A 72089-nucleotide genomic window follows, 5' to 3' on the forward strand; every position below is an offset into this window, starting at 1 on the left:
GCGCTATGTGGGATTATTTTCAAGAATAGTTATGGAGCAGAGGGAATATATTTCAAGGATTCTAACATTCCTTTCAAAAATAATTATTCCTTCTGGTTCTAAAGTTCTGAATGTATGAATTAGATATTCGTCTCGAAATTTTCGGTCCCTTGCAGATTTAAAAGGAGAATATGTTTTTTTCATATCTTCGGACTTATGGTCTTTCAGATTGAAATGCTGGGACACTGCTTACGGGAGGTTTTTGCCGGTGTCTTCCCGATGACCATTTAGCCTTATGTTCATCGGTTGACCTGTCTCTCTGGTGTACAGTTTATGACAGAAGGATTATTATTGAAGGTAGACAGCATTTTAAGATGTGCAGTTAAAGCTTGATTTTATGTGAAAAGTGAAGTTACTTGCCTTACTTTTAACCGTGGTGCTTTTTTGTATTTGACTGCATGTGTTACATTTAGGTCAAGAGCAAGGATGTGTTTGTGTTGGATGCTTGTTGTCGAGTTTAGAATGTACTAGAATAGAATATGTTGGTATGTACCTTTGGTGCTGCCGGGAATAAATTCTTCAAACGTTTATTACACGTTAGCATGGAATGGTATTTCTGCAGAATATTGCTTATGTTTGGAAGGTCATTGTACTATTTAGTTACAAAGGAAGGCTGGCGTCCAGTGTTGCCTTTGGTGGTTTCGTGAGTACATCGTTACTTTTTAAAGTGCTTGCTTTTCAGAGGGCCATAAGGGAGTTACTGGGATAGTTCCTCTAGATTAGTGTTGCTTTCAGTGAATGTAGTTCTTTATGATAGTCATTGTCATCGCTGCGTATTTTCCTAAGCCGTATTGCCCGTCCTACAAATATTCCTTGCATACTATGTCTCGGATGATGACTTGTAATATCTATGTATCTGTGGAGATTTCCTGCGTGTACCTCCATTCACCATCTCAAATTAAGGGCCTGATTATTCCTTCTCTCAGTGAGATCACTCGCTATGATTGTGTACCTGCGTCGGGTTCAAGTATCGACGTGTAATTTGAGAAGCTTCGCGCGGTTCGTCGGCGGGCTTAAGCATGTACAAAAGAACGAAATCCGCGTACAATCTCCAACTTTCTCGCCGAGCTAAACGACAAAATTTGCACCATCTGGAGAGGTCAACACGACAACGTTGGAGATAGTTTTACTCACCAATTGATCCCCGTAAGCCAGTGTCACATATCAGGCATTTTGTGAGAAGCTTGCGCTCACTTCCGCAAGAAAAGCACCCTTTTCGTGCTTTGTCCGTTCATCAACGCCGCTATGAAGTTTACGTAGCTGAAGATTTTTGTAAGATGGTTGGTCGCACAAACCAGGCGCAGTCATCAATTTCAGAGGTTCTGCGCTGCCTTTGCCGAATGATCAAAATGCCTCGCCCTTTTTAATACCTGAATTGGACATCGCTCTTGCTTCTTGTCGGCATTCATCTGCTACTTGTCCTGATGGGAGTACTTATTCAACTTTATCAAACCTAGGCAGGGATGCTTCAACTGCGCTACATAATTACTTCAATAATACATGGGCTTCTAGTACTGTTCCTGAACACTGCAACATTAGCCGCCTGGTTGCTATTTTGAAGCCTGGAAAGCTCCTTCTCGAACTTACTTCATACCGGAGAGTTGCACTACCAAGCTGTGTTGGAAAAGTTATGGAACGAATGGTGCTGGCAAGACTTGAGTAAATAATACTCTTTATCCGAATATGATGACTGGATTTCTGCGGGGACGCTCTTCCATCGACAGCCACATCGAACAGGTGGCGACAGTAGAACACGAAAAGCGTCCGATTCGACTAGTAGCTGCGTCTTTTCAGATATAAAGGGGCTTACGACAACGCCCTTGATGATGCTAATGTTGATGAACTCTACGACATGGGAGTTAGCGGCCAGCTGCACCTGTGGACTGTGAGCTATATCAACGGCCGCTCTGTTTACCTGCCTAAGCCTGATGGAGATACTACACTCTATCAGGTCGGTCCTAGCGCTCTATAGGGAGGAGTACAGAGCGCTACATAATTTAACGTTGCGCTAATTGGCCTACTGAGTGTACAGCCAACTAATATCCACATGAGCGCATATGCTGACACATGTACCTGAGCTTTTGGTTCGACGCAGCCGCAACTAGGCGCGAGATTGAAACGAGCTGTGTCATCGACATCGATGTACCTACGGCATCAGTGTTAGCATTTGGGGGAAAATGTGTTAGCCGCTACCAGATTACTCTTCATGGAGGTGTGATACCGTACGTCTTCAATCACAGTTGTTGGGAGTAATTATAGACCGCACACTATTTTGGTCAGAACATATTATTAAGGTGAAGAAAAGGCTAATCAGTTTTTGCGATGTTCTCAGTTTTATAGCTGGTATCAAATGGAGTCGCACTGAGCGCTCTTTACAAATACTTTGCGAGACTGTTTGTTGGCTGCATCCGCTACAGCCTCACAGAATTTTAATATAAGGATTTCCTGCTCGCGGACTTGAGAGAGCGTGCAAGCGCAGGCACTGAAAATATTCCTTGGACTGTCCATGTATGCCTCTATCAAAGGCACAATCGAAGAGGTACATGCTCGCCCAATATCCACATACTTGTCTCACGAACTACTTCGTATAAATTTATGCGCACTTATACGACACCTTCTTCACCCACTGAGTAAAATTCTGGGTGAGCGGCCGGACTGCAGTTTTACAAGTTTTTTGTTTTAACTCCGCCACCATCAGTTGCATGTACCAACGGGATATGCCCTCCCATATCGCATCGCTCAAACACCATGGGTGATGGATAAACCTTTGGCGCACCTTCGTGTTTCCGGGATACTAGAAAAATCAATAGTGCTACTAAGAGGGCTCAAAAAACTTGCTCTTGTGCACATATGGTGAGAATACCCTTATATTTACGTATACACTGACGGATCTATGTCAGCACAGGCATGCGCTGCATCTGTGGTCACAACCCACTCCGAAAACGACTCTACATTTCCTTTAAAAGATATACTCCTACGTCAACCGCTGCTGAACTTGTAGCCCTTTGGGAATCTATTCGCTACATATGTAGGAAACCACCCAAAAATTGTGTATAATCATGAATTCAAAGACAGCATTGCAAATTTGGAAAATTTCTTATGGCAGACCGCCTACCAGTCTCTGGCACTAAACATTATTGACCTCCATAAATCTGCTCGACTGCAAACGTACATGATTATGTTTGATTGAATCCCCACTGCGGGCGCCATGGAAATGAAAAGGCAGGTGTAAAGCAAAATGTCGCCTCAGCAATGGCCTCAAAATAGCTGTGCCTTTTTCAAGAGCGGATACGGCGTGTCTGATAAAGAACTGTAGGAAAAATTCTACGGCAGCTCATTGGGCCCAGCCAGATGCCCGACACGTTCGCCTAAGGCGGCTCTGTCAAACATTTACTTTTTATTTTCCGCGTGAAATTCCGCGCCATCATGCATGCTTGCTATACAAACTGCATTTAAACGTGGCGTTCAAGCGCAGGTACTTAGATTTATTTGGACAGGTCGGCTCGCCGGAATGTTCAAATTGTGGCATCCAAGAGACTGTGGATCCTATATTATTGGCCTGCCCAGTGTATGCGCATGAAAGAAATGTGCTAGCCGTTTTCTTGAAGCATTTTGACAAGAGGCCTCTGTCGTTGGAACTGCTGCTGGGTGCTTGGGAGGACAAGGGGAAGAATTTCCCATAATTGCGGGCTCTACCGTTTTAGTGCTCCACTGGAGTTTATTCGTGCTTGTAAAATAAATTGCCATGGCTGTATAAATTTTCATATGCCTTCTCCCACATCGCCAAGCATCATGCATGATCCTCTTTTTCCTCTTCTTCTCCAGTGCAGAGTAGCTGGTCAGATTTTATTCATTCCGACTAACCTCTCTGCCTTTCCTAGCAATAAATAAAGAAATGAATGAATGAATAAATAAATAAAGTGAAAAAAGTAGCTGCGACTTCCTTCAACTTGATAAAACGCATGTCGTCTAGGGGAGGGGGAACTCGAGCGGACATGGCAAGACGTCTTGTACAATCGTTGTTACAGTCGAAGATACTATACCAGGCCCAATTCCAAAGACTCACGAGGTGACAGCGGGTGGAATTGGAAACGGCCTTACCAACACTTACCTCTATCCCTATTCTCTAAGAATTTGCACAGCCCAAGATGTTGACAAGATTAACTGAACAACGACAAGCAACGAGGAATATGAAAAAAAATTGTTATGCGCATAGCATCCTTGTATGACGAAGTGACAGTGCAACCTAACAATGGATGACCCCTTCCGTGGGAATTCATGACTATTAAGAGAAACAGGACTACTCGGCTTCGTCGTAAATTAAACCTGGCATCTTGACCTCTGGTTAAAGCACTTCCAGGTAAATACCTGTATTGCATATACGGACGCAAAAGTATAGATAATGGCGGTAGAGCAGCAGCTACTAGCCCAACACGCAGTGCACTAAATGTACATAATGAATATGTAGCACAATACCCGGATCCGCTTATGATGGAACTTTATGCAATCCGCGATGCTATGAAGGCCATAAATAAAATTGATTCCGTAACAGAACCCCACGTTTATACAGGCCGCTTAGCCGCTATGTGTTACCCAGAAAATCCACGCACTCAAGAAAGCAACAAAGATACGCATCCAGATACATTGAACACAAGACAATGCTGAGAATGCTCAGCAGAGGAAAGGTGACGACCTCACACACAAACTTCCAAACACTAATGCACCCCCCCAGGTTCCCTTTTGATGCCCGCTCCGTTGTTCCCATCTTAGCATCCTTTTTAGGGAAAAGTACACGTGCTCCTATTCCCGCGTGTACTTTCCCCTTCCCTCCTAACTTAACGAGATTGGAGGAGGTTTCCCTTAGAGGGACAAGGGCTGGGGTGGCCCTTACCCCATCGTCATATTAAGAAGACATCAGACCCACCACATGCCCTAAGTGTTCCACACCATCTGCAGATGTGGATGTTCGCCACCTGCTGTGGACACGTGTAGGGGCAAGGGCATAAAGGACACAGATTCTGCAGCAAGAGGGACTAACCGCAACAGAGGAACAGGACTTCTCCAAATGGCTCACCGACATCGATAACAGCAGGAGCTTTCGTGGCAAGCATGCGTAAAAAAAAGAATCGAACACCGCCCGTTCCGTGCACAACACGTGCGAGGAAGGAGTAAGCAGTGACCATGCTAAAGGTTGGCTTAAGGTCAAACTGTAGTGTACGCGAAATACGGGCATGACGAGTTATGTTCTTGTCACTTAAGTTTTTCTATTTATTATAAGGTTATTTTCTAATGTTAGCCGCAATCGATAGCTCTAGACCACTAAATGTGTTCTCTAATGCGGATGAAATGAGTACAAAGTTGAACAGCAGCAAAAACGGCGCAAATTTTAATTTAAAAAAATCACCTTCAATTTTTATGTAAATTCCTTTCAAATGTCTCAATCGCTCAGTAATGTGAATGTAAGGTGGCAAGTGTTGCTCCGCGCGCTAGGAGGTGAGTTCTAGTGGCGCGTTCAGCGTCGCAAGCTATGAACTGGCGACAAGGACATCACCGACGTCGTTGTCATCGCCTTCCGTGCCAGTGGGTGATGCGGAGGGTCGCCGCTCTGAAGGCTCATCAGGAGTGATGTGGAAAGGCACCAACTGCTCCTGCTGCTGAGCGTTCGAGCGCCGCTCTTGGCCCGGGTGCGTCGTAGTCGTGGGACGCATTACCTCCTTTCGCAGCACTTCTTCGAGCTCATCCTCGTCCTCTACATTCGCACCATGGAAGACTTCCTCCCGACCGTCTTCGTCTTCAGATCTAGGGGCGCTGTTGTATCGCCTCCTGAGGAGATTTTCGAGGGCTGCGGGGCTCTCGATGAGCAGCCTTTTGTAAAGGCAGTCCAACTCCTCGGCCGATACTTTGAATAGTTCTTCGTAGTTTTCGATCAGTTGCTGCATGACTGAAATGATCTCGCTGCTCTCGTCAGCCCTCTCCAGGTTTTCTACAATAAATTGGTCCTTCTGGGAAGTTTTGCTGAAGCGTAATATGTTTGGTCCCAGAACTGTAGCCAGGTTGATAGCATCCATCTTGTTTCCCTGGAGGAGCTGCCCGGTGGATGATGTTTTGTCCACCGCGTGGTCGGCCACGGTGTTGAGAAATTTGAGGAGTGCCCAGAGGGTGTCCCTGCTGTGCGTGGGAAGAAGCCGCACCAGCTCTCGCAAAATGTCCAGCTGTTTTCTACGGTCGGCCACGCGCTGGCTGTAGATGAAGGGACGGTAAAGGCCCCTGGTAAGCAGTGGCTGCGGAAGGTCACGCAAGTACTCTTTGAGTAGCTGCGCCACGTCGTGCGGCGGGGGGCGCTCCAGGTCCAGATTCACCTCGCGGCCACTGTCGAAATCATCGCGAAGCTGACGAACTCTCCTCTTGGAGCCGCTGAGCCTAAATATGCCCACAGTGTTGAGGGCATACTTCTCTAGGTAACTGAGGCAGCAGCTAATGAAACGCGGTATATGCGGGCCGTGCACCGCTAGTATGTCGTTTTCCTCGGGGTCCGTGTTTGAACTGCGGCGGCATAGCGACTCCATATTGCCCTTTCGGGAGACCTCGGTGGAGAAGTCGGTGGCAGAAGAGAGAAAGCTCTTCATGGCGTTTGCCGAGCGTCGCGAGAGCACGTCGGCCGTGCCCGCATCCGGGTACAGCTTTCCCGAGGACCTGGAGCCCGGTTGGACCGGAGTGGAAGCCGGGAAGCGATGCCGTTCGCTCTGCACCACCTGCTGCAGACCCACGCCGAACACCTGGCCGCAAGAAATGTCTGAATTTTCTTTGATACTCTCGGAGAAACACATTGTAAAAGCATTTTTACGGAGCAGGGCAGGCCTTCTCCGATGTTTCGCCGCTGCCTCCGAAACGTCATCTCTGGGTATATCCACCTTGCAGCCCAGGCCGATGCTCTGCAGCCTATTTAAAGCAAGCCGTTGTAAGGCCGAGGACTCCATCTCGGTGAGTGCGAGCAGCATCGTGGACCGTACCTTGAGGATGATCCCTGCCGTGGACTTCCACCGGCAGCAGCCTTCTGGGGACCAGCTGCAAACGCTGGACGTAGATACCCTGAACTGGGACTTGGCCCGCGATCTCCACAGCCTGCACGTGACGTTGGACAGCCGACATGAGGCTCGACCGGTGTGCTGCTGCTGCTGTTGCTGCTGATTCATTCTGAAATGACGGTAACAGAAAATCATGGCATGTCAACTCATTCTACTACAACCGGAGGCACCGAAATGCAACTCGTTTACAACATTGCTCGCGGCCTTGCGTCCAGGACCACAAGATACCTGTCTTCCGTTTTTACAAGTTGCTCGTATTGGTAAACAGTGCCGGTTTCTTCGTATTACTGTGTTATTCTCTCGTCTACAACTCGCCCCGTTATTCTTCCGGTTGCTCTCACACCCATCACACGATCCACCCCGGCTGAGGACCAGCCTGTGCACTCCATGAAAGTTGTTTTCACTACGGCTGGCTTTGAGTATTGTTGTGTATAGAGCTATCTTGTAAGCTAAAACACGACCCAACAAGGAGCGAGCCGTCGCCCCCATAACTTGCAAAGCGTACGCAACCTGTAGTTTAAGGCAACTGCGCGTTCGCCCCTCGGGTGGCGTTTTCTTCTAGCTAAACAACTCTTTTGTCAAAAATAGACATCTCTCGGCTCATTGGAGCTGCTGCTATAAATAAATATACAAATCCAAGAAAACTAGTAGTCTACAAAACGTTTTAGTTATGATTCAATATAAGTGCATAATCAAAAACATTTATTCATGAAGAGTATTGTTATTTTCCTGATAATACAAAAAATAAATGCCATAATTAAGAACTGGGTTAACACCACTGCACTTCGCACCAATATATATAAAAGATTGAGAAACTGCAAGAAACTCGGAGAAGCTACAAGAAATACCGAATCTGTTTCACTTTAAGCAATCATAAACAGTGCCAACAAGAAGAAAATGACATTATAAGCATTAAGAAAGTTATGAATATTGCACACGATAAAGCTTAATAAAATTAGAAAATACTAAATTGAAATCGAACTTTCGACGCCCACTCCTTAAGGGGAAGGCGTAGCCCATGTATGAATGAAAACATATGCGCGTAGTTTTATTTTTATTGATATATATATATATATATATATATATATATATATATATATATATATAGTTTACATAATGAAATATTTCGTAGTCCCTGATGCTCATAATGCAGTTATGATGTTTTTAACATACTTCTATAAAAATTGAAGACGTGGTAGATTTTAAATAATTTGGAATCGACGTTGGCCACTTTTTGATATTTTTGAAGTTTCGGAGATTGCGACGTAACATGATGAAAGAACCGTGTATTCCAGAAATTCAGTTTTTCTATGAAACAATGTAGAAGGCACGGGTAATATAGAGAAAAGGTTTCAGAGCCAATAATTTAGTCAGTCGCCCCAGAATGTAAAGCTGAATAGTGACAAATTTGAAAACAAGCGCTCAGTTTTATATTCATCTCGCTAATTTTAAACAACACAATGCGGCATATTTTATCCCCTAAGATTTTTTTAGGAAGAAATGTTGAGAGCGATTTCCATAAAAATCAAAGGCAATGCTTTTTTTAATTGGAATCAAAGTTGCCCTTTTTTCGCTGTTTTCGATTTTCTGGCGCATTTGATGTAATATGATAGTTCGTAATTAAGTCTGAAACTAAGAAAAAAACCATAGAAATAAATATAAAATGTCTTCGTGCCAACAATGTAAACCAGCATGCCCGTATTTAGGTTGAAAATGTTATTTTTTTTCAGTGCGTCGCTCCTAGAGCAATGTTTCAAATTTTGTACTAATTCAAATGAGGCAACAAAACAAGACAATAATATTTCTCTTAAAAGAAAACGTTGCAAACATTTTTAGAGCAAAAAATACAGGATGACAATATTTTATTACGCAAAGAATACTTCTCCAAACTTCCGCCTTTTTGAAATGGCAAAAACGGCATTTTTCATCTCAGCGATATACGATTTTTTTTTCCAAAACACTAGTGCATATTAGCGCACACAAAAAAATATTTCATTGAGAACCAAAAAATGTCACAGGCCCTCGATTGCCGTTCTTATCTGAACATCAATATGTGTCTTGGCCTCGAAACGGTTCTAGCCTCCATTTATTAAATCTGTAAGGGGGTGGGGTGGCGGTTGTGTGCACAATTCATTTGGGAAGCCGCCATCTCAGCTTTGGGATCCCAAAACTATTCCGCTGTTTCGTCCCATGACGTGACAGCCACGGGGTTCCACTTCTAACGGTTATTTGGACGGTGATGCCATAATCGGCCCCAGAATCGGTCCAACCGATTTCCAACCCGATCGACTCAGTGTGCGGACGGACATGCGGCACATTTCCATGGTCCAGTGCCTTCAACATCAAGAACCGCCTGGCTAACTGCAAGCTGCAACAGAAGCCTACAGCTGTAGCTCCTGATGCAGAAAACGCATACACTGATGTTTAAATATTAAAAGAGATGACTAATCAGCCCTATCTAATATAAAAAGAATAATTTGCAGACGTCTCACTTGGTTACTACTTCAAAGCAGTCAGCAACTTGGACGCCTTCTGTGGAATTGATAATTCATTGATATTTTGTGCGCAGTTAACGCCTAGGTTACAACTTATTAACTCAATGACAGTCGTACATGCCGTCCACAACTCGGTTGCTTATAAATCAAGGTTGAAATTTTGTGTGCAGGCTGCAACCATGATACAACTTGTAAACTCAACAACTGCAGCACAGTCAGTCAGCAACTTGAACATTAACAGCAGAATCTGTGCTATGTTGACAATCTGTGCCAAGTCATCTTTGACACATTTTGTCACTCAACCATATGAGTACATCCAATCAATAATTGTTTGTTCCACTATTTGGTAGGTATTGACAAGATATCAAGCACAGGATGTGTCTTTTCTGTGAGACATTTATTGACTGACTTTACATAAGTAAACAATACGAACCCTTACTTACCGTACTGATTTTTGTACGGGATAGTACTATGGACACACGATGCTTTTAATCTCAATAGTAATGAATGTAGGACGCCTAAGCTGCGTGACTTGCCGCGATGGCAGAAATGAAGACAGCCTAAATATTTATGACCATTTGTCCGCATCCGTGACTGCCACGACCAGTTTACGCATCCTCGTATATTTGGACCGCAATAATAATGAATTATCCAAAAGGAAGCGGGGCAAACGCAACAACCAAGCGCGTGTGTCACGCTGGCGAACAAAGCAATCGGGTTAACTGGGACCTGCGCCTTACGTTGTTACGCGCGAACTCTATTAGGCGAGCGAACCTGTCGTAACCCAAGTAGCACATATCACGTGACCCACCTGGGGCCCGTATGGGCAATTTCGGCTTGGGAAACCACGCTAACACCCATGAGGGCTCTCTTTAGGGATCAAGCGGGCAAGCCCAATTTAGGCTTGCCCCTGCTTTTTCCATCTGGGCATCATATAGGCGTGAAAAGGGCTGAGTACATATTCCCACATCTGGCCCTCAAGGGTCCCGCTCGGGGTATTTTAGGGCCGATGCAAAGAAAATTTGGGCTTTGTGTAGAAAAATCCTGAGCTAATCTAATTGCGGTTGCCCACTCAAAATCGCAATAGGTCCCGCATGGGGTGCGGCGGGGATTAATACGGGTATGCCTGCGCATTGCCTACATGGGACCCTTGAGGGGTTCTCGAGGGAAGGTGAAACAGAAATGTAGGCTTCATGCACAAAATTCCTGGGCTGCCCCAAATGGGGCTGCCCACCAAAAACCTAGATAATTTCCGCATGGCCTGCAGCAGGACAGGAAAGTGCTCCTTCGCGCTTTTGCCCGCATCGGTCTCTTGCGGGGTACTTTAGGGCGTATCCGATGCAAATCTGAGCCTAAAGCGAATAGTAGACGGGCTAGCCCAAATGGGCCTTCCCACTCAAAACCTGAATAGTCACGCGTGATTTGCATCCGGACTGAAGAGCGGGCGTGCCTCCATGCCGCCCACATGGGTATTTCTTGCATTAATTGCGGGCAAATGCAACATATATTCGTACTCTATGCGGTAAAAATAAGGGAATCTTGATTAAGGCTGCCCATGAAAGGCCGCAGTGGGCCCCAAATTGGTCGTAGGCGGCCTTACCGCTCTGAAACGTCCTCATTCTAAATTTCAGTCACCATTTTATTTATGTATTTAATCTTATACCGGCCGCTAATTGCGTCTTCTGAATTTTTCACATACCATGCTACGCATATCCATGCCCATGAATAAAAACTAATTTTACTCTAAAAACTACGTTAATTATACAGTATTGGCAGAAAATAAGCAGCAGTTACTGTTCCGCTTTACGAGTATGTACTGCACTACCTCGATTTTTTTGCTGCGTCATTATTATTCTACATACACCACCGAAATAAATAATGGGGGGTGATGTGGGCCAGCCCACAAAATTGTAGTGAATTGGGAATAAATTTCTTTATGTTACTGAGTGTCGAATACAAGATAAATAAACAGTGCTCATTGTTTCACACTTGATGATTAATGGAAATTGGGCAGCCCCGAAAATACCAGATTCAACCCATGAGGGCAGTATGTGGGCAAGCCCAAAACGGTATGGCCTCCACAAAGCCCGCTCTGGAACAATTCAGGTTTTGGAGGGATTATTCGGCATAAACAATAAACATTGCTCAATGGGGCGGCACTGCCTTCGTAAACGAAGCCCCCATTGATGATTCTGGTATGCGGCCCAGATTCAGCTATATGGGCTTAATGCGGGTAGCCCTATTTGGGCTGCCCACACGGATAGTGATTGGGACCAATCGCGGTCAAATTGGGCAGCCCACGTGGGCCCCCTCTGTGTACGTATTGCAAATCCCGCATGGGGCCCGTATGGGCTGCCCCCACGGACCCAACGCGGGCCCCCATGTCATAGCTCATTTTTTGCTATCTGGGAAACAGCAGAAGAAATGGGGACCCATGTCGCGTGGCGAATAATGTATGAACGATCCAAGATAAAATATTCCTCCGAGAGACATCCAAGATTGTCGCATATGTGTGATTGGCGATATCGCACCCCCAATGACCAATAAAGTGTGCAGCGCCTTGTTGGCGGGCTAAAAATCTTTTATTTAGAAATACGATTAGCCCATGAAAGAGAGACCCACCTGTCAAGAACTCTTTTGTAGGCGTGCCACCAATGCGTGTTGCGCCACGGAACCAGTAGAACGTTCGGCCAAAGACCCGCACTCGTTTACACGTAATGGTAAGCACAGACACCCAGGGCTGATTTTCAGCTTCTGCACAAACAGGTAGAGAAATTAAGAAGAATGAGGATGCGTACACCACACTCCCACGTTGTGGGCACCAAGCGTTCACAGAAATTTAAAGCAATAGAGCGGACTGCAATGCCTGCATAAAGTGGAGAATAAGGTGAAATACCAAACTAAACAAGAGAGGGGTATTATTATCCCGGACCCTACCAGCGTTTCTAGTCAGGGCTGTGCTAGAGACAAAATATCCTAATATGTCACTTCGCACTACCGCGCACAAACGAAGCTGAAAAAGTGAACTCGAACCCAGTTGAGCCACAACATGTGGAAGAATCTATCGGTGACGCTTACGAAGCAATGGTGCTGTGCCGAATTCGGTGCACTGTGTGCTTCCGTGAAGTAGCAATGTGCAGTCAGCTGAATTGGATACTACACTGAAAAAATTTACAAAGCCAGCGAATACCGAATAATCCTTGACATTATTTATGCAATCCTTTTAACGCAAATTATTATGTTAGGAAAGTAATGCCTCAAAGGCTTTATAGGGGAAGAAACAAAAGCTATTGCTTAACTTGATATCCAAATATTTTTATGTTGTTTATGTTCAGCGACCCGGAATAAACGTCGTGGCTACAAGGATTTCGCTACTGTTGTTGCTTGGCATATATCTGCTCCTTTCCTGTTCGTCCTCTACCAAGCCTTCAATGGAATGATAATTTCACTAATGCCGACAGTAATACTTTTCATTTATCCTCACAATCGGCTACTTGCCTTGTAAAATGCACCGACATCTCCACACATCACCTATTATAAGCTACACCTCTATACAACATTTTCTCACCTGAGAAAACTTCACTCCTACTGCCGCGGGCTCCGGGCTCGTCTGGCACTAGTCTCCTGGTTGCTGCCCCGGCTGGCTCACCTCGCTCCACCGGAAGAGAACGAAGCGCCTCAGCAAAGCTCTGTGCCTGATTGCTCCTTGAAAAGAGTAACCACGGTCGGGGGCCCTCCCAGTCAAGTACCAGCGGGGCACCTTACAGGCAAGGGTCGATTGAAAGTCCAACACCAGCGCTGGAAGAGCAGCTCGAACCGTTGCTTGCGGCTCGAGCCTCCAGGCCTCTTCTTCTTCGTATTCCTTCTTCTTCATATTCCATCCAAAGAAAAAGGTCCAGAGCCGTGAAATGCGCCTGGCTGCCCAGAATGAACAAAACTATGTATATATGTATTTCCTTGATATCTGTTTACCCCATGCGAAATAAAAGAACTCTAGGAAAAAAGAAAACAACCTTCTGCAACCAATACTGGCATTAATTATTACAGAGGTGCCAATCAGTGAAACATCTGATAAATATTGGGAATGGCTTGAAAATTTTGTTAACCATGCGAATGTTGCAAAAACTTCAATATATCTGGCGCAGAAAGGTTGCCTGGAAGTGCAGCACCGCAGAACGGTTTCAGGTTGCAATGTTGATAGGGTCCCTTATTGTTTAAACTACCTTCAACGTGTCTTTCCTGCGAGACGCTTTAGGAGCAGCGTCGAGACTGTTTAGGTCGCTTGTTTCGATCCATGGAATGAAGTAAAGACTTCCAAATAAAGATGAAACGGTATCATGTAGTCATGATATATGCTTGTATCATTTTTCATCACATATCGATATGGCCACTGCAGTGGACAAAGTAGTTCAACATGAACATGCGAACAGCGTGAGGTGCCGGCTAGTTGGTAATACATTTTGGAATAACAGCGCGAAGGACGAGGACGAAGATAGAAGGACACTGGCGCTGTGTTTGTGTCCTTCTATCTTCGTCCTCGTCCTTCGCGCTGTTATTCCAAAATGCGAACAGGTTTATTGACCCTACGTTGCGTGGCAACTGGATTAATTAAACAAACACACATTGCGCCACTGTGTTTTTTTCCTCGTGGTATAGTTTGTGTTGTCCCTATCACCACGCCCTCTTAACCATACTTCCGAGATTGGAGCGGTAGCGTAACTTGAGAGCGGCGCCAAAGTGGAACTAAGTTCCCATCAAGAGTTCGAGGCGGGATCGCGGAGAAGGCGCGCGTGGGTTTTGTTCGTGGCACCAAAATGCGTAGCTTCTCCATCAACAACACTACTGACGCTGCGAAGGGAGGCAAAACGCGTGTCCGGCATTTTCTCTGCTCGAATTGACTCGGCTTTCCCTCTTTTCATGCCTTATTATACTCTCAATATCATGACGGCACATTAGCCATCCATATAGTGGGTCTTCAGCCCTGCAACGTCATTGCAGTCACGGATGCTAGTTCTATTCGTGTTCTTTTGATAGGTATTTGATCTACTTTATTCGGCAGTTTTTTTTTATCTAACATCTCGTAACCCTAAAATTAAGTCTGTAGGTTCTTGGACCAACATAATGGACACACCAACTCTTGAGGGAATGCTGTACACTGATCCCATGCACTGGATTGTGCAACGTATTAATGCCGCCAAGATCCAATGGCGTGATGGCATCCAAGGTTTTTAGCTTACGAAGTCAACAGCGATGAATGCCGTTTGCACCTAAAAGCTTGTCTAGTGGGTAGGTCTCGGTGCACAGTGTAGCGGTCGGCTGTTGTTAGCAAAGATAAAATAATCATCTCTACACCATTCCTGTTCTTACACTGCATCTTTTACCTACTATAAGTAGCTGCGCATGGGTGTCATGTTTATTCAATGTTTTTCCCAACCTGCATCAACTGATTGAGCCACCAATCCCAAGAATTTTTGAGCAGGAGTCGAACGTGGGGATGAGACTTCAAAAACAGTTGACTCGGAAAAGCAGCGTGCTAGCACAACGGGACCAATGCGAACTATGGGCAGCATGTTCGAACAAACCGGAGAACGCAGTGCTTGCAGCTGTGTCCTGGACCTGTCGAGAAACCACGCAGCACTTGGGGGGGTGTTGCCTCATAATAACCGCAAAATTACGCATAAATACGACCACACTCTCAGCTCTGCTGAAGTGAGCTTTGAGTGATCTTGTCCACAGCACACAAAATAAGAAAAGAGGCAACAATTGGACTGTGAGAATCAGGAGGCCGAGTAATTAAATATGCCGACAGCCAAAGTTGCCCTCAAACACTTCAGAGACCCAACTAAAATAAGCACAATATTGGGAAACAGCAAAACTTAGAGACACATACTTCTCGATACCATGGTTTGCAGGTGAGAATGGATTAGGTACTTGAACGTCTGGGGCACGTCCGCAAAGAGGCTGCGCATGTGTTGTCTAGCGATATAATAGACGATGACCGCTCCGTCTCGCCACAGTCGATCCGGGCCGCGCATTACCAGCGGGTTTTTACTTATAGTAGAGCTTTTTTTACAGTGTAGGACGGACCTTTGCTTGCCAATTTTTTTTTCGGCTGCTTCCATTGATGCTGCATGCAAGGCTGTGCTGGGCGACCGGTTAGATATCCATTTTTTATGCAGTGCGATGTATTAAATGCAAATTAACAATTTTGTTATTAATTGGCACCTGATAAGATTAACAAAGTGTGCTTATCTGCTGTTTATGGGCGTCAAGAGTTAGAAAAGCGTTTCTTCAACGCTGTTGCACCGAACAGAAAATATACACTAGTCGTGAATTCCAATTTCAGAACTATGACTTGGACACAAAAAATTTGTAGCAGTGGCAAATTTTACTGCTCTTGAACAGTTTACCCAACTTGTACCAAAAATAACAAATCTGCATAATATTGCATTTTATTTTGTTTTTGCTTGGCGATGTTTTGCACGAAATTGGAAATGATGACATGCAAACCGCTCGAGATTACATCGGCAAGGGCTGCTGAAAGCTGCTGTCCTTATAACCGAGAGCAAAAGGCGCATGCTAGAGATGCAGGCTTGGCAGACACCTGAAGCTGCCTTTATTGCAGTGCCTTCCTACAAAGTGGGATCCGCCGACACCTTATCAATGTACCCAACTGGAGGTGAAGTCTTGCAAGTCTAAAATAATTGTGCCGATATTTTTTTTCACATGTACCACATGCTCACCTAATAAATATTTATGAAACGAACAATTCTGCCTTTTTGTGTGCCTGTGTACTTTCAGGATGCTGCATATATATTAATAGCTGCATGTAAAATACCTACACAAAAACAAACTCAACCCTGTGTTTGGCGTATGATGGCCTCAGATGTATATGCGCCGTAAAATCCATCAAATAAAAAATATCCACAAAATATATTCAACAATAATGGGATTGCCTGAATGCCAATGATGCAAAGTCGGTGGACAAGCTTGGGTGGGCTATGTTGGGCAGCCGATGAGCCTAGCTAGAAAGGAGTTCTTAAAAGCCAGGGAGTGAGCTTGGTTGCAAGTACTGGATGGCTAGTGAGAGTGGCTGGATGTAAGTTGTATAGGAGCCAATGGGTGGAAGATATTGGGTAGCCTTTGAGTGAGGCTGCATTCCAATAAATAACCTAGTGTGCCGTTGGTGGCCATTGTAGGAAAGCAAGTCGAGTAGAGTTGATGAAATCTTGGCACACGTTGTGCCTTAATGAAACGTCATTATTGGCACCAATATTGTTGCCGCTTTTCCCAAATATTCAGCTGATGGCGGTACATTGACGGCGTGCTGCTTAAGAAGTCATTCTTGCCCCAAGAAAATTGTGCTAGACGTGTTTTGGTGCATACAAAATGAAAAATAAAGCTTTGAATAAAAAGAATGATTGAAAAATAGAGGATGCAGAGGCTATAGTGTGCGCATAATTTGTTTCCGTGAGAGCATTATTATAACGTCAAAATGTTTAGTGTACTATAAGGCGGGATATACGATCAGCTCTTAACATACCGCGGAAGAGAGGTAGTGAGGCTAGCAGTCGGTTTCTCACAACTAAAGAAAACTGCGCAATAGGCTCGAAGCTAGGTCACAATCAACCAAACAATTTGACTCGGGTGGTCCTTCTGGACACCTTTGCAATACAGGATTTGCAACCTGCCTGTAAAGTGTTGAAGGTCCAAAATTTTCTTTCTTGCGGAGTCAACAAACCTCGACAACAGTTCCAAAAGGAAAAAATAACTAACTTTCATTGAGAGTATTTAACGTGTGATATCAACCATGGATAGTTTTCTTAGGGGAAAATTATAGCCTGCTTAGTTCTGTAATGAGTAGTCGGCAAGTAGCCCCAATACAGTCCTGCAAGTAGTAGTCGGCAAGCATATATCCACTCGATTAATCATATTTCATACCGCACAATGAAACAAAAAACACGCATTAATGTCCGCATTTGAATTCGGCCTTGCAATAATTTTTTGCGTATTAGGTGTTCGGCAGCTTTTTCGAATTTTTCGGTTTCTCTCGGTGCGCACCAAGAATAGTATCATACTACATAGGACGACGCGGAATTTTAAGTTCCTTTTTTTTTGCTTTTACATATGCTAGTAAAGCGACCACACTAAAGTGCCCACTATGAACGCATTCACTCCCATGTGACTGGTTTAATTTTTCGTATTTTATGTGAAGCACTGGCCTTGCTGTACTTGACGTTTTGTTTCTTTGCATGTGTACAGCTGGTTCATCCTTTGGTGAGCGGCACGTAGACAAATGTCCGCGACATATGTATTTGCTAATCACTAACAAAGAATAAATCTTTGAACGGCTTATATATGCTCATTTTTTGACGGTAAACAGCACAGTCCTTTAAATTATACAATCATGAATAAATTTTCTTTTCCTCACACACTCTAATTGTCATTCGTATAAGCGGTGATTAGGGCACAGAAAGAAACCCGATTAAAGAGATAAATATATTATCGATGATTTAAGATAAACTTCCAGTCATGTATTCATAAGCGCAAGCTGCAAAATATTAGCAGGTATTTGTCAATACGATTCGTAGAAAGCCCTCACAAAGCAAAAGCTTTGATTCGCATGTATACTTTTTTTCTCTGCGTTTTAATAGCGCTCTTTGCGGGAAGAACGAACACAAAACACCACGCTTTGTTCGAAAAAATGCGTACAAATGATTGATCTGTACAATTTATGACTGTCCGCTGGAATACGAAACGTTGAAAGATTTTCAAATAGCGATTCAAACATCGCGCGCTGGTCCCCCGCTATCCCCGCAGCCACTACGCGCCGAACGCCGAAAGTAGCATCCCTGTTGCACGTCGCGCCCTCTCGCGGAAGTCGGTCGCTGTCATCGCAAAAGCATCCCGCTCTCCGGCACCGGTCGTCACACTACCCATTCTTTTAGAGCACTATACCCATAGGGCCGAACGTTGGATGGATGGATCGAATATAGGAGCGTCCCCTTTGAAACGGAGTGGGAGCAGTAGCTATCATGCTCATTTATATCTTAATTATTGCTTTAGATTGGTTAACTATACCATCACTCTATTCACTGAATATTTGTTTCTACATTACTAACATTATGTCACTTTTCTGGTTTTAAGCCACCAATCTTCCAGTCGTTTTTTGCCAGCTTCCACCGCCGGTTTATTCACCCGGCTATTGGTATCTCTAAACCCCAGAGCTTCAGGAAGAGTGAATGCGCCTGCATCGACTTCCGGATGGATACAATTACATTCGAGTATTATATGGTCAATTGTTACACTGGAGTTAACACACACAGCATATGCGTCATCTTTGTTAAATTTCTTTTGGTAGCTGCGTGTTCTAAGGCACCTTGATCTAGCTTCAAAAAGTGGGGCACTGCCTCTTGAGTTATAAAAGAAAGCTTCCTTCCTGATCTACTTTGTCCACTTTCGGTATAATTCCACACTCTGTTTCTTTTCCATCGAATTTATCCAATTTTTACCTTCTGTGTTTTTCACCTGTTGCTTAACACTCCTTATTTCTTCGTCCTTGTGACCAGCATACATACTGGTAAGTTTCCTAGTTCTTTTCCTCCATTCTGAGTCAACGCTTTTTGGGTATGGGTATTTAAATACTTTAGCTGCCCATCTGTTACTGCCCAATTTCCTCAGGCGTTCTTCATATAATATTTTACTCTGAGCTTTCCGTACTTTGAGAGATGCCCAGCCCATGTATCCCTGTACCGCCTTATTTGTGGTTTTGCCGTGCGCACCTAGTGCTAATCGTCCGACAGCTCTCTGATTTATTTCTAATGTCGACTGTACCTCTGAGTTTAGCAAGAAAACGCATTTCCGAAAGTAAGTCCGGTAACCATACTTCCTTTCCAAATACGCCTCAAGACCTCATACCTGTTGTATCCCCACAATACCCTATGCTTTATTATCCCAGCATTTCTTCGCCCTTTGGCCTTAAGTGATTGCTCATGCCTTCCAATGTATGCTAATCCTTTGTTTACCCATACCCCCAGATATTTATATTCTGCTACTCTGGGTATTTCATGGACTTGCATTTTAAAACCCTGATAGGTTGAGCCATTGAAAATCATCAGAGCCAACTTAACTGCGCTAAAACTGAAGCCTAGAGCGTTCCCGTCGTCTCCGCAATACTTAACTATGGTTTGCAATTCTTCCAGACTGTGAGCTAGCAGCACAATATCGTCTGCATACATCAAACCGGAGAGACTCTGCTCTACGGCCTTTCCATCTAATCTATATGACAGGTTAAAACCTAGGTTACTTTCTTGCATCCTCCGTTTCAGGTTTATCATATAAAGCATGAACAGTAGCGTTGATACTTGACAACTTTGTCTTAATCCTTTGCATACCTTGACAGCTTCCGTACTTCTTAACCCTTCCCATGTAATTTCTACTTTATTATCCCTGTATATTTCCGGTAGGAAATCTATTATCTCATAACCGATACCCTATTCTTTTAATATGTTCCACAGGAGTTCCATGTTTACGTAGTCGTACGCCCCGTTTTTTCCAGGAAGGCCAAATACAAAGGTCTATTTTCCACTCTAGTTATTTTGATGTATTGGGTAAGCCCGAGCAGGCAATCATCTATCCGCCTACCATTTCTAAAGCCGTTCTGAAGTTCTTCGAGTATCTTTTTACTTTCTACCCATGCTTGCACCTTTAGTTTAACCGCCTGCATGGCCAACCTGTACATAACAGATGTTGTGGTAATCCCCCAGTATGATTTTATGTGCATCATTTCTTTTTTGCCTTTATAAATCAAATTCATTTTACTCTGCTGCCAGCTGTGGGGAATTTGCTTATTCGTTATGACTGTTTCCAATGCTTTTAACAGCGTTTTCTGACAGCTTGGACCAAGTTCATTAATCAACTTGATCGGAATTCCATCTATTCCTGTAGATGTGTTTTTAGGAATATTTTTTTCTGCCTTTTTCCAGTTTAGATTGGTCAGTTCTAAGCTGCCTTGCATTCTGCTATCTTGTGTTGCCTCCTTATTTGCGGAGATTACCCTATCGTGGGTCTTAAATGACGCGGCTATAACTGATGTAATGTAGTTCACTGCGTGTCTCCGTTTTAACGATTTCCCTCGTTATCTTGAATCCGGTCTTGCTTTCTTTGATTTTTTTTTACCTAGCCAGCTTACATGGTTCCAGAAGTTTCATGGTCCGCCTCAAGAGGCATCGTGTATGTCAGCCATCCAGCGATCGATGGACTGCTCTATTTTACTTTGGACGAGGGCCTGCACATCATGTTTCTGTTGTCGATATGATTCCCATTTTTGTTCGAATTCCTCCTGAGATACCTGTACATTCTCCGCCTCTCGGTGTTCCCTTGAAGCAGCCCGTCGCTGTTCAATGGCTTCCCTTTCCTTATTCCATCAGCTCTGCGGTTTCCTATTTTCATTCCTGCGGTTTTGTCTACTTTAACCTCCTTAATTTTCCTCCTTATGAGTAGTTCTACCTGTTCATAACGCCAGTCTTCCATGGGGCTTTTCTCTATTCCTTCCTCTATGTCTGCTACTATCTGCGCTATTTGATCGTCATTTAATTTTGCGTTTACGTTTTGTCTACGTTCCATTTCTCTTTTCATCAAGGGCCCCATCTGCAGACTAATACGTTTATGATGACTTCCCAGACTACACTCTCCTTCTTCGTCTATTTCCATTTTTGTGACCTTGCTATAAATTACCTGCGACATTAGACAGTAGTAAATGGTCGTCTGCCTGCTGCGGAATTCCTACATAATTTTTCCTTTGCATTTTGTTTCTCTATTTGCTATAACTAGGTCTTGTCGCTCACAGAAACCTAGCATTAGCTTCCCGTTACAATCCGTGTATACATCCATATCGTCGATGCGGTCGTTCATGTCCCCCAGCAGAATAACATAGGCCCCCTCTCCAAACTAGTTTATTTCGTCACTGAGACATTCAACAAGATCCTTGTTTTCTTGCCTGCATTGGTGTCCTGTTCCTAAATAAACCACCCCTAGCCATGTCCTTATGCCGGCAATTGTTCCTGATACCCAGATATGTTCTTTGTATTCTTTGTATTCTTTGCCAATTTGTTCTCTGGTGTATCAACAACCCTACCCCTCCACTCTTTTTTTCGTTTTCGTTCTGTTGCACCCTTCTCAGAGGTAGCCTTCTAAAAACAGCAGATCTTCTATATCCCTGAGATGAGTCTCGCATAGAGCGTACACACCTATTTTGTCATCCTTCAACTGCTGCTCTATCTCTAGCTATTTTGCTTTTTCTACCTCCTTGCATGTTCATGTAGCTGATCCTAGTATTAAATCTCTTTTTTGTACTTTGTTTTCTCGACCTCCTCTCTGCCATTTTCTGAGGTCCAGCCTCCGTTATTACGCTTTCTTCTGCTTCACTTCTAACTACCTTTGTACACGGAGCACTCGTGGACCCCCTAAAAAAGCTACGGCCCTGCCTGCCAGGCGCAAGCCGATCTCTGCTCCCACCCTTCTATTAAAATGAATGCCATCTCGCCGAAAAAACCTGCCAAAACCTGCTTTATGCACCTCTCTGTTTACCTCAACCACTTCGAAACGATTCTCCAGACCTAACTTTCTTATGTCCTGATTAACTGTCACCACGTCCTTTTCCAGCTTTCCGTTCGATCCTAGGACCTCCGGTACTTACATACAACTAGCTGCGCTTGCTGTGTTATCTTCCTGATATCGTCAACTCCCTTAGCTAAACTTTCCACCATTCCTGCAGCGTCAACATTTAGGGCATCGTTTAGCCCCGCGGCTAATATCACCATACTGCGCTCTGCGGAATTTTGCAACAGCCTATTTTTACTCTCTTTCAGCACTACCATCATTGTCATCCCTGGGAAGGTTCCAATTAACACTCGCTTATCACCCTTTACACGTTCCAAGATATCTCGCTTGCCGCTGCTCATGTTACAATCTCCGGCGATAAACACCTGGGCCTTCTCTCTCCCTCTCCCAACTGTTAACTCCTGCCTTCGGTTATCTGTGTCCTTCTCTCTGGGATTTTCATTCTTCTTTACTTCATTTTTTCCCGACTTCTTAGTAGATGCTTATAAATAACTGTCGGTTCGAATCTACCTTACCTACTTTGATTATGACTTCTATGCCAGTGCTGGTCCCAGCCACGTGGCCCGTACTAGAATTTCCGTCCTCGTTGGTTCCAAGGACAAATTCGGTCATTTTTTTTCCATTTGAGGAAGCTGTCCAAGCAGTTCATGATTTTCTGCTCTTAACAAACCTGCCACATTTTCTAAACCATCCACACGAGACACTAAACTGCCCTTTTCACGTTCAAATCTATCTAAGCGCGCACTCAGCACGGAACACAGACAAAAAAAGTCACTGCCTTCCGCTTCATCTACAGAGCCAAAACGCGTTTCCTTAAGATTAATCTGCGCCTTACACTGAGTACACTTTACCTTCTATTGATTGCACATCTTAAGCATATATCAACTGTACTATTTCCACTACGAATTCTCAGAATATACAAGCTGCAAAAGGAATACACAAAAACGACTAGCAAACACGCGTTAAAATGAATTCTGCCAATGCCAATAGCCTAGAAAAAAAGTATTTATCTAAACAAAATAGTTAAAGAATGAACGCCCAGAAAACCTAGCTGCCGGCACAAAAAACCAGGCCGCTAGGGCAAAGAGCTAAAATTTATTCCTTAGGCTGCACCTAACCTAACAAGCTGAAAACAAAAAAAAAGGTAGTAAAAGAAAGAACTCATTTATCTGACGCTTTCGGAAGCTCCCGCTGCCGCCAATCCGTTCGTTTTCGGTAGCCTCATGCAATCGGAGGAGTGATGGAACACGCGTCCGCACCACACCGCTGCCAGCTGACCCACTTGACTGTAGCGAACCAAGCGGACGGTGCTTGACGCACATCCGCTTTCGGTTAAAGACGCGCAGTTTGAATGCTGAAATGCGCTGCGCCATAATGCTCAATTTGAATGCTCGCAAGCGCTGCCGTAGTGCCGCGCCCTGTTGGCGCATTTCTGTTACGTGCGGTATGGTATTGTTTTTTTACTACTTTCAGCAATAAACATAAAATTAGGTCACAATTACTGCTGACTGGTCAACAACGCAGCTGTGTCAAAGCCTTTGCCAAACAGCAGTGTTGATGGAAAGAGGCAGGAGTTCTTTGAAATGAACATTTATTTTGCTTTACACAAAAAAAAAACGCCTGTACATTTCTGTCACAATTTGGTGCAGAAAAGCAACCAGGAAGACAGACAAAACGTAGGATATATCAGCCGACATGTAGAATATTAAATAATGAAAAAAAAAATAGATTGCGCAAGCCGAGGAACAATACTTAAGGTCCACAAATGTAGCATGTCAAACAGATATACAATATATGGAGAATGATAAATAAGAAAATAGACATACACTAAGCACGCAAAGCTCTCCCGGCTCCCTCACAAGGCCCTGTGTTTTACTTTAAACACCCATTTCAAACAAATACGCTTCAAGTCATCCTGAGTATCATGACACAGGGGCATTGCTTTCAGCTTATGTTCGCACCCTTTCCCCATGCCATCGTGTGCTTTTGGGTATAACTTTAGCAGCAAAATTCCAGCAGATCACGTCTTTTATCCTGAGCATTACATGTTTCAGAAAGTTTGAAGGGTTTCTAATCACAAATATTCTGTATGCCCGAAATGAGCTGGAAAACATTCGGACTCATGTTACAGAGTGTCTTGCATTCATTTTTGATGAAAATATACCTAGTACTCGTTAAATTTATAGCCACAATGCATAACAATTTCAATATAAAAATGGTTCCTCTGTTATGCGGCCGTTATAGCCCTGGTCTCTTTGGAACGGTAAACAATATCAATCAATCAAGCATAGCTTGCAATGTTATCACATGGTAAATTTATTGAAATGCGAAAATATGCACTGATGTTAATATTTCAGGAAACATTGCGGACATTTATTTCATGAGTGTTACAAATTTTTTATGTTTACAATTATATTGTTGCAGAAATACCTGATGTGCACATTAGGTCACGTGAAATGGGAAGCCGAAATTAAAGCTCAAACCTATTCACTCGTCGAATGCGGGAGATTCGTCCGGACCTCTTGCACGTAGCTGCAATTTTTTCACCAGGGCACATACCAGCGACAGCCTCACCCTTGCATCAGCTAGAAAATTTAAAGTAGAAATACTTGTCATCGTGATACACCTTTCACCGAAACTGTCTAAACAGAATAAACGCGAGAAATCTGTAAAAGAACATAATACGAACATATTCAATGATATACCGAACCAAACTTGTGTACCCCCGTAAAATACGCATATCAAGCTACACGGCGATGATCACTGCCAGTAATTTTCAAGCATTGCTCCATTTCCCAACGTTCATCTTTGGTTTAAAAGCTGCAGTGAGAACCGACTACACGTTTCATTCGATAGAAATATATGATACACAAGCGGCAACAATACAGACTACCAGCCAGGTGTTCATAGTATGCTTTAAGAGCAGTGAAAATCAATGCGCGGGTGGAATTCATGTTTTCAGATACGGAGAGGACGTAATTATCAGCGCGCCGCTTCTTTAATATCAATCTGTTTAGAAATCCTGGGCGTTTTCTTCTATATGGCCTTTTTTTTGAAGCGCATTCCCTTGCTGCGCGTGTGCAACGCGGGTTTTCCGTCGGAAACGACAGTCTTCGACACACAAGTTCCAGGTTTTCGAGCTTTTTGCACGTTACCCTTTTTTTTCTGTCGTGTTTACAATAACAAAATTTTGAGATAGCAGTCTAAAATGGCAAAAGCAATGGCAAAAAATTAAGGGAATCGTTTCGGTTGACTCAACATCGACACACAGAAGAAACGTTTAGCCTAGATGTGTAGCAAAGCTTTCTTCATTTAGATTTGCTTTACCACATGGTATTACCTTTAGTTCAGTATCTAAATGATGTTTTAAGTTTAGAATGAAGAAGTCCTAAATATGGCCCTAATCGCAACATAGACGGGCTAAGACGAGGACATCCGAAGCGCAGCTTAGCACATGAAGCATGCGCAGCGGTCAAACGCGGTGCCGACGATGCTAATGCTTTTGCTTAACCATATACGTCCAAAAATCCTGGCGGCAAGTGTTTAAGGGAGTGTTTCCTCCACCCTGCCAAATCCGACCCGGAATACGGGTAGTAATTCTAGTGCCTAAAAAAAGGACGTTAGGCAGAAGTATATGCTTACATTGTTACGAGACACAGCTGGCGATAATGAAGATGCCGTATAAAAGTGAAGGTCGCAGTATGAGATGAAATTACGCTGCAGAGCTCGAAGGAAGGTCTAAAATTCGGGTGATTAACTGCGTGGTAATCAGATGATATGCAGCAAGCGCACGTGTACGCTGGCGTCTGTGGCTCGGGGAACCCTCTCCGGTGCATTACGGAGGGCACCTGAGCCGGCAGTTCAGTCCGCACACTGTCCCTATTCTAACCACTGTAACGAGGCTAAAGACACACAAAAAATGCATGGCGAAAATAGTAAAACTAGCATTGCATCGAAATTCGGGCACTGTCGGCACAGAGGCCACTTTTAAGGATGCATTTTTTATCAGTTCGGAACAGCATCAGAAAGCAGAACATCGGCAGAAAAGGTAAACGGCTTGCTTCTTTAAGTGAAGGTGCGGTCATTGTTTACTCGCAGGCATGCTTAGATTGCAAGGACAGCCCTAATGGGCAGAATTCAGTTTCCTACCTGTTCGAATAAAATGGACTGTGAGTTAAAGGAGTGTAGCAAAATAAGTGGCTTAATGAATCAGCTCCATGCATTTTATAGCTGTATGTAATTACGAGGAAGTAAGAAGATTATCCAAGGTCGGGGAATATCGATGATGAAACAGCTTGCACTAAATGTATTTTGGTGGTATGGCTTATCGTTAGGTACGCATGTCTTTAAAGGTTACATTATGCTGTTCAAGTTCACGAACCTTATTGCTGAGATAACAATGAATCCTGGTGTTACATATTCAACTTCCGTTTTCTTCATTTATTTACTGTATTGCAGTTTAGAGGAGCTAAAATGAAGAATATGAAGCACGTATGTAAGTTATATCACGAGCATGTTTTATAGGTATGTCTATGTGTATGTATGTGTGTGCGCGTGTAATTAGGTCTGTGGGAATAATAAAAAAAAAGTGAACATTCTAGAAATTGCGCAGGTTTATTTCGTGTAATTTTTGAATTAGATGCTCGCATTGCAACTACATCCTCAAAGCGGATTTAGTTTTGGCGCTGAGCTTATTTAAGGTCGGGGGGGGGGGGGGGCTTAATTCGCTCCAAGTGAATCTAAGCCGGGAAAGAAACAACTCCCGAAGGGGTTATCACAAACACCATGACAAGATGGAAGGTCATCAACAGCTTCTGAGGTAATTATGGAACCTAACGAAACTGAGCACCAAAATTACCTTGAATTGTTTGCTTTTCGCTAATGCTGAAGTAGCTCCCGGCCTGATTTAAATGAGCTAATACGTTCTATAAAGCAATACAGAGGAATTATGATCTTTAGTCATGTTTCTTAGTGCTAGAATTCACCTGCATCTTGTGTGGAGCCTTTAAACCCTCCACATACTCCTAACAAAATGTTTTTTCTTGTGACATTATATACAATGTAACTTGCCCTCTAATGGACGGTTTCGTTTTCTCTGACCTTCGTATTATGGGCTGCAGCCTGACCTTTAACATCCCAAAGAGGGGCAAGAACAGTTGGGCTTGAATATTTAGTTCGGCAAGCTGAATCAAATCACCTACTTCATAGACATCTCATTTGCTTGCTTGTCTGTAATAGACTATATCAGTATAACCATTCAAAGAGCATCCTTAAACTCTCTTACCCAGCGAGTTGAAACATGAGCGGAGTAAGGTTGAAAATGTTCTCAAATGCATTTTCCCTGAAGCTGCTGAGCAAAAGATACCTTGGATGTAGTAATCTTTTAGCTTCTTGGTCATGGTAAGCCTATTTAGGTTTCGGCTACAATAGGCAATCAAGTTATAAAGTTCGCCTAGCACACAGACACGAAAAGCGTGACACGGCGTGCGAGAAGTAGCTGAGAAAGACATACATTAACAAACAAGGGCAGGAATGTTAATCGAGCTTTGAGAAAAAATGACAAGGATGGAAGCAGTCCAGAAGTCAGCGTCCACCTTCGCGTCAGTTCTTTCCCGTCCTGGCGGTAGCTATTCAAAAGGTGAGACGCTATTTATTGGTTGAATAATTCCTCACATTTCGAATAATCTTACCCTCGAGTGCCCAGAGACGACGAGCGTGGAGATAAATGAAGAATTTCGTTAAAGAAAAGAAAACGTCACGAAACCTGATATCAGGAATAGATAAAATACGTCGAAATTCATCCATGCATAAGTAGAGTACCATCGTAAGTTCTAAAATATCCGATATTATTGCAAAGCTCGCCTTGGCGTTCTCGTTCTTATGGTTGGTTGTTGTACAACTTTTAATTCCATCGCAAACGGGGAGTCGTGCGCCCGCGGATTAGAGTCTGGCAGGCAGCCGTTGGTTTGTTGCGGCCTCTTCAGCCAGATGGACGGTGCGGTGCTGGATCGCATGGTCCGCGCTTCGCAGCAGGGTATCCCAGGCTTCTCTACTTGTAATATTTTGCCCTATCCCTGGAGATTGTGGGCACTCCCAAATTATGCGGTCGAGGGTCTCTCTCGCCTACCAGTGTTTGCAGAGATCATCGTCCCTAAGGTCTGGTAGAGCGTGAAACGCCCAGACCGGGTCCATGAACGTATTAGTTTGTAGCCGCCTCCACGCGACAGATTCTCTATTATTTAGTCTAACATCTGGCGGGGGTGCCAGTCTACGTCGCAATTTATAATGGTCGATGATTTCCTCGTTACTTTGCAGACGCTCGTCGTATGCCCAGTGTTCGGGGGGCTCCACGGCTACCCGGAAGTAGAGAGCTCGGGCTAGCTCGTGAGCCGCCTCGTTACCAGGGACGGCAGCGTGAGCGGGTGTCCAAAATAACTGAATTTTCCTATTTATCGTTCTTTGGGTGAGGATTTTGGCCGCCTCCGCCGATATCCTCCCCTTCCCAAAATTTTGAATGACAGTTTCATCATCATCATCATCATCAGCCTGATTATACCCACTGCAGGGCGAAGGCCTCTCCCATATTTCTCCACTTAACCCGGTTCTGTGCTAGCTGCATCCACTTGACCCCTGCGAACTTCTTAATCTCACCCGCCCACCTAACTTTCTGCCGCCCACTGCTACGCTTTCCTTCCCTTGGAATCCAGTTTGTTACCCTAAGCGACCATCGGTTATCCTCTCTTCGCACGACATGTTCTGCCCATGCCCATTTCTTCTTTTTAATGTCCACTAGAATGTCGGTAACCTGAGTTATTTCTCTGACCCACTCTGCACGCTTCCTATCTCCTAATGTTACCCCTACAATTTTTCGTTCCATAGCCCTCTGCGTTGTCATCAACTTAAGTAGAACCCTCTTGGTTAGCCTCCACGTTTCAGCCCCATAGGTGAGTACAGGTAAGATGCAACTGTTGTATACTTTCCTCTTGAGCGATACCGGTAAGCTGCTAGTCATAATCTGCGAGTGCTTGCCAAATGCGCTCCATCCCAATCTTATTCTTCTTGTTATTTCCTTTTGACGGTCCGGATCTGCGGTTACTACCTGTCCTAAGTAGACATATTCGCCTACTACTTCCAGTATTTCGCTACCTAATGTAAACTGCTGTTCCTTTCCGAGGCTGTTGAACATTACCTTAGTCTTCTGCATATTGATCTTCAAGCCTACCTTTCTAATTTTTCTGTCTAGGTCATCAACCATTATTTGCAGTTCATCCCCCGAGTTGCTTAGCAAGGCAATGTCATCAGCAAATCGGAGATTACTGAGGTATTCTCCATCTACCCTTATCCCTAACTGCTCCCATTCCAAGTCTCTGAATACTTCCTCTAAACAAGCTGTGAATAGTACTGGGGAGATTGTGTCTCCTTGTCTAACACCTTTCTTTATTGTAATTTTGTTACTTTCTTTATGCAGAACTATGGTTGCTGTGCAGCCACTATATATATCTTCCAGCACTTTCACGCACGGCTCGCAATGCCTGCATCACCGCCGAGGTTTCAACTGAGTCAAATGCTTTTTCGTAATCAATGAATGCTCTGTATAAGGGCTGGTTATATTCCGAGCAATTTTTCTATCACCTGATTGATGGTATGAATATGATCGATAGTAGAGTACCGTTTCCGAAACCCTGCTTGATTCTTTGCTTGATTGCAGTCTAAGGTTGTCCTGATTCTATTAGCTATTACCTTAGTAAATACCTTATACGTAACAGACAGTAAGCTGATTGGTCTGTAATTTTTAAGGTCCTTAAGGGGAGAATGACAGTTTTGCTGTTGCTAATTATGAACCTGGCTTCTGTTCCTACGCACGCTAGCGCTATCGCAACTTCCTCCGCAGTCTCTATGTTGCGGCCTCTGAAGGACCGGTGCCCCTCGGCCATCGACTACCGAAGCTACCGCCGCACCTGTTCTGCCATTTGTCGTATCAACATAGGCTACTTCCTCTGCTCCCACGTTCTTGAACTGTCGCTCTAGAGCTTCGGCTCGTTTGGCCTTCTTTCGAAGGGCCATAAAACTCTGGAAGCAGATTCCTATTGAAGGGGAGGACTACCAAGGCATTCCTGATTTCACTAATAATTGTGGCTTTTATGCGAAGCATATTAACGTAGGTTTCGGGCCTTCGCGCGACGCCCGGCGGTGGCCACCATTGACCCTGCATGGGGTCACGTGACATGACGTCACGTGATGACGTCACACCGGCTGCAGATGGGGCCTCATATCGCGTCGTCGGACGTCGCCCGGCGGAGGCCTCCACGTTTCGGTTCGCGCCGTCGCGCGCGACGCGGCGGCGGCGCCACCATCGCTGCATCGCTGCATCACGTGATATGTGACGTCATGCCAGGGATGAAGCGGCGCGCGACCGCCGTCGCGTCAGCCCGCAACCGCGCCAGCGTCTCTGCGCCGGGCGTGTATGCGTAAGTGACGTGCAAACCAAGAGTCATGCATTTACGGACCATAAGAGTGTGTTTGTCGGGCTGCAAAGAATAAAGTACGACGATTAACCTAAAACCACGTCTCCGTTACTTAGCCCCATCCACACTGAGGCAGCTGCTTAACATGCTTCGCATCCACTGGGATTAACCTTGATAAGCCTCCAATTTTTTTTGAACTCCTCTGTCTGGCTTGAGGCCTACTTTTGCAAGGATTACCCTGCCCGTCTCGGTCGTGCCTAGTCTCTCTAATTGGGAGACTCGCACTGCCACCGCCAATTCAGCCCACGTGTTATGCACCCCGAGTTTGAGCAGCCGTTCGCTTGAGGTACCCATGAGCAGTCCTAGCGCCTTCTTAACGCATCTTCGAATCAGGCAGTCTAACTTCTCTTTTTCGCCGGCCTTGATGTCCAGGTAGGGCGTGGCGTAACTGATTCTGCTTATTACGTATGCCTAAATTAGTTTTAGTAAATTTCTCCCCTTGAGGCCTCTTTTTATAGTGGCGACCCTCCTCAAGAGCTCGAGGGTTTGCATCGCGTAACTTTCTCATTTTTTCAGGACCTCTCCGTTATGGCCGTGGGATTGAATGACCATCCCCAAAATCCTGATCTGATCTACTTTTGGCATCGGTTTGCCCTCCACCTGAATATGAAATTCCCCGCTATTCTTGCAGCGGAGGTACTTTGGGTTATAAACAAGGGGACTTTCATGCTCCCCGCATATTCTGAGTTGTTCTCGTTCTTATAAATGCTCTTCCATATGAGGAAGAGCTAGTCACGAATGTTACATTTTTGGATGAGGTATTAATTATCTTCAAGGATTAAAATACATAGAGCTCTCTTCCTACGATCTTTTCTGCATTCCATTATTTGTTTTTCTCATGCAGACAGCTATGATGTCCGCGGTGCATTCAAATATTTTCCGCACAGAGCCCTAGGTTGTTCATGCTTGCAAATTTGTCTCGCTTTATTCTGTATAGCCAAATCGCCGCCGTTTGCTGCCACTAATACCGATAAGAATGAAAAAGAGAATCTTTTTAGATTCATGGCGGCGGATGCGCCCGAAAGCGTAAAAATCACGCACTCCTGTGTAGCTACAGACGCTCGCCTGTGTTTTGCAAAGCGCTATGAGCGAAAGGATATGCTGTATCACCCGCTGCGCATGCCCTCTCGCGACTGCAGCACTAGGGGCCGGGAAGCCGCTGGATAAGATATGGACAAGGGTACAGGAAAGCCTCAGTTCGCGGGCCAAGCCAAGGTTTCGACAAGTGGACTTCTCTTCGTCAGTGCAAAAGGATCATCACTGGCGGGGGATTAAATATGCCTTTGCTTCCGAAGAAGAAACGTTGTGGAGGGGGAAAGTTGGTGAGAAGAAAGTAGGTCTAGGAGTGTGGAGGGGGAGGATGGGTGAGAGGAAAGTATGTGATTGATTGAAAAAAATATAAAACTTATAAGAAATGTTTCTTCAGTATGTATTTCTCAGCCTGGTGCCAGGGATCCTGCGGACTACAAAAAAAAATATAAGCAGCAGTACCAGGAAAAACAATACGCGATGGATGATTAGGTACCATTTAAGAAGGTTTGGTGCAGATACACATTTCTTAAAAAGGGAAAGGCTTTGCAGAGGGCCCTGATAAGGAATATATCTACAGGGGAACAATTCTTAAAGCTTCCCGCAAAGGAGGGGTAGGGCTGAAAAAGGCAAATGAACTGAATAATAACCGCACAGTGAACACAACTGGCATTCCAAAAAAAAGTTCGAAGGCAAACACAATCAGCTATTGATAATGAAAACTATTTGGAGAAACACCTGCTAGAGGAATAGAATGTACATTGGCTGTGAAGTACCTGTACAGTTAACGCTATGTGGGATTATTTTTCCGAATAGCTATGGAGCACAGAGAATATATTTAAGGGATTCTAACATTCCTTTCAAAATATTTATTCCTTCTGGTTCTGAACTTCTGAATTTATGAATTAGATAATCCTCTCCATATTTTCGGTCCCTTGCAGATTTAAAACGAGAAAATGTTTTTGCCTTTTTCGGACTTTTGGTCTTAATGATTGAAATGCTGGGAAACTGCTTACGGGAGGTTTTTGCCGGTGTCTTCCCGATGGCCATTTAGCCTTATGTTCATCGGTTGCCCTGTCTCTCCGATGTACAGTTTATGACAGAAGGATCATTATTGAAGCTAGACAACATTTTAAGATGTGCAGTTAAAGCTTGATTTTATGTTCAAATTGAAATCGCTTGCCTTACTTTTAACCGTGGTGCTTTTTTGTATTTGACTGCATGCCTTACATCTAGGTCAAGAGCAAGGATGTGTTTGTGTTGGATGCTTGTTGTCGAGTTTAGAATGTACTAGAATATCTTTGACGTTTGTGTTAGGTTTTTATGTACCCTTGGTGCTTCCGGGAATAATTTCTTCAAACGTTTATTACACGTTAGCATGGAATGGTATTTCTGCAGAATATAGTTCATGTTTGGAAGGTCATTGTACTATTTAGTTACAAAAGAAGGCTGGCGTCCAATGTTGCCTTTGGTGGTTTCGTGAGTACATCGTTACTTTTTAAAGTGCTTGCTTTTTCGAGGGTCATAAGGAAGCTACTGGGATAGTTCTTCTAGATTAGTGTTGCTTTCAGTGAATGTAGTTCTTTATGATAGTCATTGTCATCGCTGCATATTTTCCTAAGCCCTATTTCCCGTTCTACAAATATTCCTTGCTTACCATGTCTCGGATGATGACTTGTAAAATCTATGTATCTGTGGAGATTTCCTGCGTGTACCTCCAGTCACCATCTCAAATTAAGCGCCTGATTATTCCTTCTCTCAGTGAGATCACTCGCTATGATTGTGTACCTGCGTCGGTGTCTAGCAGCGACGTGTAATTTGAGAAGCTTCGCGCAGTTCGTCGGCGGGCTCAAGGATGTACAAGAAAACGAAATCCGTGTACGATTTCGAACTTTCTCGCCAACCTAAACGACAAGATTTGCGCCATCTGGAGAGGCTAAGACGACAACGTTAGAGATAGTTCTACTCACCACTTGATCCCCGTAAGCCAGTGTCACGTATCAGGCATGTTGTGAGAAGCTTGCGCTGACCTCCGGAAAAAAGGAACCCTTTCGTGCTCTGGCCCTTCATCAACGCCGCAATGACGTTCACGTAGCTGAAGATTTATGTAAGATGGTTGTGGGCACAAACCACGCGCAGTCACCAATTTCAGAGGTTTTGCACTGCCTTCGCCGAATGATCAATATGACTCGCCCTTTTTAGTACCTGAAATGGACGGCGCTCTTGCTTCTTGTCGGCATTCATCCGCACCTTGTCCTGATAGGATTACCTGTTCAACTTTATCAAACCTGGGCAGAAATTCTTCAACTGCGCTACATAATTACTTCAATAATACATGGGCTTCTAGTGCTGTTCCTAAACACTGCAACATTAGACGCCTGGTTGCTATTTTGAAGCCTGGAAAGCTCCTTCTCTAACTTACTTCATTCCGGAGAGTTGCACTGCCAAGCTGTGCTGTAAAAGGTAGGGAACGAATGGTGCTGGCAAGTCTAGAGTGAATAATACTCTTTATCCGAATATGATGACTGGATTTCTGCGGGGACGCTCTTCCATCGACAGCCACATCGAACAGGTGGTGACAGTAGAACACGAAAAGCGTCACATTGGACTAGTAGCTGCGTCTTTATAGATATAAACGGGGCTTACGACAACGTCCTTCACGATGCTATTCTTGATGGACTTTACGACTTGGACCTTAGCGGCCGGCTGCACCTGTGGGCTGTGAGCTATATGAACGGCCACTCTGTTTACCTTACTACACCTGATGGAGATACTACCCTCTATCAGGTCGGTCCTGGTGTTCTATAGGGAGGAGTCCAGAGCACAACTTAAGTTAACGTTGCGTTAATTTTCCTACTGAGCGTACAGCCAACTAATATCTACATCAGCGCATATGCTGAGATTTGTACCTGAGCTTCTGGTCTGACGCAACCGCAACTAGGCGCGAGATTGAAGCGAGCTGTGTCATCGACATCGATGCACCTACGGCATCAGTGTTAGCATTTGGGGGAAAATGTGTTAGCCGCTACCAGATTACTCTTCATGGAGTTGTGATACCGTACGTCTTCAATCACAGTTGTTGGGAGTAATTATAGACCGCACACTATTTTGGTCAGAACATATTATTAAGGTGAAGAAAAGGCTAATCACTTTTTGCGATGTTCTCAGTTTTATAGCTGGTATCAAATGGAGTCGCACTGAGCGCTCTTTACAAATACTTTGCGAGAGTGTTTGTTGGCTGCATACGCTACAGTCTCACAGGATTTTTAATATAAGCATTTCCTGCTTGCGGACTTGAGAGAGCGTGCAAGCCTAGGCACTGAAAATATTCCTTGGACTGTCCATGTACGTCTCTATGAAAGGCACAATCGAAGGCACATGCTATCGCAATATCCGCATACTTGTCTCACGAACCAATTCGTATAAATTTATGCGCACCTACACGACACGTTCGCCCACTGAGCGAAATTCTCGGCGAGCTGCCGGACTGCAGATTTACAAGTGCACTCCGCCACCATCAGTTTCAAGTACCAACAGGATATGCCCTGCCATATCGTATCGCACAAACACCATGGGTGATGGATAAACCTTTGATGCAGCTTCGTGTTCCCGGGATACTAAAAAATCAACAGTGCCACTAAGTGGTCTCAAACAACTTACTCTGGCGTACACCTGGTGAGAATAACCGTATTTTATTCACGTATACACTGACGGATCTATGTAAGCACAGGAATCCGCTGCATCTGTGGGCACACCCACTCAGAAAACGACTCTACATTTCCTTTAAGGATATACTCCTATGTCAAGCGCTGCTGAACTTGTAGCCTTTCGGGAATATATTCGCCACATGTGTAGAAAACCACCTCCAAATTGTGTATCTTCACGGACTCAAAGACAGCATTGCGGATTTTGAAAATTTCTTATGCCAGACCGTCTACCAGTTTCTGGCACTAAACATTATTGAGTTCCTTAAATCTGCTTGACCGCCAGGATACACGATTATGTTTCATTGAATCCCTGCCCACAGCGGACGCCATGGAAATGAAAAGGCAGGTGTACAGCAAAATGTCGTCTCAGCAATGACCTCCAAACAGCTGTGCCTTTTTCAAGAGCGGATACGGCGTGACTGCTAAAGAACTGTATGAAGAATGCTACGGCAGCTCACTGGGCCCCGCCAGATGTCCGACACGTTCGCCCAAGGCGGCTCTCTCAGAACTATACATTTTATTTTCCGTTAGACATTCCGCACCATTATGCATACTTGCTATATAAACTGCGTTTAAACGTCGCGTTCAAGCTCAGATCCTTACATTTATTTGGACAGGTCGACTCGGCGGAATGTTCAACTTTTGGAATCCAAGAGACTGTGGACCCTATAGTATTGGCCTGCCCAGTGTATGCGCTTGAAAGAAATGTGCTTGCCGTTTTCGAAAAGCATTTTGACAACAGGCCTCTGTCGTTGAAACTGCTGCTGGGTGCTTGGGAGGACAACGGGAAGAATTTCCCCTAATTGCGGGCTCTACGTTTTAGCGCTCCATCGGAGTTTATTCGTGGTTGTAAAATAAATTGTCATGCATGTAAACATTTTCTAATGCCTTCTCCCACACTGCCAAGCTTCATGCATGATCCTCTTTTTTTTTTCTTTTTCCCCAGTGCAGAGTAGCCGGCCAGATTTTATTTATTCTGGCTAACCTTTCTACCTTTCCTAGGAATAAATAAACAAATAAAGTAAAAAAAGTGGTGCGACTTACTTCAACCTGATAAAACGCATTTCGTCTAGGGGAGGCGAACTCGAGCGGATATGCAAGACGTCTTGTACAATCGGTGTTACAGCCGAGGATACTATACCAGGCCCAGTGCCAAAGACTCACGAGGCGACAGCGGGCGGAATTCTAAACAGCCTTGCCTAAACTTACCTCTATCCTTATTCTCTAAGAATTTGCACAGCTGAATACGTTTACAGAATTAATTGAACAATGACAAGCAACGAGGAATATGAAGAAAAATTATGTTATGCCCATAGCATCCTTGTATGACGAAGTGACAGTGCAAACACTAACATTGGATGACCCCCACCATGTGAATTCACGACTATACGGACAAACAAGACTACCCGGCTTCGTCGTAAAGAAAAGCTGGCATCTCGACCTCTGGTTGACGTACTTCCAGGCACATACCGGTATTTCATATACAGACGCAACAATTATAGAATATGGCGGTAGAACAACAGCTACTAGCCCAACACTCTGTGAACTAAATGTACATAATGAATATGTATCAGAATACCCGGATCCGCTTATGATGGAACTTTATGCAATCCGCGATGCTATCAAGGCCATAAATAAAATAGATTCCGTAACAGAACCCCACGTTTATACAGACCGCTTAGCCGCCATAAAACAACTGAAGAAAGAGACAAAGACACTATCTGTAACCCAGAAAATCCACGCACTCAAGAAAGCAACAAAGATACGCATCCAGATACATTGGACACAAGACGATACTGAGAATGCTGAGCAGAGGAAAGTTGACGACCTCACACATGAACTTCCAAACAGTAATGCACCCCCATCAAGCTCCCTTTTCATGCCTGCTCCCCTGTTCCCATCTTAGCATCCTCGTTAAGGAAACGCGCACATGCCCTCGCCCCCCGTGTACTTTCCCCCTCGCCCAAACCTTAACGAGATTGGAAGAGGTTTCCCTTAGAGGGATAAGAGGTGGTGTAGCCCTTACCCCATCGGTAACATGCCGATTGGAATTTTAGGAAGACATCAGGCCCATCACAAGCCCGAAGTGTTCCACACCATCTTCAGATGTGGATGTTCGTCACCTGCTGTGGGCATGTGCAGGAACAAGGGTATAAAGGACACATATTCTTCAGCAAGTGGGACCACTCACAACAGGTAAACAGGACTTCTCCAAATGACTCACCGACAACGAAGAGAGCAGGAGCCTTCGTAGCAAGCTTGCGTAAACAAAAAAAAAAGAATCAAACACCGCCCGTTCTGCGCACCACATGTGCGTGGAAGAAGTAGGCGGCGACCATGCTAAAGGTTGGCTTAAGGTCATACTGAAGCGTACACGGAATACGGGTATGACGCATTATGTTCTTGTCACCTAATCTTTTCTATTTATTACTAAGGTTATTTTCCTAATGTGAGCCGCAATCGGTAGTTCTAGACCGCTAGATGTGTTTTCCAATGCGAATCAAATGCGCCCAAAATTGAACAGCTGGAAAAAAACCGCATATTTGATTCCATTAAAAAAAAATCATCTTCCATTTTTATATAAATTTCAGATTTCTCAATCGCTCAGTAATCTGAAGGTAAGATAGCGAGTTTCGCTCCGCCCGCTAGGAGCAGTGTTATGGTGGCGCGTTAAGCGTCGCACGCTATGAACTGGCGATGAACTGGCGACAAGGACATCACCGACGTCGTTGTCATCGCCTTCCGTGCTAGTGGGTGATGCGGAGGGCGCCGCTTTGAACGCTCATCAGGAGTGATGTGGAAAGGCACCGACTGCTCTTGCTGCTGAGTGTTCGAGCGCCGCAATTGGTCCAGGTGCGTCATAGTCGTAGAGCGCATTAACTCGGTTCGCAGCTCTTCTTCCCAGGCAGCACACCAACATCGCACCAACCCCGGCCCAACGTCGACAAAAATTGGTAGCTACATTGGCGTAACACTGGCTTTTTGAGAAATTACTACATTTTTATACATTGGTCCGGCTGATATGCCAACATTGCACCTGTCTTGGAACTGTCAACATAGGCTATCAGCTGGCCGTGCCCCTAGTGTCACGTACTGGCATGCCACTAGTATTCATTGGCACATTTGACATTGGCAATAAACCGGCCGTGCCGCTATTATCATATATTGGTATTTATTGGCATGCAGCAAGTATTAATTGGCACACGTGGCATTGGCACTGCCACTGTTAAGCCACCTTTAGCCATTGCAGTTATTTCACCCTTGCCCTTACTTTTGCCATTTGCTTAACTGTCACTCTGACAATTGTGGTTTTCTTATGCAGTCATTTCCCAATACCACCTTGCATGTCATCTCCCTAAGGCGCCATAAAATCCATGCAATTAAATGAGGCAAGCAAAATATTTTCCGAAAACATTTTATTGAGAGCTCATATACATGTACATGCCTCAGAGGGCATGTACATGGGCCATCAGAGGGCCAAAATGCAGTGCAGGAGGCATTGGGTAGAGGGTTAATATGGGAGAGGCTAGTAGGTGTAATTGGAAACAGGGCACTAAGCAGCACATGACCAGGTAGTGAAGGTAGAGGTGATGGGGTGCAGTGTGCATTGGTCATAATGGAAGGGGCTGGACATGTTGAGCAGGGTTGATGCGCTGTAGCCTTGTAGTGCGAGAGGTGTTGCAAGAATAGGAAGCTGAGCATGGGTGCATTTCAGGGCAGTGTCCAGCATGGATGGAAAATGGCAGTGGACTGTGTTCAGCATGGTAGTTGGCAGTGAAGGTTCAATGGATCAAGTGCTGAGGTTGAGGGGGCGGGGGAAGCGCATGGCCCAGGTAGTAAGCTGGGCACCCCGCAGGAAACAACCATTCAGGAACAGTTTGTTGAAGAGATTGGCCCGTGGGTCTTACAAATGACATCTGCACAGAAGACAAGCATATATCACCATAAAATCTAAACTCACCTTCTAAACACTTATCCAAACACATATTTGAAGTCTGGGTGCTCTATACGATTGAGTACAAAATACAGAACCCCGCTATTATAAAACCTCTGATATAGTAAAGTGAAACTGAAGTCCTAGTTCATCTTCCATAGGCAACTGTACATTTTCCCCTTTTATAGTAAAGATCTTTTTGGTAAAAATCGGGTAAAGTGCTTCTGGCCATGGCGACGACTCCCGCGCACTACCTAGAGTCGCGAGGCCAAGACTTTTTGTGTTTGAAAAAGGAACCCCGAGTGTTCGTTTAGGTGGCTTTACTACTAGCCATAGCAGCAGTCAGAAGAAGCCTACTTTACAAAAGCCTTAGAGCCATGAGGGAAAGCGCACAGCGCAAACAAAAAAAAAATTCAAGCTGTCTACAAACATAGCAAGGAGGTGGCGTGTTCCATTCAGAAAGTAAAGGAGTAAAAGTGCAGCAAGAAATAGGGAATGGGAAGAAATGGGTCAACATTCACTGCAATGTGCAGTACAAATCATGAGGCAATGGTGGCAGAAAGTGGAGGTGCAGCGAGTAAGCTCTTACAGCACTTGAGTGCCATGCGAATTTATCATTTATTGCCTTTTAAAAGACAGAACGAGCAAAAAGGAACACGATTTTCATGCAAAGCTTTAGTTTTTACATGAAATCGAACTTGGTTGCATTCGTAATCACGTCTTCATGCTTCAGAGGTACTTCCACAAGATGTAGAGAAATTTTATAATGAAAAAAATCACACAAAGAGATGATAAAAGCGAGATGGAAGGTATTTAGTTTTTTTTTTTCATTAAGCAACAAGACGTGTTCAGTAAGTGCCTATTTAACTACTAGACAGCATTTTCAAGACCATGTCATCACAGACCACTGACACAGTAAAGACCATGATATAGTAAATATTTTCGCTGGCCTCGGTGGCTTTACTATAAAGGGGTTCTACTGTATATATTGAAGGCTTTTTGCCACACATTCTTCTTTTAGAGCACTTTGCGACAGGTTTCTGGGCCTGCAAGGGCATGCAGCATCTTATGACGTAGGGATGATAAATATATATGCGAAAGAATATCCATTCCAGATACAAAAAATCCTATACAATTCCAGATACAATGTATCTGGAATATCCATTCCAGATACATTCCAGATACGAAAAATCCTGCTTCCGGCAAACCGATAACTTCAGGTGGATGCTTCGTGTTCATATAGAATTACAGTTCCTGAAAATATGACGGTTCAGGCTCCAGAACTTTTCATTTTTTCTTAAACATTCTGCGGTAGACAATATGGATTACTAAGCATCCAAAACTGGATGATATTAAAGAACACATTAAAGAATATTTTTCTGCAGTACACCAGTTACAGGCACGCATACATTACTGCGGCCAGAATAAAGAAATCATTGCCTTGACAGAATCAATCAAACTATTTTCAATCAGCTAACTGAGGGAGATGTGTACATCGCAGATATTCTCAAAGCTGTGTACGCATATAATATTATCAAGATAACCGTACCCTTTCAAGTTCCAGCTTTTTAGTTTTCACAGCTTTATTGCTTGCTGCATTCTACTATAAACAATTGCCTCACTTGTAATGTACCAAGGAATAGTTTTCATTCAGTGCTCATTGTAAAATAAAGACACCAGAACAACATGCACACAAACAAGAAAAGAAGAACAGGACAGAGCGCCATTCACAACTGATTTAGTGTGCAGAATAAAGTACATATATATCTCACTGCCGGCATATGCGCAAGGAACCCATTCAGCATCATGCAGTTTAGGATATGGTCAACAAGCCCATGTCTCATACCACAGCCTCTTTCTCTGAGAAAGCATTTCTTGAACACAGCTTATCTTAAACTACATGATGCTGAATGTGATGTAGCTGAATGTGTTCCTTGCGCATGTGCCGGCAGTGAGATATATAAGTACTTTGTTCTGCACAATAAATCAGTTGTGAGTGGAACTCTGTCCCGTTGTTTTCTTGTGTGCGTGCATTGTTTTGGCGCCTTCAGTTTATAATAAATAAACACGAACAAGCCCAAAAAGAAGTTTTAGTAATCATACAGTGCATGCTTGTTCAGCTAAAATTATTACAGTCAGCCTGCAATGAGCAATTGAGCAAGTACTAGAAATTTACTTTGCATAGGCAGGAAAATGTTATGCTAGATCTGAGTACAATAATATCGTACTTCCTTCTCAGCTAGCAGCCTACCAGGTATACATTTTCCCTCATCATAGCAAATCATATGGCCATACCATCGGCAACCTTCCACGTGCAAGATTATATTCATTTAGGCATACATGGGTCATTTTATGTCCAGGTACGAGGTGTGGTGCTCGGGCATCTGATTTCTTCAAACCAATTCATAGTAGTTGCTGGTATAGAGAATAGTAAACTGCCTGAATATCTGAGGCCAAATATTATTTTCATTGCTTAAGCACACCTTAAAATACAATGCTTGATGTGACTATGGGATAATAAAAAAACGATACATCTAGCATGACAGTGATTTTTCACTTTCACCCTATCACAAGTTCCTTGAAAAACCAGTTTAATCCTGAGCTAAAAATTTGTTTGCACACATTTTATATTTCAGTATCTATAAAATGTTTCTATTTTCTGAATATATTTCAAAATCAAAATTTCTTAACAACCTCACAAATTATTTTTTTTTCAAAATGGACAATATTTTGTACTCAAATTAAAAATAAGATTGTGTCTGGAGAAATAGTATTGTTTGCAGAACAAAACAGCACATACGCAAAAAAGCACCAATATCGCTCAAATTTAATGCGCAATACACGAACTGAGAGTTCACCTAAAATTACAATTACAATAGCCCTGTGTACATGGACTCGACAGCACCGGGTGAATCAGCGTTTAGTAAGCAAGGTCATCCTTACTCGACCGAGCTGATGTCTACATGAACTCGCTTTCTAGTGAGTAAGTATCGTAGCAGAGCGTAGCATCGACATTCGAAGTTATTGTGCAAGTTCTTACTCGCATTTGATCCCATCGCCTTTTACTATCGAGAGCTTCGATTATTTTTTATCGTTAATGAGCGCTAAAAAGCATTCATTTCGAGTGACGCTCGTCGCCGCTCAGAGGCTTTTTCATATTCCAGAGTTCCCCATAACTAGACTCCCTGACTGGACAGCGTCTACATGCCTTTAGATAAGCGGGTCAAGCGAATTAACCTAACCCTGCAAGCGAGTTAACGCGACCCGCTCCAGCACCTATTTTGCTCGACCCGACTGAACCCGACATGAACCCCACAACAGATTTTTCACTCGACAGACGTACTCGACCCAATGCTGCCGAGTTCATGTATACAGGGGTGGACCGCACCGCACGTGTAACAAGTAACAATGCTGCTAAGAATCCAATCTGCTTTCTTCTGGTTCATCCAGTTTTCTAAAAAAATATCTTGTCTGACAAAAGGAGGATATTTGGAGTTAAGCAGCTAAGCAACACAAGATCCATATGCTTGTTCTAACGCATGACTCCTCAGTGCACTTACAGTTGCAATTTGCTTGGTCAGTGTGGCAGTTCACTAAACCGTCTGACTAGACATGACAATAAAAAAAAAATGGGGGGATCATTTCTACTTTTATTAAGACATGCAAAAGCTTTTTTGTTGTTGACATAGCATTGAGAGACTGCGGGAGTTTGGCAGGTTTATACATCTTATTTCGTTTGGCAGTTGCAAGAGGATGTAGAAAAAGAAATATGAGTAGGGAATATAAGGGGTGACAACATTCCGAAATGAAACTAATTGACCAATGATGCAAACTGCATATCTTAAATGGCGTCACTGGTAACATCAAACACAGAAAATCGTCCTTGAGTATGACAAAATTGAAGCCCAGGAGGTGAGTTGGTTGTGGGCAGGTAGTTGGAAAAGGGCAGGCTCCCTGAGAGGTAGGCAGCAAGATCACTGCCACCTATTATGGGGAAAGGCCTGGCAAGCATGCAGGCAAAGGTGCACATATATAAGAGCAATAAATGCACAAGCAATGCACGCCTGAATGAGCAGCTGCATTAATAATTTCCTTTTGTCTTGCAGCCAACCCCTCCTGCACTGTAAGCAAGTCTTCTCTGTTTTCCAAACGCAGAAGCATATGCAAAAACAAACACAATGTTCTCTAAAATTTATAAATTTTGAACGAGTATTGCATGGTGAGCTCCTTTCTGCAAATGTCTTGCTCTAGGGTTACAGAATAAATTAATTACAGCTACGAATAAAGCGAGTTGGGAGCTAATTGCGAATCCCAATGGCTTGGGGAGAGAATTATTTATAATTGTCACTTTGAGCAAAGTAAATAGCCTGGTTTAGATCAAAGAAATATTACATCTACATGGTTGAAGCCAGTGTAGGCAACACGAAATGTATACAATTACATACAGTGCAGGCAGCAGTAATGAAGGGAGAGTGGAAGGCAAATAACCTGAGCAATACTGAATGGCTTTATTCTCTGCAACCTCAATACAGGCTTCCTGCGAATTCTTGTAATGCAAGCATAATCAAGTATGCTAAAGATTCCATCACTAAAAGCACCTGCACTCCCGTGTTACGCAAACGACATCTACTTCGTCAGTTCAACAAGCTATGTCTGTTATTATGCTATTACACCACAGGTTCACTCAATCATGCCTCTACTTGAAATAGTCACATACTGTTGAAATAAAGCAATGAAATATAGCACCAGCTATAAAGCGCTGCCAGGGACATGAAGGATATTATTTTCTGCATACTGTGGGCAAGACTTCTGAACAAGTAAGTCTTGAGCTAAAAAGCCAGAAAACGTCATATAGCATGCAATCATATAGCAAAACGCCAGCAGAGCATTTAAAGCCTTTATATAATGCAAAACAAAGGCAATGTGTCATACCTACCGAGGCAATGTTTCCTTACACACAGCATGTTTCATGGCAAGGCTCCCACAGTTGTTTACGGGTTATGCAGCACCACAATGTTGATGATGTTGTCTGCCTCACATTCAGGCAACACCCCTTTGATGGCAGATGATTGCTTGTGCAAAAGCAGTGCGATGACACAAGTGGAGCAGCTGGACTGCGGGCGTTATAGAGCAAAGAGCCCTAAATGCAAGGAAAGAAAGTCTCCATTAAATCGATGCCTCTAAATCATGATAACAGCATACCTCGGCTCTTCTCTGTTTAGTTAATCTATAATTTCAATTGAAAGCTGTCTCAAAAAATGGACTAATTGCAACTCGATATTACACATGGTATAACAAGCTGTGCCAGGGCTTTGGGGCGATCAGTTAGCATAACGACCGGAAAATGCATACTGATGTTTCATGCAGTCTTGGCGCTGGAGCAAAGTGTCATGGTGCGAAGAACAAAATTAAAAGCAGGCACGGGCGCCAAACGTGTGGTACACAACCGACGCGACTAGAGGTGAGCACGGGCATTAAATGTTGAGCCCGACCCGAGCCTCATGCTACAAACCCGAACCCGGCCTGGAACTGAAATTGCCTGAGCCCACCCAGCGCTCACACAAAGGCTCCTGCCCTGCTGGACATGCTATAACAGACCAGTTGCAAAACCTACAAGTCGGCTTCCCTGTGAGGCAGGAGTTCGTGCACAGTGGCGACCGAACCTGATTCAGGAATAATAGTTAGGTGTAGTACATGCATCTACCACAGCCCACGCTGCTTGGGATGCAGTTCCCCACGCACAGGCCATTGTCAGAGAAAGGGTTTTGGGCATTCTTAACACTGGAATAAAGAGGGGAACACTGTCACCCTAGAGGTGAAGAAAGAAAATTTAGAAAAGGGACACTAACCGGAGAGGGTAATAGTGGGGCGACAATGCGCACGCGAATAATACTGTGACGAATGGGCAAGAGGTGCGGGAATTACCCTACCCGTCAGGCGATGTGCTAGCACTTTACCCAACTATTACCCCAAAGTCTATGCCGCCATTGTGCAGGAATGTCTGCCGCACCGGGAAGCTGACGTGTAGGTTTCGCAACTGATCCATTGCAGCTGAAGCAACGATACAGAAAGAAAAAAATAGGCGACAATCCCTGGCGATGCATCGCGCGACGACGACACCAACGCCTGTCGCTGCCGATTGTGCACATCGCACAGAGCGAAGGACCTCAGCGACAGAGACGCGCTTTCAGCCTTGCTTTGTTAGCACCGCCTCTTCGTTTGGTAAATGAGTACAGTTACGCTATATCCAGTTTCTTGCACTAAACAGCAACACTGATGAAATTTCTTGAAAATGCGTCGAGCCTCCCCCCCCCCCCCCCCAAAAAAAAAAAAATGGTCCCAGCGCAGCGGCGTGCTACTATACTGCGATGCAGACATGATAGAAAGCAGTGGCGTTTTTCTGCAAGTTTCGAAAATTAGCAATATCTAGCCACACTAGCCTTTTTTTGTTTTGCAATACTACCCTACCAAGCTTTTACTAAACCGTTTCGATGCGCTCATACATGCAAAGATCAGACGAAATGAGCGTCTGCAGGATTTTCGCTCATACCGGATAGGGAAACAAACTTTGCATGCAAAAAACAACAACAACAAAGGTGAATACCCCAAAGCCTTTTGCGATTGGCTGCCTCGCAAGCTGGTTCCCGCATCATGAGCGATTTTCTAAAAACCCAGAACCTGGGCGACAGCGCCGAGCGGCAATGCTTTAGCGGTCCTCAGCGAACTGCGCATCGTGCTGCCGCGCGACTCATGCGGTTAGCCTTTTATCGCACCAGACACGAGAAAATATGCTTTTGCCCGGACTCCACCGACTCCGCCCGAGGTCACCCGAGCGGCCGAGCCACGCGACGGCTATACGCCGTTGCAGCCACTGTAACGCGGTGAATCTCCGAAGTTGACTATTAGGGCTACGATGCCACGCAGTTGTTTACTTTAAGAAATCAGTACTCTGCAAAACAGTAACGGTTTAACTTGAAATAAGCTGCAAAATGATCGGGATCAAGTCGTGCACACTTGAGAACCACTTTTCAAAAGTTCAAAACGTAAGAAATATGCTAAAAGAATACAAATCTCCCTAGCACATGGCTTACGCAGCCTGCAGCAACAATGAAATGTAAGACAACGCTTGTAATTTAAAAAATGCTCAATCTAAGAGGCTAATATTTTGCTCTAATATACACAAACGCTTTATGAAATCTGAATGAAAAAAATGAAAACTTACATGGAAAATTTCTTGAAGAAAGAAGCATTTTCTGTACGCGGTGCCACCGAACGTCGAGCCGAGCGAACGAGTGGCCGTTGGATGGACGAAAGAACGGAGCGCCCTCTTTGAAACAAAATACAACTGTCGCCGTCATGCCGGCTAAGCGATTGTCGCGTCATCCTTTAAGCTTTTTAGCAATCGCTTTTTCAGCAGCTCGGTGGTCTCGGTTTTGTACCCTTCGTTTAGCAAGCGTTTCTTAGATGACGGGACTTGAACCAGCCTTGAACGATGCGCTACAGCTGCTGCTCATCTATGTAGGGCTCTGTGCCAGCAGCGAAGCGCGTCGTCGCCCTAAGAGGCGCCTAGCTGTTTTGTTTACAACACCCAAACCTGTTCAAGTTGTATTTTGTGAATGCTGTGTTCTACTATGAATAGTTTGCTCACTTTTAGCATACCAACGAAAATGCCTTCATACAATAGTGCTCAATCGAGTGGAATATTTCAATCACCCTGAAATGAGGATTTGAAGCAAGTTTGTTGAAAATTATTGAGCTAAGCATCTCAGTACCACGACTTGCCACCTCTTTATAAGCTAGTTGCATACGATGCTTACATTTTGTCTCATATATCCGCACCGTCAGCATCATTCAATCTGCTACATTTGTCGTTTGTTAGCCCGATTCATTAGGCGCTTGTTTCTTTCTCACAGTTTAGTTTCTTGCGTATATTTTATTCGCCAAGAAAATATGGTAAAAGCACATTTCTCTATGCAACCTGTTATGGGAGCCTGGAAATGTTTTAAAAGAAGTCTCCAGTCTGTTAGCGTTCGTCTTTTTATTACTGCGCAATTCCTTCCCCTGGGCGGCGGCCACCCCTTGGACCCTGAGTGGTGCGTCGACCCGTCCACCGCTTTGGCTCACCTGCGTGGATTTCGACGCGCGCATGCAACCTCGCACCTTGCTTGCATCGCATGCGTTGAGAGAGTGAGATCCGGGGAACACCAGGAGTGCGAAGTGCGCGAGGATGGGATTGAGCGGTGCGTCAGCACGGAGAGCGGGCACTGGAAAACCGTGCGAACGAGCGTCCGCGAAACAAAGATGTGTCATTGCAATCCAGTTGTTAATATACCCATTGTACCTTTTCGTATTTTATTTGTGTTTCCAGTCTTTTCTTTCACATTTTTTTTCGTTCTAATGTTAACAAGTCCCTCCTTCGCTCTTCTATCTTCTATCTTCTCTCCATACACAATATTTGTAAAAAAAAAAAAAAAAACTACCTTCCCCACGCACGCCTGTGACTGTTCCACCACGGAGGTAGTTAGAGGACAAATAAGCTTTGATACCGAATTAAGCTTAATTGTAAAACGGCTGCTTTATTTAGTTTTTGAACTCTACAGTTATTCCTTCTTTCCATATGCAGCGCAAGCATTGTATTGCAGTGAACGACGACGGAATCGCGAAATTCGGGGTGTGAATAAAAGCGGAGAAACGTTACAGACTTCTTTTTTTTTCGCACTTGTGCGAAAAAAGAATAAATAAACCAGAAATTCTAAAATTATGCTATCCATGCACTGGGCATGGCATCGAATCAAATGTTCTTCTGCTGAGATGCCGCTCTTGTATACTGGCCGCTACACGATGCTATTTTGTGTTACTATGAAATTCTGTGTGACAAAGCACCACGCGGATATATTTCGCGTTTCAAGTTCTTGTGAAATGTGGACGCCGGCCCGCCGCCGTGCCGCGGGCGACTCTAGCTGGCTCTGCGATCATTTTTGCCACTGCAGTGATTTGAAGATTCGCGGCTTGTTTAGCAAATAGCTGGTGTACTCGTTTGCCGAATGAGTGTTTCAAGATAATCATACAGCATTTACCAGTACCGTATGTGTGCGATATTCCATCAGTGAAATTCTAAAGTTAAAGCTCAGCTACTTTGGTCATCTGATGAGAAGAGAGGAGTCGCTGGAGAAAGATTTGATGTTGGGAAAGGTTGAGGGTCGCTGGAGAAGGGGTAGGCAGCGAACGCGATGGTTACATGGCATTCTCGAGGCATTGCAGATGAAGCTATGTGATGTTAAGAAGATAGTGAGAGACCGGAAAGCGTGGCGTGACATGGTCCATAGGGTCACGAAGAGTCGGACACGACTGAACGCCTGAACTGAACTGATTAATGCGCCATGGTCACTGCAGTCGTACTTTTGATTATACACGTATGGAATGGTCTACTCTTGCAAAGCCTAAGATGTAAGTTACGCTAGCTCTACGTATGTCAAATAGGTATATGAAAGAAATAGAGCCTTAAAGTATAGCGGCTGACGCATTGCGTCGCAAATTCCCGGCCGGGCGGCGGCCGTGTGCAGCTTGAACCACACGTGTAGCGTCAGGGCCTGCGTCTTGGACTGCATCGCGCAGCGTGTAACCCGACAACCCCACCTGCAGAGCGCATCCACTCGGGCAAGTCGGCGCTGCTGTTGCTGGCGCCGTGCCTGCATGTTTTTCTTCCTTTATTTGTAATGTTTTCAATGCACCTAGCAAGCAGCGAACAGAGCGTCTATATTTCGGGGCGAGTGAGTGCCATCAGTGCACTGGAACAGAAGTGCGCGGTGTGTCGTCAAAAAGAGCGGACGCTTGAAAAAAAAAAAACAAATGTGCGAACGAATGCGATGAAGAAAAGTGAAACTGTAACCCAGTTATTTATTTCAGCATAACTTTAATATTATTCATACTGAGATTGTACGTGCAGTGTTTTCAATCCATTTTTTTCTAATACTTCACTTCTTAGAGCGACAACGAAGCAGGAAGCGTCGGTACGATTTGCCATATGTGGGAACGTCCATGCATGTGCGGACCGACGTTTAATTTACCGCTCAATAACCCAGCTTTAATTTCGATCACCATTGTTAAATCGTTTAAGCGAAAGTATGTGCTGCGATGCTTCATATTCGTATAGCTTAAACCGCCTAGTGTATTTTTAAAGTGTATTTCGATGGAAGCGCGCTCGCCATAGTCTATCTGAGTCACGTACGAGCCTAATAGGCCGACGCTTATCGCCCATTATTGCATCGCACTGCATGCGTGTCCTCCGGTAATCGTCTGTTTGAAGCCACTGTTGTTAAAACTAATACACTCGGGGGCAAAGAAATTTGCTAAAACTTTTTGAATTCTCTTCACCCAGAGCAGCAGGAATCGCCACGGGAGCAGCCATGGAAGAACCTACACCATTACCGAATAGAATAAAAAAAATAGCAACCATTGCCTATGCACAATATATGACATGTCGTTTTGATTCTTTTTAATCTCCCGGTCGGCGTGGAGCTATTTATCGCCCCCGCCGCCCTGACGAACTAGAAAACGGTGGTGAACTTATTGATATTTGACGCCGTTGACCGATCGTCGGTCTCATCTAAATTCGTCACAGTATACATGTGGATTGATTACAGTACCAGCTTAAGTCAATGAAGATCTAGTGTAGAAGAACATGGTGTAATCCCAAGCAACATCGACAACAGCTAGGTGGGATTAAAGCAAACACGACGGAAACCAGCACCGCGGAACTATAACTATTTAGACACAACATTTCCGAAGCATTTAAAATTGCAAAGGTAGCTTGAAAGCCTCGATTAAAACAGCACAGTCGAGGACTCCAAGTAATAAAATGAGCCTGCCAAGCGCAAAAGCACGCTAATGCGGTTTCCCACGGAAAATTTCCAGCCACATGCTAATTCGCATCGAATATTGACCAGTAGGTGAAATAGACAAGACAATGTTGACTAAAGTCTATGCCAATACATCTGGCGGGACGTGGTAACAGAACTGACAGTATTGTCCAGCATTAGCCAACGTCAGTGGAGTAATGGCTAACGCTGTTCGATATAGCCATCCTTATGAAAGGGCAATGCCAATACCGTTGATATGTAAGGTATGCCAGTGTATACTTGACATTGGCGGGCCATTGTAACAGAGCTCGCATTATTGTCCAGCATATGTCGAATATTGGCCAACATCAGTGGACTGACGGCTAATGCTGTCCGTAATAGCCATCCTTATCTCATGGCAGCGCCAACACCGGTTATACGCCAGATATCCAGGCCCATCATTGCCATATTCGTATAATGGTACCACCGATATTGTGAGGGCATCGGATATGACGTGCCAATATTGTTATCATTATAAATAGGTACGAACAATATTGGTTACCAGTGGAATCCTCAGGGCCAGTGTTGGACGTCTTATAGAATGGCACAACCAATACCAGCCATACGATGGCAGCGCTGGGCCTACATAGGGCTGATCTCTGCCAACTCACTGACAATATTGGCCCGGGCTCTTGTGCTCCTTGGGTTCGAGTTCGTCCTCGCCCTCGGCATTCGCACCATCGAAGACTTCGTCCTGGCCGTCTTCATCTTCACATCTAGGGGCGCTGTTGTAGCGCCTCCTGAGGAGAGTTGCGAGGGCTTCGGGGCTCTCCAGGAGCAGCCTTTTGTAAAGGTTGTCGAACTCCTCGGCCGATACTTTGAATAGTTCTTCGTAGTTTTCGATCAGTTACTGCATGACCAAAATGATCTCGAAGCTCTCGTACGCCCTCTCCAGGTTTTCTACAAAAATCTGGTCCTTCTGGAAAGTTTTGCTGAAGCATAATATGTTTGGTCCTAGAACAGTAGCCATGTTGATAGCGTCCATCTTGTTTCTCTGGAGGGGCTGCCCGGTGGACGATTTTTTGTCCACCGTGTGGTCGGCCACGGTGTTGAGAAACTTGAGGAGCGCCCACAGGGTGTCCCTGCTGTGCGTGGGAAGAAGCCGCGCCAGATCTCGCAGGATGTCCAGCTGTTTTCTACGGTCGGCCACGCGCTGGCTGTAGGTGAAGGGACGGTAGAGGTCCCTGGTAAGCAGAGGCTCTGGAAGGTCACGCAAGTACTCTTTGAGCAGCTGCGCCACGTCGTGCGGCGGGAGGCGCTCCAGGTCCAGATTCACCTCGCGGCCCCTGTCGAAATCATCGCGAAGCTGACGAACTCTCCACTTGGAGCCGCTGAGCCTAAATATGCCCACAGTGTTGAGGGCATACTTCTCGAGGTAACTGAGGCAGCAGTTAATTAAACGCGGTATCTGCGGGCCGTGCACCGCTAGTATGTCGTTGTCCCCGGGGTCCGTGTTTGAACTGCGGTGGCATAGCGACTCCACATTGCCCTTTCGGGAGACCTCGGTGGAGAGGTCGGTGGGAGAAGAGAGCAAGTTCTTCCTGGGGTTTACCGAGCGTCGCGAGAGCGCGTCGGCCGTTCCCACACCCGGGCACAGCTTTCCCGAGGACCAGGAGCTCGGTTCGGCCGAAGTGGAGGCCGGGAAGCGATGCCGTTCGCTCTGCACCACCTGCTGCAGCCCCACGCCGAACACCTAGCCACAAGAAATGTCTGCATTTTCTTTGCTACTCTCGAAGAAACACATTGTAAAGGCATTTTTATGGAATAGGGCAGGTCTTCTCCGAAGTTTTGCTGCTGCCTCCGAAACGTCATCTCTGGGTATATCAGTCTTGCAGCCCAGGCCGATGCTCTGCAGCCTATTTAAAGCAAGCCGTCGGAAGGCCGAGGACTCCATCTCAGTGAGTGTCAGCAGCATCGTGGACCGTAGCGTGAGGCGGATCCCTGCGCTGGAATTCCACCGGCAGCAGCCTTCTGGGGACCAGCAGCAGACGCTGGGCATAGATACCCTGAACTGCAACTTGGCCCGCGATCTCCACAACCTGCGCGTGACGTTGGATAGCTGACATGACGCTCGACCGGTGTGCTGCTGCTGCTGCTGCTGCTGTAGCTGCTGATGCATTACGAAATGACGGCAACAGAAAATCATGCCATGTCAACTCATTTATACTACAACCGAAGGCACTGAAATGCAACTCGGTTACAATATTGCTCGCGGGCTTGAGTCCAGGGCCACAAGATACCTGTCTTCTGTTCTTACAAGTTGCTTGTATTGGTAAACATTACCGGTTGTTTCGTATCACCGCGTTATGATCTCGTCTACAACTCGCCCCGTTATTTCTTCCGGTCGCCCTCACACTCATCACACGACTCACCACGGCTGAGGACTAGCCTGTGCACTCCGTGAAAGTTGTTTACACTACGGCCGGCGTTGAGTATTCTTGTCTATAGAGCTATCTTGTAAGCTAAAAGACGACCCAACAAGGAGCGAGCCGCCGCCCCCATAACCTGCAAAGCGTACGCAACCTGTAGTTAAAGGCAACTGCGCGTTTGTTCCTCGGGGGGCGTTTTCTTTTTGGTAAATAGCTCTGTTGTCAAAAATACGCATTCTATCGGCTCATTGGAATTGCTGCTATAAATACATATACAAATCCTAGAAAACGAGTATTCTACAAAACGTTTTAGTTATGATTCTATTTAAGTGCATATTCATAAACGTTTATTCAAGAAAAGAGTATTGTTAATTTTTCTGATAATAAAAAATAAATGCCATAATTAAGAACTAGTAATTACACCACGGTGCTTCGCACCAATATATATAAAAAGTAGAGAAACTGCAAGAAATACCAAATTCGTTCCACTTTAAGCAATCATAAACACTGCCAACAAAAAGAAAAGGGCATTATAAGCATTGAGAAGGCTATGAATATTGCATAAGTTAAAGCGTAACAAAATTAGAAAGTACTAAATCGCACATTAGAAGCCTACTCCTTAAGGGGAAGGCATAAGCACAAGTAGGAATGGAAACAGATGCGAAAATTTTTGTTTTTATTATTATATTTATAGTTTACATAATGAAATAGTTAGTCCCTGATTCTTATAATGTAGTTAGGGTGTTTTAGCAGATTTCAATAAAAATTGAAGATGCGTTAGATTTTAAATAAATTGGAATCAAGGTTGGCCAGTTTTTTACATTTTTGAAGTTTCGGAGATTTGAATGTAACATGAAGAAAGAACAGTGCATTCCAGAAATTCATGTTTTGTCTGAAACAACGCACAAGGCACGGATAATATAGAGAAAAGGTTTCAAAGCCAATTATTTAGTAAGTCGCGCCAGAATATAATGCTGAATATCGACAAATTTCAAAACAAGCGCTCAGTTTTACACTCATTTTGCCAATTAGAAACAATACTATGCAACATATTTTTAACCCTTAATATTTTTTATTTACTGAGAAATGTTGAGAGGGATTATCATAAACATCGAAGGCGCTGTTTTTTTAATTAGAATCAAATTTGCGCTTTTTTCGCTGTTTTCGAATTTTTGGCGCATTTGGTGAATTATAGAGAACCGGTCTAGCAATCTAGAGCTCCTAATTTTGTCTGAAACTAAGCAACAAAGCATAGAAATAAAGAGAAAATGTCTTCGTTCCAACAACGTAAACCATCATTCCCGTATTTAAGGTTGAAAATGTAATTTTTTCTGTCCGTCGATCCTACAGCAATGTTTTCGATTTTTATACCAATTCAAATGAGGCAACAAAAGACAATATTTCTCTTAAAAGAAAACGTTTCATACATTTTGTGAGCAAAAAATACTGGATGACAATATTTTATTACGTGAACAATACTTCTCCAAACGTCCACCTTTTTGAAATGGCAAGACGCCATTTTTCAGCTCTAGCGATATTAAAGCGATGTACAGCGCTTCCGCTAACCTGGCCCGATGTACGAGACTGTGGCCGTGCTACAAGTAAAAGCAGCCACCCAAGGGCATATTCTCACGTAGTGGTGACAACGCCGTAGACACCGAAAGAAGACACAGGCTTGATGGTACTGAATTAACTCTTTATTGGGCGGACTTTCGCCCGCGAAAGAACTAAGCAACTCGGCGGTGGCGATAGCAACAATCATGCTCGTCAATCGCCGAACAAAGAATGCCCGTCGCACTCGTCAACGCTGAATTTAAAGGCTGCTCAGAACAATGTAGATAACGTCGGAAACTGCCAGTAACACAACCTGGAACATTATAGAAACATACGTGAGTGATCGGAATCTTCCGAGACAGATCTCGGTGCATCGTTCGCAACAAAGAAAATGATAACGCGTCGTATCGCGACAGCGAGCATGAACGAACATGGCATACAGAATTGATAAGCGCGCCAGAATAACAATGATAAGGCTGCATGCCAGCGGCTGTCGAACAGGAACAAATAGATTTAAATAGTTCGCGGCATTACTTCCCCATTAAAAAAACGTCGCCTCGATGTTTCAAAATAAACAGACATGAATTAACATAAACATTGCAAAGCAAACATGAATAGTCTTTAGCGTGCATAATATGGCTTAAGGCGTACAACATGCACAATTTCTGGATGCACTCGGCGCCGCTGCGATGCTGCCGCGCCGTCGGGAATGACCTCGTAGTTCAATTGTCCTAGTCGGCGAAGCACCTTGTAGGGACCGAAGTATCGCTGTAAAAGCTTTTCGCTCAGTCCGCGGTGGCGAATCGGCGTCCAAACCCAGCCTTGATCTCCCGGCTTGTACTCAGCATCGCGTAGCCGTAAGTTGTAATGTCGGGCGTCGGTTCATTGCTGATTTTTAATGCGCATTTGGGCGAGTCTTCGGGCTTCCTCTGCCCGTTGAAGGTAGGTGGCGACGTCCAGGTTATCCTCGCCGGTTGCGTGTGGCAGCGATGCGTCAAGCGTCGTCGTGGGCTCCTTGCCGTACACAAGGCTAAACGGGGTTGATCTGGTTGTCTCCTGGACGGCGGTATTACAAGCGAAGAGGACGTTGGGTAGAATGGCGTCCCATGTCTTGTGCTCGGCGTCGACGTACATGGCAATCATATCCGCAATAGTTTTGTTGAGACGCTCCGTAAGTTCATTTGTCTGGGGATGGTACGCAGTAGTTCGTCGATGACTTGTATGGCTGTATTCTAGGATGGCTTGCGTCCGCTCTACCGTAAATGCCGTTCCCCTGTTCGTGATGAGAACATCTGGGGCGCCGTGTCGCAAAAGAATTTGTTCGACAAAAAACTGCGATTTCTGTCGCAGAATCATTGGGCAGTGCTTTTGCTTCGGCGTATCGGGCAAAGTAGCCCGTGGCCACGATGATCCCCTTGTTACCCGCAGATAAAGATGAAAAGGGGCCGAGAAGATCCCTCCCAATTTGTTGAAAGGGCAGGGTTGGGGGCGGTATCGGGTTCAGTAGCCCAGCTGGCCTGATCGGCGGCGTCTTTTCTCGCTGGCACTCACGGCACGTTTTTACGTAATGGGCAACGTCGGCAGGCAGTCGCGGCCAGTAGTACTTCTGAATTCGATGCAACGTGCGCGCAAAAGCGATGTGCCTTGCTGTTGGCTCGTCATGCAACGCATGAAGAATTTTCTGGCTGAGGTTTTTAGGCATGACAAAAAGCTGCGCTGTATTCTTGGGAGCGAAGTTCTTTACGATGACGTCATTGCTTAAGGCGAGCGGCCACAACTGACGCCTAAACACAGAAGGAGGCGAAGCGGTCTTGCCTTCCAAGTAATCTGCCAGGTCTTTCAGCTGAGGATCTGATCGCTGTGGTTGTGCAAAGCTGCTGGCGCGTACTGGTTATAAGCAGTCTGCGTCTAAGTGCTTGCGGCCAGACTTATATACTACTGTAACGTCAAATTCTTGAAGTCTTAGGCTCCATCGGGCAAGGCGGCCGGAGGGTTTTCTCAAATTACCCAGCCAGCAGAGCGCGTGGTGGTTGCTTACCACCTTGAATGGTCGACCGTATAGGTATGGACGGAACTTAAATATGGCCCAGATGATCGCAAGGCACTCTTCGGTCGTCGAGTAATTGACTTCGGTTTTAGTGAGAGACCTGCTAGCGTAGGCGATTACCTTCTCCAGTCCGGCACTCTTCTGGACGAGAACAGCTCCTAGGCCCAAACTGCTTGCGTCGGTGTGAATTTCGGTTGCGGCATTTTCATCAAAGTGGCCAAGGACAGGAGGGGAAAACAGGCGGCGCTTAAGTTCGTCAAAGGCTGCTCCTGGTGGCACTTCCCATTTAAAAGGTACATCAGCCTTTGTAAGCTGCGTCAACGGTTCGGCGTTGCGCGAAACCTTTCTGAAAAATCGTCGCTAATAAGCGCACAGCTCAAGGAACCTTCGCACGGCTTTCTTGTCAGCAGGCGGTGGAAATTGTGTGATTGCAGCTGTTTTCTCCGGGTCTGGCCGAACGCCATCATTACTAGCGATGTGACCTAGCAACCGCAGCTCCTCGTAGGCGAAGTGGCACTTCTCTGGTTTTAACGTTAGTCGCGATGATTTCATAGCTTCCAGCACTGTCTGCAGCCGTTTCAGGCGGTCTTCAAAATTTGACGAGAAGATAATGACATCATCCAAGTATACCGGGCAAATGAGCCACTTCAAGCATGCCAGAACAGTGTCGAATACTCGAGGAAACGTAGCTGGTGCGGAGCAGAGGCCAAATAGCATCACCTTGAACTCGAAAAGGCCGTCGGGTGTGATGACCGCGGTCTTCTCGCGATCTCTTTCGTTGACCTCAATTTGCCAATATTTCCTCTTCAGGTCCATCGATGAGAAGTACCTTGCATTGCAGAGCCGGTCCAGTGTGTCGTCGATGCGGGGAAGTGGGTAGACATCCTTCTTAGTTGCGCTATTCAAGCGGCTGTAATCGACACAGAAGTGAAGTGTGCCGTCTTTCTTCTTCACCAAAACGACTGGTGCCGCCGAGGGGCTGTTGGATGGCTGGGTCACGTTATCGCGCAGCATTTCCTCAACTTGATCGCGTATGGCCTGGCGTTCTCGCGGCGATACACGGTAGGGACTTTGGCGTAGTGGTCGAGCGTTTTCGTCCGTGATGATGCAATGCTTTGCCAACGGAGTTTGCCGCACCTTCGACGCTGAAGAAAACCACGCACTGTAGGTTTCAAGATGGGTTCGAATCCGGTCTTGTCTGTCTGGGGAGCGCTGAGTTAATTTCGAAAGCGTGCTGCTTGGCTCGGTTAGGTGCATCGTGTTCAAATTGGCTGGGAAGAGCGAGGACTTCTCGGGTGTCCGCTAGCTCGTCAAGGAAAGCAATCGTCATGCCCTTGTTCAGGTGCCGGTATTCGTCGGTGAAGTTCGTGACGAGCACATCAGCTTGTTCATGACGGAAACGAACGATGTCTCTTGCGATGCGAAGTCCTCTATCCAGTAATAACTGAGTGCTCCCTTCGACAACCCCTTCTGTGTTCAGTTCTTTTTCATACCGTGCAAACCATCTTCCTCCTTTCGTTCTACCTGTAACCAGAAGGATGATGACGCTTGATCGGGGCGGTACTTTCAATTCTCCGTCGAGGACGTTGAGAGCGACGTGATGCGCCGAAGTTGTCATAGCAGGTATGGCTTTGTCGGTCAACAGCTTGATTAGTTTGGATCGGAGGTTGATTATTGCTCGATGTTCGTTCAGCAAATCCATGCCCAGAATCATATTGCGGGAATAGTGCTGTAGGACTACGAAGTTGGTAGGGTAGGTATGTCCATTTACTGTAACCCATGCGGTGCATCACCCCGACGGAGTATATAAGGTTACCACTAGCGGTGCGGATCAGCGGGTCGTTCCAAGTCGCCGTCACTTTCTTGAGCTGGGCGGCGAAAGCTCCACTGATGACAGAGTAGTCGGCACAGGTGTCAACTAGGGCGGTAACCGTACGTCCGTTGACAGAAATCTCAAGGTTGCTTGTTCCCGTCCTAGTATTCAACGTTGGCTTCGGTGTTCGATCTCTGCTTCGTCTTGTGCTGAGGTAGTGGACTGGGCACACCGTCGTAACATCGCTGGGCGGCAATATCGACTTGAAGTGTGGTAGTGATCTCGTCGGCGTTGTCGTCTTGTGGATGGCCGATTTAATGGCTGCGTCGTCATCACTCATCGTCGGCGATGGAGAATCTTCGTGTTTTCGCCGTGAAGCAACCTCACCTCCAAAGGTTGCTCTATTTAGTTTCCCCTGCGAGGGCTTGGGGACCTTTCTCGCACACTGTGTTCGTAACTGCGGCCTGGCGATGAAAAGCAGGCCCTGTACGGCGATGGGGACCTGAATAAACGGGTTGGTGGCGCCAACTCCCCGCTGCCTAGGTAGTTCTCGATTTCCTGAAGTCGTTCACCAGGGCGGGGTCGTGGGGCGTCGACTGCAAGTCCGCGGAGGCCGATCCGTCGGTACGGGCAGTGGCGTAGAATGTGAAGCATATGAATGGGAATCATAATGGCTTGTTCGCAGTTCGCCAGACGTCGCACCTCCTGTGGCTTGGAGGTCATTGGTAGGCTTGGTGGTGCAGGGGCCAAGGGGCGGCTTTCAGGAACAGGACGGTAGCAGCGAGGGCTTGGAAAGTCATCACGTCGAGGCGCAGGACGACGTAATGCAGCCGCGTAGTTCATCGTTGTTGCCTTTTGTGCTGGAACTGTTGCAGCCTTCGCTTGAGGAACGCCCAGCGCCTGCTGGACTTCTTCACAGACGACATCCGCGAGCGTCGCAGCCTGGGGTTGTTGCAAAGATGGTTGTAAGTGACGAAGTTCCTCTCGGACGATCTCGCGGATGAGGTGGCGAAGGCTTTCTCCTCTTGCGGATGCGCTGGGGTAGTGACTTGAGTAGTCCGGTTGAAGTGGTCGCTCGTAGTGGCGCATCCGGGTGTCCAACGTCTCCTCGATAGTCGATGCTTCACTTTCAAATTCGTCCACAGGTTTTGGCGGGCTCCACAAAAGTCATACAAAAATCGACTCTTTAACGCCTCGAATTAACAATTTCACTCTCTCACCTTCGGTCATTAGGGTCGGCGCGGCGAAAGAGGCGCTTCATCTCCTCTATGTAGACCCGGATGGGCTCGTTTGGGAGTTGAAGTCTGCTTTGCAGGATGACCTTGGCTCTTTCCTTCCGAACTACACTTGCAAAGGCAGTCAAAAACTCTTTCTTGAAGATATCCCAATCCTTCAAAGCTGCCTCGTGATTTTCGAACCAAACTCGGGCATGTCCTTGAAGAACAAAGTAGATTTGCCTGACTTTCGCAGCGTCGTTCCAGCAGTTGAATTGGCCACACGGTCGAAACTTTTCATCTAGTCTCCCGCATCTTCATCCGCTCGTCCATGGAAGCAGGGGGCTCTCGGTGTTGGACGAAAACAACCGTTGCTGTAGGCTGGGCCATTTTCAGCGTCCATGCCTTCCGAGATCGAATGCCTTCCACGGAAATAGAGCGCCCTAACTGTATTGACTTGGTTACGCAGTTCACCCCACTTTCCTGGCCCTGGCTGCTTTCTGTCCTCGGAGTGCTGTCCACCTGCACACCACCCACTGTCAACGCTTTGCCTGCGCTTCCGCCTGCGCATGCCTTTGCGGGTACGGAACAGCAGCTGCCAGATCATGTTCCGAGAGCCAAGTGCGAGCCATTGCCTGCAAGCGCGGATACCTGGTTTCCGCCTCAGTATCTACAAAGTCCCTGGTCATCATCACTGCTATCTGAGACAATCGCCGTGCCCTCCCCTGGATTCGCCCATATAAAGCCCGACCAAACCATCGCGGCGCTTAGTGGGCTCGGCGGCACCACGGAAATGGAGCGCCCTAACTGTCTTCACTTCTTTACGCAGTTCACCCCACTTTCCTGGTCCTGGCTGCTTTCTGTCCTCGGAGTGCTGTCCACCTGCACACCATCCACTGTCAACGCTTTGCCTGCGCTTCCGTCTGCGCATGCCTTTGCGGGTACGGAACAGCAGCTGCCAGATCATGTTCCGAGAGCCAAGTGCGAGCCATTGCCTGCAAGCGCGGATACCTGGTTTCCGCCTCAGTATCTACAAAGTCCCTGGCCATCATCACTGCTATCTGAGACAATCGCCGCGCCCTCCCCTGGATTCGGCCATATAAAGCCCGACCAAACCATCGCGGCGCTTAGTGGGCTCGGCGGTACCACGGAAATGGAGCGCCCTAACTGTCTTCACTTCGTTATGCAGGTAATGAATTGCCATAGCCTTTACGCTAAGCGCTCCAGTGACCGCTGTCTCTTTGTGCTGCCGGGCCCACGGCGATCTTTAACAATATTTTATGAGTGTTCATACATGATGTTCAAACTACTTCTGCTGGCCAGTGATGTAGAAACGAACCCTGGTCCTGACCCTACTGACAGCTCAACTGAAATACTTGCCACGCTTACAGCTTTACAATGCGGGCAGTCAACTATACTTGAGCAATTAGGCTCTATCAAGTCAACCATTGCAGTCCACGAGAAAGCTTTCGCGGACCTAACCACTAGGCTTTCGAAGATTGAGTGTGACTTCCAGTCTATTTCAGATACAAACTCTCAGATTGACCACATTCAAAGTGCTACCGCTAATTGCTCAGCTCAGGTATCTGCTCTAACTGCTCGCATTGACGACCTTGAAAACATGTCCCGTCGAAGCAATTTACTGTTCTACGGGCTCAAAGATGCAAAAAACGAAACTTGGAGTGAATCCGAAAAACTGGTAACAGATCATTGTCTAGAGCGTCTCAGCATAACCCTTGAAAGTGAGGATATTGAGCGAGCGCATCGTATAGGCACATTCAGAGGCGGAAAACAGCGCCCGATCATAGTAAAATCCTTGCATTTTAAAGACAAAGAACGCATTTTATCTTCAGCCTGTAAGCTAAAATCTACCGATTACGCAATTAGTGAAGATTTATCTGCTAATAGCCGTCTCGCCCGTAAACGTCTTATTGAATTTGCGAAAGCTAACCACATGCCTTACAAGCTGCGTCACAATAAACTAATTTCTAATGGTAAAACCTACATCTTTGACCACGCAGCCGGGAATGTTCTTGAACGTAAGTCATAGCAGCTATCAGTTCTCAGGAAACCCAAAAATGATCACCTATCACTTCTTTACACTAACATTCGCAGTATAGTACCCAAACGTGAATCCTTGTGTAGTCTTATCAGTTCTTCGTCTAGTAACATCGTTTTATTAACTGAAACATGGTTAAGTTCCTCTATAACGGATTCTGAAATGATGCCTGATTTACCCGAGTTTCATATATTCAGGAAGGACAGACCTGACGGCTGCCGTGGAGGTGGTGTTCTGATCGCTGCTAAACGCTCCCTAAATTGTTCTATTATTAACATAGTCACCTCGTTGGAAATGATTTGGGTGTGCTGCCATGCTTCGTCTCCCCGCGTACTCATAGGTGTATGTTATCGACCACCTGATATGGACAGTTCCTTTATAACACTGTTTCATGAAGCGCTTGAGTAAGCTTATCTCTTCTTACCCCAACACCCCTATTTTACTCTTCGGCGATTTCAATTTTCCGTTAATAGATTGGAACGATATGGCCCAAACCCTAATCAAAAGTCACGTATCTAGCGAATTCCTGAAAACATGTCTAACTTTCGGCCTGACTCAAATGGTTTCTGAGCCGACCCGCACTACTAATCATTCAGCTAGCATTCTCGACCTTGTGTTGACTACTCTCCCGGAAGCAATCTGCACTCCTTCGTATACTACGGGCCTTAGTTTGCAGGCCCGTAATATTCTCCAGTAGCAGTTCATACTACTGTCTCTGCCAGCATTCCCAAAATCTCCAAATCCAAAGAAATACTAACACTGTACGACAAAGGTGACTACATTAGCATGAATCGTGACCTCCTTGCATTCTATAACGACTTCGCTTCTACGTATCTCTCACGTTCTATTGAGTCGAAATGGTTTCTCTTCAAATCAGAAATGTTGCGCTTGATAAGATTTTACATCCCTACCATCAGTATAACAGAACGAACACGCTCGCCTTGGTTTAATACAACGTTAAAACGTATAAATAACAAGAAAAAACGCCTTTTCCGTTCTGCCAAGTTATCTAATACTAGATGTGCATGGGACAAATACCACACCATTGCTAAGAAATACTCCGATCTTACTGCCGAAACTAAACGCCAGTTCTTTTCCAATACCCTCCCTGAAATGTTATGAGCCAACCCAAAGCGCTTCTGGAAAACAATTAACCCTGATAAAATTACTAATATTTCACTATGTGACAGTAGCGGCTCGTCAGTAGGTGTATCTGACCTGTCCCATGTATTAAACTACACATTCTGTTTAGTTTTTACTAACGAAGAGTCTCATGATGTTCCCAGCCTCCCACCATTGCCACATCCAATGGACAGCATCGAATTCAACCCGCATGGTATTGTTATTATTATTGATTCGCTAAAATGTTCATCTTCCTGTGGTATTGATGGAATTACTTGCAAAGTATTGAAAAACAGTAAACATGTTTCCAGTCTTATTCTTTCACTCATTTTTCAGCAATATTTTGGTACTGGCTCCGTTCCACTTGACTGGCGAATAGGGAAGGTCATTCCAATCTTCAAAAAAGGTGACCGATCATCGCCAGGTAAGCATCGACCCATTTCACTACCCATTGTATGGTCTAAAATCGTGGAGCACATCATATACTTTAATGTGGCTACATTTCTAACTTCAGTTAACTTCTTCCATCCAAACCAGCATGGATTCCGGAAAGGCCACTCATGTGAAACCCAACTAGCTTTGTTCCTGCATGATATTCATTCCAATCTAGACCGCAATATCCCAACTGATGCCTTATTTTTGGACTTTGAGAAAGCATTTCATAAAGTACCCCATTCCCGCCTCTTACTTAAACTGTCCGTTTTAAATCTTCACCCGCTTGTCTTCAACTGGATCCGAAGATTTTTAACAGACCGCATGCAATTCGTTTTCGCTAACGGCTTCTCATCTACTTACTCGCATGTTCTTTCAGGAGTACCTCAAGGCACAGTCCTGCGCCCATTACTTTTCTTAACATACATTAACGACTTGCCTTCCACAGTAATGTCTACCATACGCCTTTTCGCGGACGATTGTGTAATATACCGCCCTATAACTAACACCGACGACACTGCTGTCCTTCAAAATGATCTTACTAGAGTACACAAATGGTGCTCAACGTGGCTAATGTCTCTAAACACTACAAAGACAGTACTACTTTCTTTCCATCGCCGCCGAAATTATACTCCGCATGCTTATAAAATTAATGATTCTGCCGTTACTTCCACTAACTCTCTTAAATACCTTGGTATTAACCTCACTAGCGATTTATCATGGACGTACCACGTCAACTACATAATAAATTCATCTAACCGAACAATTGGCTACCTTCGTCGTAATCTACGCATGAATCCTTCTTCCTTAAAACAGTTGACTTACAAAACACTTGTGCGACCTAAACCTGAATACGCTACTGCTATCTTTGATCCTCACCAAACTAACTTTATTACAGCTCTTGAATCTGTACAGAACCGTGCTACTCGCTTTATCCTATCAAACTACTCAAGATATTCTAGCATATCTGCATTAAAGCTTCAACTTCAACTTCCTTCTCTCGCTTCCCGTCGCCAAATTTCACTCCTCTGCCTTTATCACAAGTTCTTTCATAGTTCACCTCGTGGCAGCCAGCTCATCCAACCTGTACGTCGAACATCCCGCACAGGCATTTCTAACAGCGTCATCCCGCATTGTGCCCACACTACTACATTCCAAAAGTCTTTTTTCGTGTACACAGCTCGCGACTGGAATGATCTTCCCAGCAGCCTTGCCCTAATCTCCGACCCTTCTCATTTCAAGACTGCCATCGAAGAAGCCTGATCATCTTTGTAATCACTTCACAAAAACCATTGTTAACCGCCGTTCAAGTGCCCACCCCTCATGTAATGTCCCATCTGGGGGCCCTTGAGGTTCTAATAAATAAATACAGTTGTCGGGTTGGGTCACGTTTCGACACATGGTTCATTTGGCTGCTTACTCGCGCAGAATTCAGGCTGAGATGAGACTGGAACCTAGAGGGACCCTCAAAATCTCGAGTGAGACACTCACCGCATAGGCCACACAGGCATGTTCCTACTGCTTGGCTAAACCGGGGCTTCATGTTTTGGCTTGTTGACCTCTCACACTGTATGATAGCCTACTTCTGCATGGTCATGAATACATGTGAGAGCAGCAGCAGCAGCCGGTCTATACCCAGTGCAGGGCGAAGGCCTCTCCCATACTTCTCTACTTAAACCTGACCTGTGGTAGCTGTATCCACGTGACCCCTGTGAATTTCTTATCATCTGTACACCTAACTTTCTGCTGCCGCCCCCCTTGCTGCGCTTTCCTTCTGTTGGAATCCAATTTTTTACGCGACCATTGGTTGTCCTCTCTACGCATTACATGCCATGGTTCTTGATTTCAACAAGAATGTAATAAACTCGAGTTAGTTTACTGACTCACTCTTGGCACTTCTCTCTCGTAATGTTACACCTACCGTTTTTCTTTCCGTTGGCCTGTGCGTTGTCAACTTCAGTACAATCTTTTTCGTTAACCTCAAGGTTTCAGCATCACAGGTGAGTACAGGTGAGATGCAAGTGTTGTATACTTTCCTCTTCAGCTACACCGGTAAGCTGCTAGGCATATCTGCGAATGATCGCCAAATGCGCTTCAGCTCTGTCTTACCCTCCTAGGTATTTCCCTTTCATGGACTGGATATGAGGTTACTACCTGCCCTAAATACACATATTTACCTACCTCTTGCAGTCATTCAGTACCTTCTGCGAACTTCTGTTTTCTACTAAGGATGTTGAACATCACCTTATTCTTCTGCATATTGATTTTCAAATCTACCTATCTGCTATTCCTGTCTAAATCATCAATCATTTTTTGCAGTTCATCCCCTGAGTTACATAGCAAGGCATTGTCATCAGCGAATCGCAGACTTCCGAGGTGTTCTCCATCGACCCTTGTTCCTAACTTCTCCCATTCCAAGTCTCTCAATACTTCCTCTAGGGAAGGTGTGAATAGTAGTGGGAAGATTGTGTCTCCTTGCTAGTACCTTTATGCAAATTTTGCGAATTTCTTTATGCAGAACTATGGTTGCAGTGCCGCCTTTATAGATATCTTCCGGTACTTGCACATGCGGATCATATACACCCTAGTTTCGATAAGACACGCACAAAACAAGATATCACTGATTAAGTAAGCAACAAAATGCCTGTACGCGAAAGTGAATATTCAGCTAGATCTCTAGACGGGAACCATCAACGCAGTTTCGTCATATCCTTAAAAAGGGAGCCCAAGTGTCGTCAGTTTTTGTTCGGGACCTGAGTGGTTGATACTACTTATCTTACCGCTAAATGAACGCCAGTTGAAAGTTAGCTTTTTCTGTCACATCTCTTTATCATACGAGTTCCTACTACTCAAGCTCTTTCAATGATGCAGTGTGCTTACCGTCAGGGAAATTCAAAGCAAAGGGTAGTGTTCAGCATAGGTGATGGCAGCCCTACTCTCAGGGTGTGTGGATTTCATCGAGACGACATAGTGATCCGGTCTATGAATACATGAAACCTGAAAAGATTTGTATCTGTCTGTGTACTACTGAGCCGGCAGATGACTACAAACTGATCAGATCGTTCTTAATAAGGTAATGGTTCCTTGCCGCTCCTTTAGGCGCTGGAGCTGTCGGGGCCTACGCTTGAGGAACGCCCAATGCTTGCTGGACTTCCTCGCGAACGACGTCCGTGAGCGACACAATCGGCCAAGTTCTTCTCGAATGACCTCATGGAATCTTATGGATACTATCCCCACTTGTAGCTGCGGCGTCGCAGTTGTTTGCAGAGAACACTTGGAGAGGCCAGTTGGGCTTTTCACTCCGGGCATCGAGGGTTCGTTCTACTGAGGATGCTTCTTGTACGAATTCGGCCATTGTTAGGGACAGGTTTCTGACGAAAGGCCGTCAAGAACTCTTTCTTGAAAGTCTCCCAATCCTTCAAAGCGGATTTTCGAACCATATTCGGGCAGATAATCAAGAGCGAAATAGACTTGCCTTCGTTTCGCTTCATCTTTCTAGGCTTTGAACATTGTCGCGTATTTGAACAGGCCGAGCCAGTCTTCCACATCCTTGTCCGGAAGTACTTGGAGTACGGGGTTCGATAAAAACCAAGGGTGTTTTTTGCTCGACAGGTGCCATCTTCGGCGGTATGTCACAATATCAAGATAGAGCACCTCCACAATATGTCACTTGGAGGTGACAGGGCTGTAAGTTAGACAGGTGTAATCGCACTGAAATTAACTCTATATTGTGTAGATTTGAGCCCATAAAAGGTCTGAATCACTCGGCGGCGGCGATAGCAACAAATGCGCTCTCTGGTCGTCGTACTGAGAACAGCCATCGCACACGTCAAGGCTGAAATTAAAGGTGGCACAGAGATATCTAGATAAAGCCGCAAAGTGTGAAGCGCAATAGAGAAAAATGCAGAAACATACGCAAGTGGCCGAAATCTTCGAGACACATCTTGGAGCTTTGTCCGTCACAAAGAAACTGATACAGCTGCATCTCGCGACAACGAGCCTAAAGAGACAAAGAATATAGAATTGACACGCGCGCCTGAATCAGAGTGATAACGCCGCATGCCAGCGGCTGTAGAAAAAAGAGCAAATAAAATTTTAGTCGTTTGCGGCAACATGACGAATTTTTTTGGTGGGTAATAGTAAACTCACTGCGCATCAGGTTTCTGAAAACTGTTTGTTTTGGGGCGAACTCTATCAAAAAAGCTTTACACATTTCCGCGTCTGGCAAGGAGTAACTGCAGATATAACTCACAGTTCTTAGACACCCTGGAGGCAATAATGCCTGCCCTCGATGTCGCTTCACCCTGCCTTGGAGACACGGAGGCGAGTGCTTTAGTCTCGTCCGGAGTGACGCTTTCGAGGTTGTGCAGGGGTAAAGCAGGAGCATTGCATCTGCATGGTCCCCTCCGCAGGTCCTCGCACACTGCCACCTGATACACGTTGCTGTAGGCCACAGTCGGGTACAGTTGCAGGAATTCGCGGAGTGCACTGCGCCGCACAAGCGTGCGACAGCCTAGAAGGATTAGTTCGCATTTACTGCTTTAACGGGCACAGTTTCAAAACCTTCATGGAGTTACGGATGTTTGCTGTTGACGGCTGGTAACGCATACCTAGGAAATGCGAAAGATATGCGCTCGTCTTCTCCTTGGGCAGCGATTCAATGAATTCCGTCTTTTGCCTACATCTCCATTTTTTCTAGTCCCTGACCCAGATTCTAATAAAAGAGGTTTAAGAGAGTACGACGCTAATTTTGCTAGCCCAGAACTTGTGTCGGCTGAAACATTTTGTGAGTACGAAGGAACGCATTTAAGCACAATAGCGTAACTACCAAAAACATACATATTTCACATTTTAAATACGTCTGTATTATGCGTTGATAAAATTAGGATCGCTAGTTCAGAAACTGTTCTCTAAAAATACTGGGATGCCTCTTCTGTCTGTCAGGTTCTCAAACACCCTGACTTGCTTTTCTGAATTACTTCCTTCAGGTTTTATAACTCTGTTCTCCACACCAGCCATCAATACTAAAGTGTCTTATGAAGAGTGCTGTATCATTAAAGAAGTTCAAGGGGCAAATGTCAGTCAGCAGTGTTCTGTAAGTCTGAAAAGGACAGGTTACGACACTTTTACATTCTGCGGGACTTCCTCCAATGCTGAGCTCTATATTGATTTCACACACGTTATTATGGATAGCACACCTAAAGGGGGGGGGGGAGCTGCGAAAGTATTTGAAAGCATCAAAAGGTGAGGTCCGAATTTCGTAAGGACCTCTCAACGGTATTTCCTCTCTCATACGGCCTGTTAAACCACAATATCCATTGCATTTGTTACTGCTGGGCAAAAACATCATATATTTTGCAAATTTGTTGATCCATATTACTAAACAATAACGACTTTGAAAGCACGAAAATACCACGTTGTTTGTATTGTAGGTGCAAAGCCCAGACGTCACTAAGACTATCTTAAAAAGCGGTGGCATTCCAAATTTTTGGTTAAAGCGTTTGGTCAAAGAGATTCAGCGACAGAACGCAGCTGTCTGGAAGCGTGATCTCAGTAGGTCCTTTCAGAGCACGAACCTGGTACAGCGTTGATGGCTGACTGAAACAGTTTATGATACAGAATAGTTCACAGTACTGAAGACAAGTCATGTGTGCGGCCAAGTCGATCCTTTGCATATACGAAGAAAGTACTCATGATTATCTGCATACACCGACACGCGCACACTGTAGCAGTGCAGGCAGGCTAGCTGCCCGCTCCTCTGCATGCTAAGGCTCTTGCATAAACCAGCGACAGTCGGCGAAGAGTAGGTCTGTCTCTTCCCGCCCATTAAGCTCACTAGAGGAAAGCAGCTTGACAAGCAGTGCTGCTGAAGCCTTCGGAAACTCCATGCTGTTCCGCCATACCTGCGCAGAATGGGCACAAATGCATAGAAAAAAGATATACATCAACACAAATATACGCTGATATCGAGGTTACAGTAGGTTTCTAATATTAGGGACAAGCACTCAACTTCAAAAGCAACGATAATCGTGCACGGAACGCTAACACAATTAGGAAGTTTGGCAGTTATAAAATATATAATAGCCTCAAATATAATAGCGTCACCATGTATTTACACCACGACGATTTAGGAGAACAGCTGTTATCACCACCTTCACATGAACGAACTTCGATGCACTCAAATCTGACATGCCTAAATATATTTTAAATTGAGATGTTATTCCTAAGCGAACGTAAGCGAAAACCTCACTTGGATCACATGTGGCATGAACCGGAAGCGGAGCAAAGCGCAGGTGAACCTTTGACGTTAACATAATAGAAACAATAAGGGATAGGTACCTTCGTCCCACTCGGCAACGAAGCGGCGACTGCTCAACAGATATCCCCTGTGGAATGGCACCTATTCCTGTTCATTTTCTCATCTCTGGTGCGCCATTTTCTCATGCGGCAGCCATATTGGACCCCCAAGTGGACCAACATTTCCCTCCCTTTCATATCAAATTATGACGCAATTTGCTCGCGCAGTGCTCCAGGTTGTATGATAACATTTCTCATCGTAATTGGCATGCATTTGCTAGTCCAATTTGTCATAGGTATTTAAAGCGATTATATATGTACCTCCAAGTGAACACCTTAACACCTAACCCCTCCACGTGACCTAACGCCGCGCGCTTTGCCAGAGGACGACGATCGGAGAGGCCGCCGTCAGAGAAGGAAAAAATACGGAAGGCATCGCGCTGCCTCCCGTGTAATGGTAGGCTGTACAGCAACATGAATCGTGGGAATCGGGCGTCTCACTGGCACTGGAATCAGGCACCGCATTGTGCTAGCGATATTTTACCTTCATACAAGCCGCCAGCAGCTCTAGGGGCCTCAGCAGAACTTTAACTATAAGTAGAGGACTAGTATCATATACGTCATCAAATTGTACTACACTTTTGGCATAACATTGATTATAGCAGTAAATTTACTCGCCACACCCATTTCCAGATATTGACTTGATCTTTCTGCTGATGCCGCTTTGTCTGCGGACTGTTAGAGAATAGCGGTAGTATTTCATCGTCAACGAATAACCAAAAAGTGCTCTCTCACCGCGTCGAAGGCGAACACGGTCTTTTGGAACCCCGGCCAGTGGTGCCATTGGGCCAGTTCGGCCGCACCGTATGTTCAGTTTGCTACATGTCTTAATAACTACGTCATGCTGTCCTCTAATATTTCCACACTCTGTTTAGCATGCGCGTGTGTGTAAGTCATCCCGACGTTGATATCAAGCTAGCTAAATTAAAACCTACGAACGCTCCTGCGTTGCCTAGCGGTAGAATTTTTGACTTGGAATCAGAAGTGTTAGAAGGTTGATTCTCAATGATATTTGCAATTATAAAGGGTATGCTCGATCTGGCAGCTTCTGCGTGTACGGCCATGTCTTGTGGTCGCGTGACGTCATATATCCCGATGCCCAACCATTGCCCAGTTATGTCACCAGCTAACTTCCACCTGCGAGAGCATTGCCGGTGATTTTTGCTTACAACCCCGACGTCATATTTTCTGGACAACGCTACCTGTAAGGCTACCGCGTTAGAAAGGCGCCGCTAAACTGACATTAATTTTTTTCCATCTTTTCCATTGCCCGCGGGCGAATATTAAGCCTAACTGCTAGCCCTATATTTTTGTCCCCGTCTTCAGTTCCCTCGTCATCTTTCCCGAGACTCACCTCGCCATTGTAGAAGAAGCAAAATAGAACTTCGAGAACGGACGCCGAGACCTCCATGAGTAGCACTGCTCTACGGGACCCGTACTCCATGCGGAACGCCACCTGAAAGAAGGGGCTGATGCTTCACAGCAACGACCGATGGGCAATAAATTTCCCCCGTCGGCAGTGAGGACCCGGCAGTCATGGCAGCTAGGGCCGCCCGGCCGCAGTAGATTCCTGAACAAGGCAGACAAGGCTGCCGAGCGAGTTGATAACGTGTACTGAGAGCTTCCTTGCGCCCTGAGTGCTCTGTTGTCAATTTCTCCCTCGTTATAATGGCACATACCCACAGTGGGGGATTGGCCAGAATTCATTGCAGATGACGCAATATAATTATCGTCGACCATCGTGTGAAGCTTTATCTTCGTTTTCTTCTGCTTCGCCCCTGCACTGGGCACTGAGTAGAGTATAAGACAAAAATATTTATTTTTAACTCCATCAGTGAGATTCTTGGCCTTATTATTTCCTTCCAGAGCGCGTGGTGTGGTGTTATTTCTGGAGACGGCCACTATATTGTGTACATGCGCTGCGGCCTGGGGCCACACGGTGGCGTGAGGATCAACACTTCGTTTCAGTGCAGACGTAACGGCACCGAATTTTCGAACGCGAAGAGGACGAAGGGAGAAGCGCAAGACTTTCAGAATAGATCAGATGACCTGCCCTGGCCAATCCCTCTTCGTGGGTATGTGACAATTATAAAGGTAAAAGGAGAAGAAAAAGGAGACGCTTATATACATTACATTACTTTAGGTCTGGCAGGAGCTGCCAACTTGGGTCTCTCGTTGCACATGGGACGGTTATGTCAGAATCAGCCTGCAGGACCCTGGCATTCAGGTTACCCCTATAGGTTAGTAAGGCACGTTCATATGGCTTGCTTAAAGGGGGATTTATATCTGGACCGATTACCTACGCTATCACGTCATACCCTCCAAGGCGGAGCTTAAGTATCTCCATATTTAGATGCAATAAAAGCCTTTACCACCACCACCTAAAACACCGGTGAACTTTGATGCGTTCAACGGAACGATGGTTGTGTTAGACACAACGCTCGGTTACCCGCAGCCAAAGCGTTCACTCCACACTCGGTTCAGCAGTGTTGAACCCGCGTAATTTATTTCTAAAATATAGGAGGCTGAGAGGGAGAGCAATCTATCTTTATTACTTCTTTCTTATTATTATATGAATATTATTTTTCTCTCATTCGTTTTTTTACTTTTCCCTACATTTGCCGTGCGCTATATTGGTGCCCTCTCGTTATAAGAGGCATGGCTTTTATAATTGTCTATGGTTGGTTGGTTTGTACGGTTTAACGTCCCAAAGCAACTCAGGCTACAAGAGACGCTGTAGTGGAGGGCTTCTGAAATTTCGACCACCTGGGGTTCTTTAACGTGCTCAG

General features: G+C 45.2%; 1 protein-coding gene and 1 pseudogene across 1 annotated transcript; both read right to left on the reverse strand.

Annotated features, from left to right (window-relative positions):
* Nucleotides 1–5487: 5487 nt before the first annotated feature.
* Nucleotides 5488–7299, reverse strand: LOC146184456 (rho GTPase-activating protein 6-like). Its single transcript, XM_084608804.1, has one exon. It carries the CDS (start codon nucleotides 7257–7259, stop codon nucleotides 5565–5567), a length of 1695 nt encoding a protein of 564 aa, XP_084464930.1. The 5' UTR covers nucleotides 7260–7299; the 3' UTR covers nucleotides 5488–5564.
* A 4711-nt stretch (nucleotides 7300–12010) lies between these two features.
* On the reverse strand, nucleotides 12011–52452 carry LOC146184457 (rho GTPase-activating protein 6-like; annotated as a pseudogene).
* Nucleotides 52453–72089: the final 19637 nt, after the last annotated feature.

This window comes from Amblyomma maculatum, chromosome 7 (genome assembly GCF_055883805.1).
Source record: "Amblyomma maculatum isolate TAMU_Amacu chromosome 7, ASM5588380v1, whole genome shotgun sequence".
Lineage (NCBI taxonomy): Eukaryota > Metazoa > Arthropoda > Arachnida > Ixodida > Ixodidae > Amblyomma > Amblyomma maculatum.

Coding starts and splice junctions, on each gene's coding strand:
- LOC146184456 (XM_084608804.1), bottom strand. CDS start 7,259: ATGATTTTCTGTTACCGTCATTTCAGAATGAATCAGCAGCAACAGCAG.